Genomic DNA, 71,183 nt, shown 5'->3' on the forward strand with positions numbered 1-71,183 from the left:
GTTCAAATTTGGTACACCGCTAGCGACGGTTAGAAAGGTGCTTTGCGCAAGCCCGTTGGAAATACCTCTCGCCCTTCCGCACGTGCAGGGCTCACCATCTCGCTCGCTCGTTCTTCGCCCAAAAGGCGTTTTACTGGTTTATCCAAGATAGGGACAGGCAGTGCCAGTACTGACCGGTTGGAGTCGCTGAGCTATAGTATCTGCGGGGCAGAAGCATATGTCGATACATGCTGACCTATTATTTGTTTCGATAGAAGCAAACGGTAGCTTCGATGGGGGACAGTCGGTGTGTAGGTAGGAACCAGTAAAACGCCTTTGGGCCAAGAACGAGCGAGCGAGATAGTGAGCCTGCACGTGCAGAAGGGCGAGAGGGTATTCCAACGGGCTTCTGCAAAGCACCACACTTCGCTACCGGTCGTTAGCGGTGTACCAAATTTGAACGCAATCGGCCCAGCCGTTCTGAGATCTGGAAGCGGCATTCTGCACGTGCGCATGTGCAAACGGGGTCCAAAATGACTTTTGCACGGCACCCTACTAACCGGTCCCCAACCGTGTACCAAATTTGAGCGCAATCGGCCCAGCCGTTCTCGAGATCTGGGAACGCCCCCTGCACGTGCGCACGTGCAGTAGCACCCTAACCGCAACACATGGGAATGCATTGCCTGGTGGGTGCCTACTGCCTACCTGTATGCCAAGTTTCAGCGAAATCGCCCCAGTAATTACCGAGTTACTGAAATGGGAACAAATTTGGCACCTCTTATTGTTGTATTTTGCACGTGCAGTGGGGGTCACTCACATAGATGAAGAGTGTCCGACCTTTGGTAGAAGGGATGCAGCTACCCTATAAAAATGACCACAAGACAATCGCTCAAGCCGCTGCTGAGATATGGGCCTCTCAAAATCATTACTTTTGCAAAACTGCTTGAACACCCTTGACTTTTCACGTGGCACGTGCCACTGCGGTCACTGAGATGTATCAAAAGTAGTCAATTACGGGGTAGAAGGGATGGGGCTACCCAGCAAAAAAGACCGCAGGCCATTCGGTCCAGCGGTTGCTGAGATATAAGCCTCTCAAAAGCGTTACAGGCCGGGCCGGGCCGGGCCGGGCCGCTCATACTGAGATTTTTCCGTTATATTGAAAAGACTTCGCTTCGCTCGCTGCGCTCGCTCGCTCGTAATAACTATTGTCTCTGTGTCTGTCTAAATTGAACACCCCGTGCCCGTTCGGTAAGAACACCCACTATCCGTCCGATGAATAGTTCAGGCAATATGAGTTCGATGGAACACTGAGCAGCCAGTGTATGTCTGATAGGGGGAAACAGCAGATATCCGTCCGATAGGGACATCTAGTAGCGTCAGATAAGCACTTAAGCAGTGTTAGAACCCGTTGACAGAGAAGGCCATTACGAGTATTTGTCCGATAGAGACAACCAGTACCTGTCCGAATAGGACAGCAAGTTTCTGTTCTGTAGAACAGTCAGTGTCTGTCCTTTACGAACAGCCACTGTCTGGTGCTAGGACAGCTGTGCAGGGGGACAGGGGGACCGGTGCAGGGGGACAGCCGCTGTCCGGACGGGGACAGTCGTGAGTCGCTGTCCGGGCAGGGACAGATTTAACCGCCGTTCGTCCGTCCGGCCGACCACTCGCCGCCGCTGACAGTAGCCTGTTGTCACCCAGTGGCAGTGCGTGCCAGCAGGGCTAGTGACCGGCCGCAGACGCCTGAGACCAGAGCCTGCAGTGACCTGGCGTGAGCTGATCTTCTGCCACTGTCTGCGGCTAGGCCTGGACGAAGCGTATCTTTCTTCCAGCTCGTCAAGAGGCCCATCGGCCCACAATTTCTCCGCCCGCGATGGCGGACGCTGAAGAGCCAGCGGCTGCTGCAGCCCCTGCCGGTGATCCTACCGTGGACGAGCCGTCAGAGACAGCGGCAGTGGATGAAGTCGAACTAGCTCCAGCTCAGGAGGCGGTGGTTGAAGCGGTGGCTCAAGAAATGGCTGAGGTGGTTGTCGAGGAGAATGCGACACCGATAGAGACCGAGCCGGAGCAACAGGGTGAGACCACTGACATTCTGGAGCCAGTGGAAGAGCTGCCGCTAGATGACGAGATGATGGAAATGCTGCCTACCGTGATCGAAGATCCCGAGAATGAGGCAAAGGAGCAGAAGGAGCTCCTCGAAGAGCTGGTCGAGGAAACGGAAGAGGGTGGGGATCAGCCTCAGACAGACGTTGATGACAAACATGAATCCACGCAGGGTGAAGTTCCTGAAACTGATCCTGCAGATCATGCTGTGCAATCTACGAGTGAAGTGACAGAACGTGAAGGCGCTGAGAAAATAGACCAGCAAGATGCATCGTCTGTCGTGATGACCGACACTACTCCCATTCCCGCCGAAACTCATGATGGCGAAGTGGAAGAAAGCGCAGATGTTGAAAAAGTCACAGTCTCTGAGACTTCCGAAACACCAATGGATGCTGCAGGAGTTGCCAAAACAGACCAAGACAGCCCTGACACTGTTCAGATGACGGAAGATGAAGTCGCAAGCGCAGAACAGATGGCGGAGGATGCTCGACAATCGCAATCGGCGCCTCAAGATGAGATTGAGCCACAGGCAGTAGAGGTCTCTAAGTCAACTGATGTTGCACATGATCCTGCGACAGAAAACGAAGCTCAAGAAGGTGGATCGACGTCAGTGGAAAAGACCGATGCGGCAGCCGACGAAAAGAAGGAAAAGAAGAAGCGAAAGAAGTCGAAGGAAGAGAGGAAAAAGAAGAAGTCTGTCGAGGAAAAAGATGTCGTGCCCGAACAGAAGTCATCTAAACGTGAGTAGAGCCCTATGAACGTAAAATTCCCTGGTGGACCAATTTGGGAGCGGGATAAATGTTTGTATGGATCGACAGAAACGCGATGCATTGATAGGAAACAGGGAAAGAGCTATTTATTTCCGCTCACATTCTCATCTGACTCCGTCTTAAGCCCTCCTATATGTTGGCGAACTGTTGATAAAATCATATTCACTTCCAACATAAGGCATACTTCCTATGCATGATGGACATTGCACGTTTAAAGGCAGTGTATGAGAGATTCTGCAGTTCATTTTGATGTTGAGCATATATTTTCTCACACCAGTGGATTTCGTTATGTATAACTCTCTTTCTCACTTTCTCTTCTCTCTCTCTCTCTCTCTCTCTCTCTCTCTCTCTCTCTCTCTCTCTCTCTCTCTCTCTCTCTCTCTCTCTCTCTCTCTCTCTCTCTCTCTCTCTCTCTAATAATTTCCTTTTATCTTTTTTTCCCTCCGTATAACTCGTCTTGCAGCCGCTCTATTGCACGTCCGAGGAGGCTTCTCGTGCGGCTGGGTGGGACCGATGCTTCAGCTGCTGGGCACCATGAAGAAACTCGACGAATTCAAAGGTATGAATACTTGGCCATTTGAAGTTACTTCGGTTGGATGCCAATTTACTTCAATCTGATAGCGTTCGTGCGGACTTCTGATAGTGCAAACTAAGTGCAATATGTTCTGCAGAGCTTAACAGCATACGCTGATTACAAATAGGAACGTTTTGTGAAAATTTGGCAATCGCGGGTTTCAACGATTCTATGGATTTTTCTTGACCTTTTCAGATTCGTCCAGATTTTCTATTATTCAAAAGATCTTAGCTTATCAAAGATATTCTCCCACCTAGAATTTGCATTCTATTTTGCGGTGCCTAACTACAGTTTCCTCCGCTAATCTGTCTAAAAACGGCAACCGTTTAGCTGTTCGGCACACGGCTTGTCATCTTTTACATGTGACTCGTCCTGCATAAAACACATTCGACTTATTTGTTCCTCTATAGGCAACCATCCCGAATTATTCCTCAAAAAGTTTAAAATGAATAACATATTTTGTAGCCTATGTAGGTTAAGTTAACAAACGACGATTTGATACGATACGTAGAAATATCCCATATAAGTTTTTTTTTACTGATGTTTACGCATCGATGTATGATCTATCTATCACCTAAGTGGATAATGACGAAACATTTAGCCAAGCATTTCCAATGACCCTTATTGATAACAGAAGTCGATTGATAAGCTTTATGGGTGTGTGGGCGTTGAGAGGGGGGGGGGAGACAACGTCTCGTGAACGGATCTTAATAATTTGGTCCATCAATTAAACCTTTCTTTTGTTGCGGAATATAAAGGTTTTGAAATGAGAAAAACTCATCGACATGTGTATGCATTGCTGATAACTCACAAATTGTTTATCTTATGCTTTATTGTTTGATAAACCAAAACGAAACGCCAGTCACCAGAAAATGAGCCATTCATTAGATATCCAAGGATATGAAGGTGTTCATGCTTTGAGGAACCTTCTGCCTTTGTAGCTCATTGCATCGTGCATTACTTATGATGTATCTTGACAAAAGGCTTTCAAGGCGATGGCACAAAAAGGTAATTGTCAATGAATAAATGACATGTGATTCCCATTCTTCTGTTATTCCAGTGAAATGCAACATAATGATTACACTTTTTGTTAGATAAATGGGAAATTGTCCGATGCCACACAGAGTAGCCAGCACTAATGCCGGACAAACGTGCTCAATTACCCAGTCACTGGTCTTAGACACCAATGGTCCGTGAAGAACCATTCTGCCTTGTCACCTGACACGACCGGTAGTGCGGTAGGGAACTCAGCAACGACAGTCATGTGTATCGTGCATCAGAAAGTCTTCGAAAAGCTCAGCTTACCATTTGTGTTGGAATTCGGTGCATACATATTACGTGACATGCCATGGACATTTTAGTGGACGGCCTGATTACTTCGAAACTCACGGCTTTATCTGTTACCATAGTTTGAGAGCTACCATGAAGTATTAAATGCATTGCAGATAAGTACCTATAGGCGTGACTTATGTCCGGAACACCTGTTGACAGTGAACTTCAACCGCCAGTACGAGAATGTGCCTCCAGACGAGCCAGGCGCCACCACAATCAAGAAGATTATCAGCGCCAAAAAGGCGCAGTGAGTTCTGCTCTCATTTCATCAAGCATGTGCTTTCTAGAACTTTCTACTCAAGCAAGTAGCAACACATTCTGATCCATTGCCCTCCCATGCTTGGCTTGCTTCAGTGCAGTGATGAGACGTTCGGGAGCTTTTTCGCGCAGTTTTACACGACTATCGCCGCTTGTCTAATGCTTCCCTCCCGCTCTAATTATGCGTGAACACCCCCGCCCAGCTCTCCGCCACAAGACGAAGGCGCGCTGCCAAGACGCTCTCGCTACGCGACCCAGAACTTGACGTATGCGGCAGGTGCGTGTCGACCGCGGTCTTTGGCCGCCGTCTCTGGTCGCCCAGACACACAGGTGACATCCACACATCCATCTACCGATACTGGAGTTATAAACAAAAACAAAAAATCCCCTAATCACAGCCAGCCGTACAATGTTAGCAACTCAGAACTGGCTTACACTGCATGGTGCGCTGTGAATCGCGGATCATAGGATTTTTTTCTTTAATCTGGTTGCAGAACGCTATCATTGCTTCAGTTCAATCGGATCAAGATTGGCTGAGTACATCTGAAAGCCGCCCACAGGCGTGCACTAACAATTTTACGCCACTGAATGGGACTCGCGACGCCCCTCCTTTGGCTCTGGGCCAGTGGGCACCGATTTCATGGTCACCGGTGACGGACAGCCATTTCTGGCACCCGAGGAGCTGACAGCCGACCGACTGACGTCAGCACTTCTTTATTGTCTCAAATTGTTGGCAAGGCAACCTTCTCAGAGCGCTTTTCTTTGATTTAGTTGTTAACTAAAAGATGCGTATTTTTTCAGGTCCCATTTTAATCTTGAGTTGGCTGTCTTCACATCATAGAAGCAAATGAACTCTAATTTGCACTATTCATTTTTTTTTTGTCGAATGAATGATTTCCTGGATCATTTACCATTTTCCCAGAAGTATTGAAAAACAATAAATATTTGGCAGTAGTAATTGTCACAATTCTAAGCAATGATAGTTAAACTGAAGCGGTAAAATGGAACGTATCTTTCGTTATCACCAACAGCGGAACAAATCCTTGTGCTATTAGATATGAAGATTCGTCGGGGCTGGAATGGTTCTGAGCACATGCGTTTATTCATGCGTAGTCAGGACTCAGAACATTGCTGAACATGAGACATGTAAGTTATTCGCTGCTTTTTAGATATAGTGGCCTAGATATAGTTTGCTCTCAGCACTGCTGCTTTGTTTTGCACTGCACTCACCTCAACGCGATCCTGCTTTCAGAATGTCACGGGAAGCGCTACACTCCAAAGGGCAGCGAGCACGGGCAGCGGCCCGAGGCCCTGGATGTCGCGCCCGAGCCCGAACAGTAAATACGTGCACCTAGAGGCTAGACTCGTTCAGTTATTTCATTTATTAGCTGCTTCTTGAAATCGTGCGAGCAGTCAATTGGTAATGCATTTGGTGATGTTAGGGTCAGTTTCATTTTGTCCATTAGTGCTCCCAGTATAACGCACTTGTCAAATCAAATTTGTGCATTTAGATAGGCACGTTTAACATATAAAATGTGACATTACATGCGTTCTATATGGCCATTATTAATAATAATTTGATAACTTCTGCAGCGATGTCATGCCTTTATCATTTTCACATTCTTTATTTTAAGTTAAAACTTTTTATTTAGATTTAAATAACGTCGCCGAAATACACGCTTAACTTAGTGTTAACTTATTGTTAACGAAATTTATCTGGATATTTTAAAACTTTTTACCATATCAACGCCTAATTATGTTAAAACACTGAGTTCAACCCTCCCTCTCTGTGTCCCGTCCCCCGGCCGGCAGAGAGGCCGAGCCAGCGGAGGTGCCCAATATTCCCGAGGCGGCCATCCGCGCCCCGCCCGGAGAGGGCTGTCCCCGCTGTGGGGGAGCCGTCTTCGAGGCCGAGCGGATGAAGTCGAGATTCAGGGTCAGTCGCAGAAGGGCTAATTATAAAATTGTAAAAGTGTACCTATCAAAGTAAAGTGGAACTAATGTTCACTATAAAGGTCTTGTTATATAAAAAATTGGTTTGGGTGAAATGGGCAAAAGTAAAATACATATTAGCAATGCAAAATATGTAAGAACTAAAATGCCTTATGTCAAATACAGTCTTGACTCTTGCTGACTGCATGACTCCGATGTTTGCAGAGCTATCACAAGCCCTGCTTCAATTGTAAGGCGTGCCACAGGATTTTGGACTCGACCCTTGCCTGTGACGGACCCGACAAGGACGTTTATTGCAAGCTGTGCTACGCGAAGAAATACGGACCAAAGGGCTACGGGTTTGGTGGCGGAAAGGCATTCCTTCAGTCGGACATTATTGCGTGAGTTAGCGTCCTCCGATGCCTGTTATTAGTGGATGGAAAATTCAGGTTTACTCATAATGCACGCAAAAGAAAGGTGGAATATGTGATCAATGAGGCGTTAACCATGAACATGTTTTATCGCTCCAGGCTCATGGTATTACTGACTGTTGACTTAGCAACATAACTCATTTGATGATTACTTTCCAGACATGTCCGCGCGACGTCTGTTTGCTAAGAGCTTCAGGTAGTTGTTCAATAATCGTTCATTGTTACATATGTATTAGAAAATAGGGACGCTTCGGCTTACACCCAACACGGTCACGCTCAGGTGTGTTCGCGAAGCATTAGCACAATTGCATTGATCATGTCTAAATCAATATTAGCTGCGTGCTTGTAAAATACGCCAGTGCGCCAGACCTCCCGTGCTTAGGTCATCCAGTAAGGTGGGCATTGGCATGACCTACTCGGGCCTTGATAACGACCTATCAACCATAAACCGGCATCCATTGGCCTGGATGGCGTGCCGCTATCGGATGTAGCAAACTGACCCGGCATTGACACGCGCTCGATCGGCATCACGTAAGTGTCACCCCCTATGAACTGGCACTGACCTGCCATCGACCTGTCGCTTGCCTCACTCTGACCTGTCACTGACCTGACATAGGTCTGTCGCTGACCTCGCCCTGACCCGTTTTTAGGGCCGAGTCACCGCAGAGTAAGCCCGAGTGGGTGAAGCTGGACCGAACCACCATCCGCCCGACCGAGGGCTCTGGCTGTCCGCGCTGCGGAGGAGCCGTCTTCGCTGCCGAACTCATGATGTCAAAGGGTCAGGTCAGTCACCTGTATTTTTGTTCACCTTGGTGCAATGTGCGCAAACTATGATGAATCTGGCGTCGATGGTCGGAATACATAAGCATGAAAAGTCGCTTGTTTTTCATAAATGTCGAATTAATTTGTGTCGCAAAATACCTAAACTAGTCTATTGATTAGTATATATTTATTTATCGATTTATTTATCTACTAATTATTTATCTATTTATTTGTAAAATTTTGCTCGTTGAATAGAGAAAGTGCGAGACGTTCCACCCACAGTTCATTTGAAGCTGTATCACAAAACAAATTTTCGTTGAAACAGTTGGAAGCTTTGGTTATTCTGAAGCAGCTAAATCCCTTCCTATAGGAGTGGCACACTTCGTGCTTCAGCTGCCGCGACTGCAAACGGCCGCTGGACTCGACGATCGCCTGCGACGGTCCCGACTCCGAGATCTACTGCAAGCTCGACTACGCCAAGCGGTTCGGACCCAAGGGGTTCGGCTTCGGGCACACCCTGGTGTCGTTTATGCACGGAGATGAACAGGAGAACGCCGAGTGAGTTCCATATTTCATCTCCTCACAATAGCAGTATTTATTACGGTTTATCGGCTAACGCACCAAACTTGACCAAATCTGCACCAAGTCTCTTTTTCAACAAATATTTTCAAATCATGAACTTTTTCAGTGTTTTGATAAAAGATATTTTTTATATCTTTATAAATATATAAGATATAAAAAATATCTGAGTGTAAAAGAGTCTGTATATTATCAGACCCTTTTGATAAAAGAGTCTGATAATTTGAAAACCAGGTAGGTATGTAAGCAAATGTGCAACTCAAACTGATAACTTCGTAGAAACACAATAAAACTAATTTGACCAAATTTGCGCCAAATCTGCACCAAATGTAAACCAAATGTGAGCCAAATAGCCGCCGTGAGAACGGCTAATATAAACTTCGGGGGGGGGGGGGGGCTTATGCCAATTATTTGAGGTGCTACTACGCTTTGTTCTAGCCTTGTTTTACATTTATCAGACATGGTTCCGTTTTGTCACTAAATTACAATTTAATAACTTACTTAGTAGGATTCACAGTACAAAGCCTGTTATCAGAGATATTGCACGCACTCAAGTGTATTAATCCGATCCAATATTATCGCGTCATGCAAGACATGCTTTCTGAAGTTGATGAGCTGGCTGTAAGTATGCTAATGTCAACTGCAAATGTGTGATGTTACGGTCCTATCCCAGTTGCCACTATGCCCCATGATAACACGAAGTCTGCTATTACTTTATTCATTTACGTGTAATGAATGTGGTGCGTTATACATGTTCAAAACAATCTTGCATTCTTATTCAAACCGGTCAAATATCAAATTCAAAGTTGGTAAGGGAAACACATATGGTTGCAAGATTGACGTCTCGTTAACCATTCGTTTGGAGTCGTTGTATATACGATGGCGTACTCGTAATTACTACGCTTGATCGGCGTTTGGCTTGTTACATGCGAACATTCCAAGCAGGAATATGGCCTCCCTCCTTGATTGCAATTACCCTTTCTCCAGAGAGAACGTCCAGCCAGCGGGCCACACGAACATGGGGCCCAAGGCTGCCCCAGGCGAGGGCTGTCCGCGGTGCGAGTTCGCTGTCTACGCTGCCGAAAGGATGCTCCATAATGGCAAGGTAATGCAGCGAACCGGCTTAACCCTCAAATACCAAAGTTGTTCTTTGGAGGCAATGATTGGTGAGGTAAATAATATGTAGCTCAGATATCCAGAGTCTCGCCAATTTGTCATGTCTGATGTCTCTTTCTTAGTTTTGCCATTATCCACTCCATTTCGCGCTTCGTTATCCTGTCATTATCCTCTCCAACTCCCTCCCCGCAATCCCTTTATAACACCTTGTTATCCTTGTCACCTTGTTATATGTCAAAATCATCACGGGAGCCGCAAATGACCGCTGTATCCCGTCGCCACTCTCTGTCGACAGGCCTACCATCGACACTGCTTCAGCTGCGTCCAGTGCAGCCGCGGGCTGGACTCGACCAACACGTGCAGCGGGCCGGACCACGAGCTGCTCTGTCGCACGTGCTATGGCAAAATGTACGGCCCGCACGGCGTGGGCTTCGGCCAGGGGGCCGGCGTGCTCAGCATGGGCTAAAGCCCCGGTCCCACTAGGCGATGCGACCACTTACGACCGCCCACGATCGGTGGTCGGCAAAAGGTTGTCGCAATTCTTCAAGAGCTCGTACGATTGGATGTTGATATGAACGACTTGTCTTCAGACGTCGCGAGGTCATTTTGGTCGCCAAGAGGTTTTTGATGATGCACTAAAAACCTCCTGGCGACCGATTTGGTCGCAAAGAGTTCGCGAGAAACCGCAACAAGTATTTCATTGTTCGCTAGTAGGAGGGCGAGTATCGCACGACAGGTTTCGGTGGTCGCGGGCCTAGTCGGGAGCGGTCGGCGGTCGTATGCAAGTCGCCGATAATCGCACGACTTTCTTCCCAACATCAGCAACCAGTTGCGAGACCACCAAGGTTCGATCGCCGAGCAATCGCACGATGGTGGCCGATTGCACGGCACTAGTCGGAAATTAGTCGACGACAGTGGTACGGATATCTCAGATCTCATACCGACCCTTATCACACGGCCGCGAACATATGTAGTGCTCTCACTTTGAGATCAGCCGTAGACGATGAAAGGGGATGCGTAAAAAATCGTCCATTTTCAGTAGATTTTCAAATAAAAACAGCGCAATAAGAAATAAGAAATGATGCACCGCCTACTATATAGTGCCTCTCACGAGTCGGAGGTGGGATCCGACCCAAAAATACCGACCATTCCAGGCGGCCCAGCTCCAGAACACGAGGGACACGACACGGAACGTGACCAAGAAAAAGAAAATTGCTGAACAGTTGACTCTGGAAAAGAACGAGATCTTAACCATCGCCCGTCGCCGGACATATTGGTTTTCTTCTACGCGCCGGCGAAGGGGGGGGGGCGGGTACGACCCCCCTCCCCGTTTCGCCTCTGATGGAGCTAGCGCGTCTCAGGAAAAACAAGCGTGTGCGCCGTTACGAGATACCAAGGCTATAGAACTCCAGGTAAGGACACCAGCCGTTTGACCTTGAACGCCACCAGCCGGCCGATGACGTCATTGGAGGCAAGCCGGATCGGCGGACACACAAGGCGAATGCATAACGGAGGGGCGTTGGAACGTTGCGGGAGCCAGGGAGATATTTTAACCCTATTAGTGGCAGGGGGGGGTGTTTTTATCCACCCCTCAGGTTTTTCGGGAATATCTCCGAAACCGCTGAAGCTACGATGCTGAAATTTTCTGACTTTTCCTAAAACTAAATTGGGCACATTCCCTGAAAATTTAAAGTTCATAACTTTACCAGGGGCGGCTCCAGAGCACTGGGAATTGGGGGTCCTATTCGTGAAGCGAGTCATTTGGGCGAAAATCACGATGCTGCACCAGTTTTACGAACAGTGAATGAAAGGTATCATGTGATAACATATACAAAGTTATTGTGCATCCTCTTTTGACACGTTTTTGCTATAATAGGCGGATCCAGGCGTCCAAAAAGGGGGGTTATTTTTTACCTCCCAACATAGGTGCCCTGACACCGCCTATGCATGACCAATACAATTTTAGTCGTTCTCTCATAAGAAAATTGTAACATAACAAGACCATTGCCACCCTTTTTAGAAACAGTACCAACAAAAACCTTATTTACTATACTTTTGTGTACCCCCAATCTCAATGATCTGTATCCGCCTATGATTTTTGAAAATGCATATTTTTAGGATCCATGTGAATTCCTGGTTCATTCTCTATCGATCGGCAAAAGTTACGTTAAGATTGGTTCAGAAACCTGGCCGTGATAAACAGTCTAAAATGTATCTGCAATTTGCCCGTTTTTACCCCCCTCTACCCCCCTATTGACATTTTTTAATTTTTTTTTTTTTTAGAAATGTAGATCTCGTTGAGCCAAATCGAATGCCGTTTGAATTTTGAAAATCGGCCGGTTAGATCTCGAGATATCAAGGGGGGGGGTCGTAAACAGCCCCCCCCCCCTGCCACTAATATGGGGTAGCCAGGAGCCTGCCACTAAAAGGGTTAAAGTGGTTGCATACCACCATTGTTTGTTGATTGATCTACAGACTGCATCCTTTTAAACCTCAATGCATCCTAGGCCTGGATGGTGCATACATTCGTGGAACGATCACCCCGTCCGACGTCCGTGGTCGAAGCTGTCATAGTATTAAAGACACTTAAGACGGGTGCAATAACGGCGATCCGATCCCGTCTCTGGCGAATCTAGAGGGGTCGAAGGATCCAGGCCGAGAATCTGACCGTCTATTTTAACTTTTAAGGGAAACGGGGTGAGTGAATTGACAACCGATGGCTTAATAGATGATGAGAAGGGATCCCGTCGTCGATTGTTGTTTGACAGACAAGTGAGACAACACATGTTGTACTGGACGTATGACCATCAGAGGTAATGCCTGAACGTAGGCAAGCATAATTGGTCTGTCATACTATTTAGGAATATAAAATGGTAAGGAGATCATTGAGGATATGATCTCTACATTACGGGAATTCACTAATTACTACGGCCCATAGGGGCACCGCCGGAGCTGTTGTTTTGCCATCGGTCCCAGGCAACTCCAGGGAGCTGCAGTACCCGGCGGCCAAAGCGGCCACCTCGTCGACTCGCAGATCCTCTGGGATTCCATGATGCTTTAAAGCTTCACCCACAGAAGCACGGGCATAGCAGTAGGATGTGGGGCATAGGTGTCTGTCCACCTCTTCATTGAAAGAACAACGTATACAGCGCCTGGTCCCGCCGAAGCTCGGTATCGACCGTGACTTATTCACAACTGGCAGATCCAGGAAGCGGTATTGGACACTGCGGGGGCTTACCCCAAAAAGGTTTCTCGGGATTAATTAAAAAAAAACTCGGATTTCGATTCCTTGCGCACTGCTGTGCGGTGTGGTTAACCAACATTTCCTCAGAAAAGTTGTGAAGTTTTCATTTATTCTCGAAAAGCGATTTCGGGCGCTGCCCTGGTTGTTGGGGAAGACATTTGCCCCAAATGCCTTCCCCTGGATCCGCCAGTGGCCGTTGCCCCACTCCGAGCTTGACTAAAAAGTAAAAACGTCTTCAAACCTCACCAGAAACCGATGGTAAAGTGAATTTAATCCAATAACTCATCTCTGTCTGCCCGCCTAAATATATATATTTAGGCGGGCAGACTACACATGGTACAGCACCCGGCCCTGTCGACAGGGCCGGCTCATAGCTCCGATCGGAGCTATGAGCCGATCGTGATATTTTCGGCTTTTCCCATCCCAAGCTCGATTAGAAATGTTCTCCTTCCCCACCCGATTGCTGATGTCAATTCAAATTCAATGCCTCATCTCTGTCTGCCCGACCATAACCCATTCATTGCACACCGTTCAACGCCCGGCCCCGCCAGAAGTATCCTAGCGCGCTGAGCAGTTGCCTCCAGCCGCGTCATCGCGCGGCCCCGCGCGGCCCAGAAATGAATACATTGCGCGAATAGCCGTGTCGCCCCCCTGCGAGATACAGTTATTGACACCCGATTATAAGGTCCTAGGTCAACCGGTGACATCTTACGTCAGGTCAAGTGCCAAAGTTATGGGTTCAGTTTTTGATGAATAACTTGGCTAAAAGAGACCGCCCACCGTTCCATGCTTCTATCCTCAGGATACGGAAATCCTTCTCCACGCCGCAACCCCCCTCCGGGCTGGACAGGCAACTTTATCTCATGCGGGCTGCTCCCTTGGAGCGGCAGCGCTGCTCCCGAGGGAGCGCACCCCGTAGCCGGGTGCAGTGAGTGCCTTGGGGCTGGGTGGCCTGTCCTCTGGACGGGCTCAGCCCCGGCGACTCACTAAGGTGCCTGCCCAGACCAATGTCTCCCCCTACATCCTATCATCCTCCCGGCTCTGAAATGGTCTCATTGGACCGAAAGGGCCTAACCCAACAAAACAAAACAAAACAATCAAGAGGCCGCAAAGCCGCGATTTTGACATCATCGTGTTCGCCTTGTTGAGACTTGTCGAATGATATACTTTTTGTTGGGGTTGAACTCAGGTCACGGTCAGGCCAGGGCTTACAGGTCACGAAGTTTGTCGAATGAGGTCATGTCGCATATCTTTTAATTTGGCAGGTCTTTTAAGTCCATTGGTGGCTCTCCCGACTCGCTAGTTCAATTGGATCGGGAGTTATTGACGAAAAACTAATATGGCCCTAGTGACGTCATAACAATGCAAAAGTGACGCATCAAACTTGCAAAGAGTGCATGAAATCACGATTCGATATGCTTGGGGTTGGGATAGCTTAAGATCTTTCCCAGCGTCAAAATAGCAGTTTTTATTTTCCCCCATTTACTTGAAATGGTGAGGTCACGTAACCGACCTTTCGTCATGTGACCTTTAGGAAAAATCTGAGATGTACAAGTTGTGAGACCTCTACTACGTCCTGTAAGCTTAATCTCCTTGTGAAAGCTCCTCTGGCACTGAGAGCGTTGCGAAGTTGCGACCTCTGAAGATCGTGCAGAGGTTCACTTCTGACGCCATAGGTCAATGACCTGACCTGACCCGAAAATGCGGCTGGTGTCAAAATACCTATAACCTGCCGATTTTCAAAATTCGAATGGCATTCGATTCCCTCAACGTGATCTACATTTTGAAGAATGGAAGTCCAAAAAACGCAAAAAGGTAGGAGGGGGATAGAAACTACACATTTCAGATGCTTTTTCAACTCCTCACCATGGCCATGTTTTTCAACCAATTTTGACGCAACTACTGCCGATCGATGCAGGATGAATCAGAATTTGACATGTATTACAAAAATAAGCATTTCGAAAATTAATAGCCGGATTCCTACAGGTTATGAAATTTGGAGGCACATTAAATACATAATCAATCGGATGTTTTGTTGGTGCTGTCACCAAAACGGGCTGGCAAATTAATAATCTCATTATGATACAAAAACGTGTGATAAAATGCCTAAATTAGATTGAATATTCATAGGCGGCATCAGGGCACCGAAGGTGGGAGGTGACATTGACCTTCTCTCCTTTTCCCTGGAACCACCTACGATCCGTTTCTTGTTCACTTCTAAAGCTGTTATACCTACAAATGATGTTGATATACCTATATAATGAATAATTACAGTTATAATACATCAGCATCGTGATCGTTAATTAAATGACTCGCTTCACGAATAGGACCTCCCAATTCCCCATGCCCTGGAACCTCCCCTGATAAAGATATCAACTTAAAATTTTCAGGAAAAGTGCCCAGCTTAGTTTTAAGAAAAGTCAGAAAATTTCGGCATCCTAGCTCCAGTCGTTTTGAAGATATTTCCGAAAAGCCTCAGGGATGGATGTAAATAGCCCCCCCTTGCCACTAATATGGTTAGCGGAACATCCGCTCTTTACCAATCGTGCGGCAATCGGCGATAGGTCTTGAACAGATCTTCAGTCGTCAGCGGCCAGTCGTTACCTATCGCATGACGTACTCACGGCTGTCACCGAGTTTCGCACGTCATTCGTGCGACTCATGTCCCAATTTTTTCTTGGTTCGGCAAACTTAGTACGATGGTCTGCCACCGCTTGTGCGATTAGTCGTACGATGATTGCCGACCCTTTATATATGTGACCGTAATTGCGATGGATCTGCAGCATTCGGTGATGGTCGGCGGTGGTCGGCAATGATTTGGGTCGTAGGCGGTCGTAAGTGGTCGCAACGCCTAGTGGGACCGGGGCTTAAACTGGCGGAGGAAAGGAGCTGGGATGGACAGCTAGCACATGGATGGGATGAGGCGACAGAGAAAACAACCGGAACGGACATGGATGTGCTGAATTGGCAGAGAGGAAACTGTAGTTGACGGTACACGACGTTGTCGATGTCATGGTGTAACAAGCATTATCGCAATATTGAGTAAGATGGAAATTAGTATTAAGCTGGCGTTGCATGCTTCAGTTTCATTGCAATTGCATGACAATGCGATGCTATCATTTAGAGACAGCAAATTTTGTGGTAAATGACATCAATGTTGAAATGAGATGACATCAAACGAAGCTAATGCTTCACCCTGCTATAGACAATGCATGACAATGCACACCTTGTAGCTAAGAATGCTGAATTTGTCGGAGATCGCGGTGTCCAGGCGATACCTCGGGACACACAGGATCAAGCTGTTGCCTTTTTTTGCGTTGGTGACTGGAAATATGGCCACGAGGTTTTATCTTCCTGTTGATAAGTATGGCAATAAATGATGGTCTGAAAACATCAACGAATCTCGAGTTTTCCCGTACACGCGACGAATGACGCCTTAGAGTATGATAGTGACATTGAATACATATTGCAGCATACCTACCTTTTGACATTAAATTGAAATTCAGTGCACAACTGAGGCTGAAAGAGTATTGTGAACATTTACTTGTTCCAATGGATCTATTTCATGTGTTTTACTATTTTCCGTTCATTATATACCAGTATAACGCCTTTTGGGGCGACTAACGGAGCGAGCGAGAGGGTGAGCCTTGCACGTGCGAAATTTCGACGAGGTACCTCCAGCTGACTTGTGCACGGCACCCTACTAACCGGTCTCTAGCGATGTGCCAAATTTGAGTACAACCGGCCCAGCCGTTCTCGAGATCTGGAAGCGGCACCCTGCACGTGCGCACGTGCAAAATGGGTCCCAACTGAGTTTTGCACGGCACCCTACTAACCGGTCCCTAACCATGTGCCAAATTTGAGCGCCATCGCACGGACGGGCCGCGCGCCAGCTTAGGGCGAATTTAATCAAGAAAGTGACTTTCGAAAATCTGCTTGAAATATGGCTGAATGTATAGGAAATTGCCTGAATTTTATGAAACCACCTGAATTTTGCACATATGGCAACTTTTAGGGGGTGATTTGACTACTCAAAGTGGACAAATTGTTGGCCTTCTCATATCCTACCGATTTGCGGGCAAGAACGCGACTTTTGTAACGCAAGTTTACATAGTGTAATACATATTGAATTGATATAAATCATACACCATTGTTCTTCCCAATGTCTCTAAAAAACGATAGGATAACTTGCAATACTGGCTGACCTATCGTCTGCACGTTACGACTGATAGAATCAAACCAATACATGCATAGCGTTTTCATAACGATGTTTCATGAAAACCGAAGATTTCAACAACTACCGCCGTTTGCCGCCACGTCAGATCTAGCATGATTGCAATTTGCCAGCATTTTTTGACTTGGCCCGACCTTTTTTTCCTGCTCGAACTTGCTCGCCTCACCGGTAGCTCGAGTTTAAACATGACCGACGGCACGCCGCTCGGCCATGACCCAGCCGCGCGCCGTGACCTGACCTGGGGGCGGACGGTGCGTGACCCGACAGGATCCGGAATGACGTGTGGTTTTTAGTCCCGCCCATTGAGTGATGTCACTGTCTACAGCAGCCAATCATCGAGCCTGTTATTATGGGTCAGGATGTGTGTCAGCTAGTCATTGGGTGGCAAATGTATCGTAACCTATTTCGAGAGTATGAAATAAGTCCTCTTTGGCCACGATGATTTCGATTATTGGTACCTGATCATTCCTGTCCCGTACTGCTGCTTTCCGTACACCCGGCTGAGGTGCAGGAGGCCTTCAGGACCAGGATGGGGCTGCGCGTGGACGAGCCGCGGGCAGGAGGCAGTGGCAACTCCAACGACGGCAACACCGCCCGCCGCGCCTTCCGCTCACCGACCGAGTTCGCGGCCTCCACCAGCGTCGACCAGGAGCTGATCGACCGGGTCGGCACGGTGCTGCAGGCTGTCAGCTGTCTGCACCGACTGGACATCGACGCTCTCTCCGCGTACTGCCGCCGCACGGCTGAGCTGTACGTGGAGAGGTACATGTCCACCACGCTGCACAAGCTGCTGAGCCACTCCGCGGCCGTGGTGGAGTCTTGCCACCTCCCCATCGGTATGATGTCTGAGGAAGCAGCAGAGGCTACCCACAAGCGGGTCCGCCAGTACCGCCTTCGACACACCCGCAAGGATTCGAGGATCCACACGATGTCGGACCTCCTGGGCTACCTGCTCGTGGCGAGCGCTGGGTCTGCAGCGCCGGGGGAGGGGGAGGGGGAGGGGGAGGGGAGGGCAGGGGGGAGGGAGAGAGAGAGAGAGAGAGAGAGAGAGAGAGAGAGAGAGAGAGAGAGAGAGAGAGAGAGAGAGAGAGAGAGAGAGAGAGAGAGAGAGAGAGAGAGAGAGAGAGAATCAGCTACGTCGTGACGACGGCACCGACAGCAGTGATGTCGACAGCGACGACTGCCACAGCAGCAGTGACTGTTCAGCAGTGACAGCAGTGACTGGCAGAGTCGAACCAGCGCGGCGTGTCGTGAGAGTGTTCAAAGTGTATGTATGTAACATGTGATGCAATACATATGTATCGTGTGTTTATACTTTTTCGATTATCGAATATATCGAAAGCATCAGGGATGACCCAAAATGCCTAAATATACCCATTTAAACCATTTGAAAAACATATTGAGAAATATTAACAACGCTACGAATAAATTCGCCCTAAACTGGTCAACGGCCCCACTGTGCATCGGTCCAGCCGTTCTCGAGATCTGGAATCGACCCCTGCACGTGCGCACGTGCAGCAGCTCCCCAATTCTGGCACATGGATATGCATTGCCTAGCGGGTGCCTACCTATGTACATGCCAACTTTCAGCGCAATCGGCCAAGTAGTTACCCAGATATTGCAACAATTACAAAAGTGACACCTCTTCGCTTTGCACGTGGCACGTGCATAAAGGGTCACCCTCATGCATCGGCAATAGTCCAATACTTGGTAGAAGGAATGAAGCTACCCTACAAAAATTACCGCGTGTAAATCGGTCAAGTGGTTGCTGAGATATAAGCGTCGCAGAATCGTGACCACGGCCGGCCGGTCGGCCGGCCGCTCATACTCAGAAATTTCCGTTAATCTAAGGAAAGACTACGCTCGCTTCGCTCGCTTCGTAACCACCATTATGTATGTTCGCGCGCTGTACAAGTGGATATGTTAATCGTTATTTCATCTACTTCGGAACAACACAACACTTAACCCTCGCGGGCCCGGGGGGGGGGCGTTTTTCGCCCGCCCCCCTGGCGAATATTTGCGATAACTCCCGAACGCTTAGGGATAGGAAGGCGAAACTTTCAGTACCTTTTCTCCCATCAATTTGACATCTTCTGAAGTAAAAAATTTGGACCTAGCCCCCTTGATGACGTCACAAGGTCCATTTTTCTAGACCCCTGCACGGCAAACTTCGGCGTCACAGACGCAAACTTCAAATAGCTGCTAAAAATAGAGTTTTAGAGATAAAGACAAATTACGAGCACGGCTGTGTAGCGTTTGACCTAGAGAAAAATAGAAAAATAGTTTTGGTGACCTGAGGTCAGAGGTCAGGTCGACGACCCCGAAATGTGGTTTTAGTTTTTCGCAAATAACTTCGACAAAAATGGTCCTAGAGCTACGGCAGTGGTACCATCGCATTCGCCTTGTCAAGCCGCGTCGAATGATATATATTTTGTTCGGAAAAGGTCAAGTTTCATGTTGACCTCATGTGACCTCGAATGACCTCTGGTTGACATTGACACATGAAAGGTCGTTTATGATGGATTTGTACCCGTTGATCACGAATCTGGCATCTATTTTCCTCTAAGCCTTCAGTTAGAGCTTCCGGATGGCAAAATTGTCTTATTTATTATTACTAACTTGAATCAGTGAAATAGCCTCTAGCAGGGATACTCTTCTGTGACCTTGACCTTTGAGCAGCCTTGTATCTTAAGATGAACCACAAATAGGGAACTGATAAGCCTCAAAACATTTCAAAACATCTTGGAAGTTAGCACGCAAGATGTGCGAAAAAGTGCCAAGTTTGAGGTCAATTTTGAGCGTTACCTTGACCTTGACCTTTGATTAGGAGCACATTTTCAGAATCCTCAGATTCTCTTCTTTCGTTTGACACCCAATTTTGCCGGTTTGATGCAGCCTGCCGTCCTCTAGAAGGCTTATTTTGAGATCACTACACATGTGCCGGTTTTGGCCTTTGACCTTGACCTCTGACCTTGAAAATTGACCTGAGGTCAAAAATTTTAGGTGCATTGGAATCGTCTCGTAAGGACATTTCGTTTGGTATCGCTTTTGCTTCCGTAGCTCCCCTTATTTACGGAGTTAGACAGGGGGCGAAAAACGCCCCCCCCCGGGCTGCGGTGGTTGGGATTACCCCCCGGGCCCGGCCGGGTTAATTTGCAAATACAGAGATGCTTGCCTTTACGTTTTAACCACTCCTTTGGCGCACTCGATGACAATAAAGAAGTAATGAAGGGTTTTCCAAGATTGTCAATGTCTGAATTATACCCTTCATATAATTACCATAGTTATTTATTACACTATGTAATTACGGTGCATTTTGCAGGCCTTTTCATCTCTTAGAAAATAAAGCAGAATGATGTCACATGGTTGAAATGGACGGACGCTCTAATCAGTAAATGGCACATACCTATTAGCCACATACTGGTATGTTCATTGACTACCTACACTATAAACAATGTCTTCCGGCACGACTCATATACCTACATTTTGATGCTCTGTACAGTGTTCTCAACGACATTGAGCTCTACTTTGAACTGCTGCGTTTCTCCACTTAGTTCTGTCACGGTGACTATAGTTCTGTAACATCAGTAAAGCGTAAAATATGCCAACCGACCGGACACCACGGTAGTAACGGCGCATAAAATTGAATCGTAGTGAATTGGCAGCGCCTAAAAACCGCTGAACAGGGCAACAAATGTGTCACGCTGAACCCTGATAGCCCACGCTGTAATGGGGTACGGAAAATTCGCTCATGTCCACGCGCCCTAAAAACACTCCTGTCGCAATGTTAGTAAAAAAAACATCAATGATAAGAAATTATGTTGATATATGGTACATCACCAAAAACACGCACTGGCTCCATTCGCCATCGGTAGTACATTATGGGGCACAGAGTACACCGAGCGCAGGCCACCAATGACCATACGTTAAAGGTGGTGTGTTGACATACACCGCGCAGGGTCTGAGACAGCGTGTGTCGCTGTGCCGGCCACCGACAGTGGGCGCCAACACGCACCCCATTACAGTGAGTGAGCTGGCCGAGCAGGGGGCTGTCTCAATGTTGTGTGAAACGATCCCACAATACGCTTTGACGGGTGTGTGCTTACTTACATAGACACACGCAACTGGTGGAGGGAGCGAAAGATGAAAAATAAAGGCGGCCAGGTCTGGTCAATAACCCTTTGACATAGCGAATGAATGCAATTGGGTGACATTCGTCGTTTTTTTTGGGGGGTGGGGGGGGGTGCGGGGGGGGGCTGTTGCGGCCACTCATCACGATATTCGCCTTACTGAAACAGACCATACCTACCTACATTACGAAAATGTTATAAGGTCTGCCTAACAAATGCATGAATTACCCATTAGGTTAGATATAAGGTTGAAATAAGGCAATTGGGTATCAGCATATGTAAACAATCATTCATATGCTGAAGCTTGTCAAAATGAAACAACAACCTTGCTATTTATTAGCCTTACTTCAGGACTTCATTTTTTTCCAGACCGAAAAATGAGCGAACAATGTATTATAGAGCAAATACGACACATATGTAGTAGCACACACGAAGCGCGAACCTTGAGGGACATGCATGATTCAAGTAGACTGCTAGGTACAGACACTTAAAAAACTTCATAACTTTCTTGAGTCTAAGTCATTTGTTCATTGGTCGGTGAGGCATCCGACGCGCGGCGTGCCGAAACACCGCTCCGTCAGCCCACCAGTGCACACCGCCACGATTCGCACTATGAAAAACACCATCTCCAGCATGGTGATGACGCTGGCGCCGATGAAGAGACTGAGCTGGCCGCCAAACGCGCTCAGCCAGTCCATCAGCGTGGCTTTACTCAGCTGGATTACCCGCGAGACAAGGGACGGGTAGAAGACCATCACCACGGAGAAGGTGGAATTGTGCTCGGTGTCGACCGGCACGGGAGAGCCGCCGAAGAACGCCTCGTTATCCAGCATCGGCCTCTTGATCGGAGAGCCGTCCGATACGACGTCGTAGATGATTTTCTGACATTGATGAGGGCAGTCGACCTTTGTTATCTGATGGCCAGGGGCCTGCCAGTCGCGCTGGCAAGCAAACATATCCAGAGGCTCACAGACATTCACCTTGCGCGGGTCGTCGCCGTTCCGTAGGGTGATGGCGTGCTGACAGCCGCAAACCCTGCGCATTTCAGAGTTGTACAGTGCTCCCCGACAGGATAGTGGCGGTGTTTTGGAGCCATGCGGGGGTATGTCGGTGCAGGTTTTCTCGGAGAACGGGAGCAGTCCTGTGAATTCTCCGGTCCGGTCCACCTGTGAAGGAAGTGAAAGACTCACTACCTACCTCATTTAATCAAACAGACATCAGGATATGATAGGAAAGAACTCGGCTTACCAAAAACGTATAAGAAGTTCTAACACAGCGGACGCTGGAACCAACCTCATCGAGCTTCATATTGAGCTCATCCAAAAGCAATTCCAAAATGCTAATGTCTGCGTTTAACTATAGCCATTGTTTGTGTTTTTAGCAGCCTATGCCCAACCATTCAACGGCTGGTTAGGAGAAAATGAGCACGTGTTTATCAAACTTCATCGGTCGTTGCCACTCACCATGCCCAAGCCTCTAACCCGTTTCGTCTCTGTTTCTAACCCTGACCGTTCTCTCACCCTGTCCGTTCTCTCACCACTCCCGCTCTCTTACCGTATCCGTCCTCTCACCCTGCCAGTATTTCTCACCACAGTGTGTGTGACCGAGAGCCGGGTGACGGCGCCGACTGTGGCGATGAACGTCTGCTCGATGACCGACTCCATTGGCAGGATGTAGTGCGGCGTCAGGATGATCCGGTTCCCCTCCTGGGCCGGCACCAACGAAAACCGCATGTCCCTCTCCGCGACTGTGGGACAGGAGTGGGCGCAGCTGTTAGACAGGGAAAGTCCCGTGCAGCGATCATCTGCTTCCTTGAAACCTACGCACACAAATTTAGCGCGTGAATCTGTAAATCATCGGACGTCCGGCACCGGGTGTTTGAATCCGAGTCCTCAAGCATCTCGAGCTAATGTATACCATTCGCGGCTCGCGCCAGCAGGGCCACTAAATTCGATAAACTTTTCACATCGTTTTGTGCGAAGTAATGCGTTATCCGCCACAATAATTAATATGCAGGATGCAACTAACGATTTCTCCAGCGCAACATCAGCGACACCGCGATGCCGCTGCTTCCTAAACAGGTGCAATGTGAAGAAAATATTCGAGTTCAGCCTTTTCACCCAAGCATGTCTAATCTCTCTCATCCCTCTCATTCCCCCTGTCCTCCCCATAGCCTTCCTCCTCTCGCCCGTCTCCCACACCACACTCACAGAAAGTTTCTCTGTCGTCCTTCAATATGACTCCGATGCCGTTGTAGTCACCGGGCCTGGTCTGGTTTAAAGCCGTCAGTCGCCTGGACCGGAGGGTCGTAATGCACCTGCTCTGATAATAGACAAAGTAGTCGTCCGAGAAAACATCCTGGCAACACTCGCTGCTGTTTATCCGTGAGCCGTAGATGAAACAGGATGCTATCATATCTTCACACCTGCCAAAAGTCGGGCGATCGTTACGGACGAAGGAACAATAAATGCACATAAGATATTCCCTTGCCTACCAAACATTGAAATACAGTCATGCATGCAGCTCGAATGCTTAGAATTTAATTAAGGTGAATCTGAAGCCTCCAGCTGTCTGTCCTCCTATAAATCTGTCCTCCTTTCTGTTTTTCCATGCCTTGAAACTAAAAATGATGCTTATTGCCTAAGTTATTGGCGCAAAAGTTACCATTTCAATCCATTAGGGTGGGGTCACCTCACCAGCCTAATCTGACCTAGTCCAGCCAAAATGCCTAGCCCATCCTTACCTAAACTATCCTATAATTTAGCACTATACTGACTACACCAGCTAACACCTAATAATACTCGGCCAGGAGGCTTGGCTGGGTTAGGTCAGATAAGGTCACGGGCCTGGGTGACCTCATATCAATGAATAACTATAATATTTGCTGCATTAATAAACACCATGTCTAGATTCAGGACATGAAAACATGGCCAAGAGCATTGGCAAACATTGGGACCTCCGCTTCAGTAATGCCCAACATTCACCAACGGATTTTCCGATGTGTCACCTACCTGGGCGATAGACTGTTGAAGAGGTCGAAGGGCGTCTCTGCGGGTCGGAGGCTGGCGAACAACTGGTCGTTCAGCGGCCTCCACTCGTCGTCAGAGGGAATGGCAATGTGGCCGGGTGTGTCCACCATCAGCAGAAGGAACGCCGCCACGTCGTTACTGATGTTCCGCTCTGTGATCGAAAACACGGGAGCGACGCGCATGGCGTGAGGACATGCACGTCACCGGCATGTGAAGTTATACACACATTTGTCATGATGCACATTGCACAAAACGGGCGCACTACTATCGATTAGGTATGCTAGTTAACCCAAATACTCATTACTCGCGTCGATTTAACACTGTTTCACGACCACTGCTCCATCCACGGCAAGAAACGCGACTGCACTGGCCGGCTCTCGCTCCAGGCAGCGGGAGAGCCGCCACACGGACCAGCCCTAGCCCCAGGGCAGGTCGGGTCGGGCAGGGGCGGCGCCAGGCGCCAGGCGCGGTGGTGCCGCAGAGGCGTTCCAAGGGGAACACACAAAGCAAACATGACATCCAACACTTACATCTAATTGCACTAACATACCCTGCAGCCGTTGAAGAATGAACGGATTTCTGGTGGGGCAGATGGTTAGAACGGGCAACGCCAGCCCTCCGTAGTCGACGTAGGACAGCCGTGTGATCGACTCTTGTTTCACCAGATATTTGTAACAAATTCCCCAGCCTGGAAATGAAGATATGTGCATTGATTGAGTTATGTTGTCGACGGTCATGAAACAATTATTCAATCCACGACTTTTCAAATAGTCAGCAGTTTATGCAGGGAATAAGTACGAATAAACTCAAATCCTATCCATTCTTCTCTGTAGTTTGTTTTTTATTTCTCTCTCTCTCTCTCTCTCTCTCTCTCTCTCTCTCTCTCTCTCTCTCTCTCTCTCTCTCTCTCTCTCTCTCTCTCTCTCTCTCTCTTTCTCTCTCTCTCTCTCTCTCTCTCTCTCTCTCTCTCTCTCTCTCTCTCTCTCTCTCTCTCTCTCTCTCTCTCTTCTCTCCTCTCCCACATATGCTCCATATCACTCTCCTATTTCCACACCACTCTAACTAGCCAAACCGCGGCACCTACCATAGTTGAAGGCCATCACCGTCATGCAGAGTGTGATGCCGCCCCAGAGACAGCGGCACGGCCTGTTGGACGCCTCATAGGCGCTCTTCACACCGTGCATTGACGTCCTCTGCGCGAAGAAGCCCACTGTGCTGTCGTAGATGGTCATGCTGAACGACTTGATGTCACGGCTGATGTGAACGAAACGTTCTGCGAGATGGCGGGATCGGCCAGATGACAGGCTGAGATTTACTGATGAGCTGTGGAAGAGCTGCAGTCAGATGGACCTCATATAGTTATTCTCCATTTCTGTCGGATGTTTTGGCCAATAATTGACATCAAATGCATATGCATTGTACAGTTCTGCACGTTCCTGATCTTTCCGAAGCTGAGCTAATTAGCGTGTCATAGCAGTCATTGGCGAGAAAACCGCGTTGCCCGGAATTCCCCCATAAAAAGAACAACCAGGATACGCTTTTATCTTTGTTTGACTCTGAAAGAGTGGAACTTTCGTTACATTTTGCCAGTTTATTGAATAGTATGTGCCGTATTTTGTCAACACGCAATTTCGGTCAAAATAATATATTAGTGCGAAGTAATTTGAATGGCACGCGGGCCGTCCAGTTACTTCGTAGTTCGTACTAACGTTTACGCAAACCCATTATTAAATAGGACCGATCTTTACCAGTTTCCTACAAATGCATGATAGTTCACGTTAGCACGTAAGGTAAAACACCATGATTCATTATTAGCAATGAAACAGTCGCTAAAACGTCTTCTGAATAACACGTGAAAGTGGCTGAGACTTGGATATTCATAACTCACAGAGTGGGTGTTGACAGCTAAGGCTCCACTCAATTCCTCGGCTGTGTGTCCGTTGCGACCTGCTTCGGCGGCGCGGCCATCCGCTCCTGGCCTGAGGTCACCGGCGACTGGTCGCTTTGCCCAGTTCAGTCGATACCCAGGCGACGACACCGCAGAGTCAACGACGGAAGGCGTCATACTGCACCGACGCTGTCCTGTTAGTGTCTATGTGGACGGGGCAAATGTACGTGCACTAGTTCCAGAAAAAAATGGCAGGAGTCTTGGAATAGGCATGAGAGCCAGTTCGTTCTAGCAGCATGGACTAATGATCGCAATTTTTTCGGATATCATAAAAAGAGCGGTGTGCACGGGCTTGAAAAGAACATAAATGTGCTCAACCGACTTCGGCGGAACGACCAATTGCAATATGACACGTTTGGTTGAGGCCCGGTGAAGAGAAATGTGATCCTCTTCTGTAAAATCTCGCAGGTAAAATCATTTCTCAGCTGTAGGGAAAAATTGCAATGCGAGAAATTTAAATTGTCCAATAAAATGCGTCATTTTGAAAGAATATCAAGTATTCATTTTGACCCTTCAAAACCACTGAATACCAAGCAGTTGACCTGAGGTTAAATCTGACACCGGGAAAGAAGCTGATATGGCATACAGGTTTTTTTCCTTGCCCTCCTAGCTTCGTAAATTGTGGACAGGGATTCGTTTTGTCACCTATTGTCGGGGCTTTATCAGAAATCTCATGACCTTCGACGTCCTCTGTTGATGTCATTTTTGTCCTAAGCGAACAAAAAAGAACTGATGTTCTTTCACTTAACCTTCTCACAAGCCTTCGAATCTCGTTTGTCGTTTCTGGTTAGGTTAACTATTTTCAAGCCTTCGAAATAGCCCCGTTATTTCTTTTACATACCTCATAATCAAATGAGAACGAGGAGCGCGCCTTGCGTACCGATTTATTTTATTACGGCTTCACGTACCACAGCTGACGTGTCTTAGAAAACGTACAGACATGACGTGGAATCACATGTCATTTCAGAATGCGCAGCTAACGACTTAATAATTATATATTCCGAACTAATACAACTCACCAAACTAAGCAATCCCTATTTGTAAACGAAGAACATGAGATCGATCATGCAAATCTTGGAAATTGAAGAGACAAAATGCTAGATTGAGAAGGGTTTTTTCTTTCGGCCCCTTTCTGAGCAAAACTGGTCACAACCCATTGGCATGTCTTGGTTACATGCCCAGCATGAACCGAGGGATGATTGAAGTTTTGCGCAAATGAGCACGTTATATGATAACGCTATCAAGTAAGACAAAAATACAATAAAACAACAATAATAAAGCTGTTCATCAGGCTCAGTACACTATTGTTCCTGGTTCGCAGAGCTAGTTTGAGCAGAGTTCACCAAATCTCCACCAGAGGCGTAGTATGATGGTGCCAGATGGCGCTACTGACTGCAGCAGCTCGACGCCTTAGAAAAGATTGCCGCATCAACAAGATAAGACGTTCCTTGAAAGCAGACTCTTTGGCAATGGCACCATGGCATAACGCAGATTACGGTCACGTTAAAATCTCAAGCTCTACGGAGTAACACATCGTCGTAATAAAGCTATCGCTTTCCGGGCTCGGAAAACCTGAGGTTCACATCAACCAGTCACTCGTCATAAACGCTCCGATAACAGTCAGACACCAACACACAGGTAACAGTTATACAACGCTCTGATGTGACATATCATCTCACACACAACAAAACAACAATATGGCACACGCCGGGGACCATTACGTCCAACGGCATCGACCAGACGGATCCCGTATGCCGGTGACGCTTACACCTTACACCCATTCGAGGATGGCGTCCCCACAAGTTCCTCTCACTCAGTCCGCGCCGGCCGTTATACGGAGCTCTCTGGTGGCGCCTCGTGCCGAGATCCCACCGACCCGTGCCGACCGCCGCCGCCCCCGCCCCCGCCCGGCGGCCGCGTCCACGGCGGGCTGCCGAGCGGCCTGGCGGCGGGCGGCGGCGGCGGCGGCGGCAGCTGGGTGTAGTGGCAGACCGCTGCGGCGGGGGCGGGGGCGGCTGCCGCCCGACACGGCCGTTCCGAGCCGTCCAGGGCGGCGGAGGTGGCCGCCCGTGGGAGCGTGAGGACGCCGAACCCGACCGGTACCTCGGCCGCCTGAAACGGAGCCACAAATCAGTCAAAGAGACAGGGCATCAGTTACTCCTGAAGTATTGTAAAGAAGGGTTTGAAAAGATTTGTTCTAACCAGAAGTCAACAACAGAATCACAGCCTGATCCGCGCTTTTGTGTAAGCAGCCGCGCATTTCACCCTTCAGCTGTGTCTTGCGGCACAGTATGCCACTCAGGCGCTGTGTGTTGCGGCACAGCCTATCTTTCAGGTTAGCCGCTGCTGCCATCTAGGGACAGGAATATGACTAGACGATAGTGACGGCGCATATCATTCGCCGCCAGGGATAAAACGTCACAAAACGCTGAGTCTGAGTACGCTATGAATTGTGCACAAATTGCTTGTTTATCCAACTTTGAGATAAATTCATCGCAGACCGCTTGACCGTCGGTCAAGCGAGCGTCGAGATATAAGGCTATGAAAAAGCGCCTCAATGCCGGGCTGGGCCATTCATTCAAAGATTTTCCATCTAAACCAGGGATAGACTCGCCTGCTCGTCACAATGTCCGCATCATACAAATATAAAAGCAACAAAAGACCAATAACGTCACTGTCGCAGCAAAACTCTTTCGGTGGCTCCGCGTTGCTCAAGTCTTCCAACTTCTTTCAGCCAAGTTTGTCAACTCCCGACCTCAGCCCCCAAACCAGGCTGTCAAATGCTGCCCGCCCAAAGATGACCCACTGGTCGCCGGAGATGTCATGTCACAGCCCACTGCACCAGCCATTTCTCTCAAAAAAGTTCCCGCAGTAAAACATCGGAAAGATAAAACTACGCTTGAGATGGACTCTGCGATGCTATTCAGCCAGGAAATGCAAAACATTAGAACGAAATGTGTCACCAGCCCGATGGGCTTAGAAAACAGATTATCGTCTATTCAAACGAAAAGACCTTTCCGTATGATTCAGAATTTCAAGAGATTAGCTGCAAATGCGATTTGTAAATTTTAGCGCATATCATGGCATAGTGCCCGCCAGACCGTAGGAGCATTGGACGGCGAATTATGTCCTCATTTGTGGCCAAGGTGGTAAGTAGGCGTTGGAGGTTATTAGTGATTTGCATGGAATTGTGCAGCGGAAACGGCCGATGTTAATTGTCTATGACCTATGTATAGATTGTGATGCCACGATCTCCGGATATTAATTCCTATTTGCCGAACGGATCAACTGAAGTCAGCTTTATTAATGAATTCCAGTTATAATTATTGGGATAATGCTGACCTCATTTGCCCAAACAATCCAGCAAGCATTAACACATGACTTCCAGATACATATGGATCCTTTCCATAGAAATAACAAAAACATTCGTTAACAAATGAAACCATGTTTCCAGCTCTGCAAAATTGGCTATCTGGATAGCAGAATGATTAAGACTGTGACTATTTACAAGGTCACCCTAATTTCAATTCTCGCTGGCTTACGAAAGGCACGACGCTAGCACACTAAACTTCAAGTTCATTTAGCAGGCAAAAAAAAAAACATGACGGCTGCCGCGGAGAAGCAGCTGGTCGAAACGTTAAAAATCATTCCAACACGGCTGCCTGGGCCAAGGCTGGCGGTCGCCGGCCCAGCCCTCACCCACTCCTTGCCTCATACGAGAACCTGTGGCGGGACTATGGACTCCATTCTACCCCTTATCCCTTCTTACCTAACACTACGGTGTCTGAACTCTGAGCTGTATCATACAGTACCGTCTTCAACCCATACTCTTATTTCATCCTATTCTCACCTGACAAGACTGACGGGACCCGGCCAACATCTTACCCTCGTTCTCACCTGACACTGTTGCCTGTGGTGAGTATGACGGACCTCACTCGACTCCTCTTACCTGACACTGGTGCCTGTGGTGGGTATGACGGACCCCACTCAACTCCTCTCACCTGACACTGGTGCCTGTGGTGGGTATGTGACGGACCCTGCACTCAACTCCTCTTACCTGGCACTGGTGCCTGTGCCGGGGTCGGACTCGGGGCAGGGTGGCGCTGCCCCCTCCGTCCACGCTCGTCGCCGGCCCCACCGCCGACCACGGTGACCGGATATAACTGACCTCCCGTGACCGGTCAGGGCGTATCACGTGACACGGCACCGGAGGCAGCTCCAGGGCGGCCAGCTCTGGGGGCGACGGGAATAAGGGTCGGTGGGTTAGTGGGCACTGAATCTGCCGATGGCATCTCGAATTTTCGTGACTTGGATTGTTATGACCATTTTATCGTGTTTGTAGCAATGCATGAAGATATATGGAAAAGATGTTTCTTAGTAGAAGCCTAGCAGCACTTGCCGTAAACTGGAATTAAATTACCACATGCTGCTGTTTTAATTCAACTTTTGCTTTGTAAACAACATGGATCAACCAAACGGTATTCTGAGAAACGGCTTCAATAACATCGCACTTGAGCCGCACATCGCCAAGTGTCAGAACAATTGTTCTGTCTAAAAGTAAGACGTCAGAGACATACCGTTCTTGTGTTAGACATTACACGGTAGAGGTCAGAATTAGGGAAGTACCGGCCAGCTGCTGTTCCGCCTTACACAGAAGTCATGCGGCACAGTCTACCACTGAACGTCCAATCAGCGGCACTGAGACCTCACAGCTGATATGAACTTTTCCAACGTTCCACAGAAATAAAACAAACGAATCACCGCGTCTGTTTCCGCTGACAGCCAGACGAATGCATACAGCAATGTGACGAGACGTTGCTATTTACAGAATACTGATGAGACTTTCTCAGTAGCAATATCCTGACACAACGAGCGTCATTTGCGCCGTACTTCTCTGTGAATCATTTATCACGCCCGGTGGCCTCTGCCACACCTCTCTCTGCTCACCGTAATACGGCTGGTGGGCGGCCGGTGGCGGGCGGCCCGGCCGGCCAGCGCTGGTTGCCGGCGCTGGGCCCGGGCTGGTGGGGGCCGGGGGTGCTGGTCGGCCCGCTGGGCGGCGGCGGCGGCGGCGGCGCAGCAGCACCACGGCCAGCACGGGCAGGGTGACCAGCAGGGCGCCGGCGCCAGCCGCCACCAGTAGCAGGGTCAGCGACGGCACCACGGTCGGCGGCTCCGAGTCGGCGGCGGCTGCGGCGACAGCGGCAGACGGTCAGGGGAGAAACGGCGGGCTAGGATAAAAACAGTGGGCCTGAGGAAAAAGGTCGGGGCGGGGAGGGAACAGGGGTGGTCTGGGAGAATAACGGCTAAAATAGAGATGGACTGTAAATATAAAGAGCATAAAACATGAGTGAATAGAAAGAGATGGCAAAAGAGAAGATGAAGAAGAGACAAAAGTAAGTCACCTGTGGCCAAACTTTGAATCAGTTAGAGCATGACAGGACAGGGCATCCAATGAGGGGTAAAGTCCGGCGGCCAGCGCGTCGCCACAGACAGCGACATAGTTCAATCAGCTGAAGTGCCATCCACAGAGCAAACGCAGCACGGTAACCAACATACCAATGACTCTCTGAGCATAGGAACACGTTTCGCTGATAACGAGTAGAGCGGCAAACAAATATCAAATGTAATCACAACTTCGGCGAGGATCAAACAGATTATCTGGAGTTTGATTAACCTAGTTGATGCAAATCAACGAACAAGTTAGCTTAGCAATACGTCATTCAACCCCCGGAAATTCGATACCGGCTGCAATGCCCCTCCCCGTCAACAGCACCATCTACTGAGCCTCGTTTAACCACTATCTGATATCGAAACTGCCCCAAGTGCCTCGGCTGCTGATTGGTTTGCTGCTAACAGTAAATACAGCGGCACTCCCGGCGGTATTCGGTGCGGCGTTTGCGGCGGCTCACCTCCAGGCGCGTTGGCCTTGAGCGAGCCGTCGATGATACGCTCTGTGCGGCGCTCCACGGCGTCTCGGGCCGGGTGCGTCTCGATCACCAGAGGCTTACTGCGGCCCTTAGCGTTCTCGGCGAAAAGAATAATCTAAAAAACAAACACACATAATTAGGGAATATTCCGATGATGAATAAGAGCAAATGATCATACTGTTTTGATGTTACATTGACCTTTTAACCACGCTGCCAGCCAAATAATCACATTTTACTTTCAACACATTGAAAAGATTTTAATTCAATTTACGCACCAAACCCATCGCAGGTAACCTGCACCCACCCTTCCCCGGGTCAGTTCACCGACCTGATGGTAGCTGCTGCTGAGGTGTGCCGGCACCAGGAAGCGCGGCGTGCCGGCGCTGAGGTTGAGCAGCAGCTCACCGGCCGGGCCGCGCACCTCCAGCACGTACCGACGGGGTAGCACGTCCGCGGCCGGAGCACGGCACAGCACGGCCACGGAGCCGTCCGTGCCGTTGTGGGACGTGCAGGAGGACGGCGACTCCGGCACCGCTGCAGAGGGGACCGGGAGGGGAGCAGGTCAGATCAGATCAGCGTCGGTGGGTAGCGGCTAAAATCGGCTCAATTTAGCTCAAATATAGTTAGTTCAGCACAGTTCAAGACATCTTTTACGACGGTACCCACAGTATGAGTGAGACATCACACACCGCCTCTCTAAGTGACGTCACTAACTGTCCCTCGGTGTGACGTCACTCACTGTATCTATGCGTGACGTCACTCACCGGCCGGTGTGATGTGGAACAGACAGGGCTCCCTCTGCAGACCGACGTCGTTCTGCGCCCAACACAGCAGAGTGCCGTAGTCCAGCGCCGAATGGGCCGTGTAGATGGCCGTACTCCCTGAGCCGTTCACCCTGAGGTCAGGTCAGGTCAGGTCAGGTCAGATCGAGTCAGCTCACTTCAAAACACGGGTCAGGACTCGCATGAGCAAGGTTGGTACAAGGCAGGGTGGGGAACAGAGTGCTGGGGCAAGTCAAGAATGGACGAAATGATCATATGTAACAAAACATTTTCGTGGTCGAAGTGATGCTTGCTTTATCACGTTATCGTTCGAGAGAAAAAGTGCCGCCTTTAGCATAGTGTGACGCCCACAAAAGCGTAAGATATCAACGTCAATTTATGATGGCGCCAATGCCCGGTAAAACATCGACTTTGAAACCATGACAATGCACGGCCGAGTCATTTATCACCTATCATAGCACATTACGGTCGTATCGCTAAACAGGAACAATATGACATCACCATCAAAGCAGAAAAGACGGCCAATTCTATCATGAACAAGACAAGGGACTGTCATTCAACGTTGAACCTAGTTATGTAACGCTTCTGCGAATCATTTTCATTAGAGCCCTGTCCCAGTTGGTCAGCTGGCATCAGTTCACAGTTTCAGGCAGGAACTACTCAGAAGCTTGCTTCACCCGGTCCGGAGGTCGTTACACGTAGTTCCCAAGTCTCAGACACGGTTCAGGTCCCCGCCTTATTCAGACAGGATACGTCAGTATCAAGTCGCCAGCGTTTCCGAACAAAAGCCGATTTTGAGCTAATAGACAGCGGGCCAACGGCGAAAAGATAGAATTACATGAAAATGCATGCTAACAGAGCATGAATGTCGTCCTGAGCGGCATATTTCGCTTACAAGGTATTGTGCAAATATCGAAGCAACTGTGTCTTTCTGCTTCTTTTCACACAAGATAAAAATGCCCGATATCTTATGCACTGTGGTCAGCAGTATGTGCAAGAGATGTTCGAGATCGTTTTCCGAACGAACTTCAAGGTAATGCTGCGACTGCCTGTAAAAACTCCGATTTTCAAATATCTGTGCCACTGCCACCCGTCTCATTTTGAATGGGCTCACCGGCGGTGTTACTCAGCCTGTCATAATGGACAGGCCATCGGACGGTTTTGACAGCCGAGTTACAGGGTTATGACAGACACCGGTAGCCTCCTCCAGCTGCTCCACAGGAAGAGAAGGTAACTGATGTATGACGGTACAATAGTACTGACGTGAGCCGATGTTCCAGCGTAATGATGCTTACAAGTGACACTAACCTAGACGATACTGACGGCAAAATTTCGTTAGAGTTTTGTTTTCCATTGAAAACAGCCTATCTAGTATCTACAACAAGCACTGAAGATACTTGACGATATTGACGACGATATACTGACGCTGCTGACGGTGACTGATTGATGGTACTGACTGACTATCAGCATACCTACTGACGCTACTGACGGTATACTGACGTGAACTGGTGCGTGGGCAGGTGGACGATGTCGCCGGTGTTGTTGAAGGACCAGTGGAAGGTCAGCTGATCCGGCAGAGCGTCCACCCTGCACGGCACCTTCACCGTCTGATGGAGGGCGGCGCTGTATACCGTCTGCTGGCGGACGCTGCAGCGAGGAACGTCTGTAATGGTGGGTACGAGCGAGTGTCAGACACACAGACAGAGGGACAGACAGATTTTAACACAGAGACACACACACGGTGCCTTCACCGCCTGCTGACCGATGCTGCAGCGAGGAGCGTCTGTAACAGCACGTCAGAGAGACAGATAGATGGTCGGGCGGACGGACGTAAGTACAGAGGGGCAGACACACGGACAGACATACCTACAGACAGGCAGACAGACACAGACAGACACAGACGGACAGACGGACAGACAGATAGGCAGACAGCGACAGCGGATCGCTGAGTCGTGTTCAAAAGCGAGTTCGACGGTGTATGATACTTACGAACGCAGTTGTATCACCACACTGTTGAAATACTGTTACGTTTGTTATCACGCCAGCATGCATACGACATTGAGAATTAAATAGATGAAGATATGATGGTTTATATCTATAGCAGTGGAAGCATCTGTAGACATGACATCAAATACAAGTGCTGGTAGGTAATGTGCTAAAATTCCGTCTCGGGAGGTCGAGGGGATTTTCAGTTCCACTGGTGTTGGAGTGGATCTGGCAATTAAGTACTCAGGTAAAGTTTCCCACATACTCTAGGCTCCGGCCAAACTCCTAACCATGATATGTGATGCTAGTTCACAGAGTTCAGGCTCAGGCTACTCAGGAAGTTCAGGAATTGTTCATGATTTAATCTAATAATAATTAAAGTAAACGTGTAAATCCATGGGTCGGGCACTGTTTCCTCTTTCACCTCAACGATAATAAGCTGGTAAATGACCATTGCAGTTGACGCGTTCAAAGCCCCGGAATAACAAACAGCACGTTTCTGTCCTCGCATTCCTCACTCTGGTCCAGCTCCTCTGCTGGAGAACGCTCCACGGGCTCCCATTCCCGGGCCGGTCGCCAGACTGGGCGGGGCTGCTAGCGACCGGTCAACACTCGCGGGATGACCGATGACCGGCGCACAGTGGGACCAGAGTATAGGGGGAGACCGGCGCCTGATTACCAACGGTCAGAGACAGGCCGCTGGGGCGGGCTAGGAGGCTGAGGATTGCTGGGAGCATGTGAGTGTGTGCGAGCTGCTCCGGGTCTCTGTGGACAACTGCGGTGGGCTGTGATCCTATCGGTGACTGGATTAGCTGTGATCCTATGGACGTCTGGGGTTTGGTGCAATGCTGTGATGACTCACGGGATTGACCGTGTCCGTGGGCGGCTGGGGATTGCTGCTGGTTCCGTGGGTGTCCGTGATGGGCTCGTCTCCAGATCCGTGAGCATCGGGCAGCTGGCGTTTGCCATGGTCCGTGGGCGGTGCTGGCTGCAGACTATGATCCGTGAGCGTTCTGCTGTGACACGGTCCCATGCTCCGACGTCCCACCCCCTCCCTCCCCCCGGGTCCCGGAGTCTGGCCGCCCCCGGATGTCCGGAGCACCAGACACCATGCGGGCTCCTCGCAACAGCACCGACAGACCCGAGCTGGATATCGCACCGTGCCCGCCTGCTTGGTGATTGAACGGTGATCCGCCCACGCTGCCGCCTCCGTCAGCTTTCAACTAAATAGGCTCGGGTCCTATGCGGGCTTACAGAGTATTTGGACAAGGAGCAGCGGATTTACAGATGCACGTCAAACAGTGATTTATATCGTGGGATGTGAATCATCTTGTCATCGAAACTTGTTTCACCAACAGCGATCGATGTACCCAAGCACCTCCTTGGCCCATTGACATTGAATGACGTAATATGGGGATTGGGGAGGAAGAAAATAACCCTAATGCAAAACATCCACCCACCGTATCTTCATTTAAATGATGGCACCGCTCATATACCTTGTCAGTTTTGACATAAGGCTGCACAGTGCACAGATATCGGTTGGTAACAGAGCCTGGACATAACGAATGGCACATACACGACACAATCAACAGTATTTTCTTGAACTGTCATCTGCCATCTGTCTTCATCCAGCTTTTCGAAGTCATTGACAAGACATAAGGCAAGGCAAGCATAAAAATGATTCGAGCTACTTCAGAGAAGACACACAATTCAGCATAAATTTAATGCGGTTAGCCAGAATTTCGAGAGGATCTGAATACTGGTGCTAAATTTGTCTCCGCAATGCCGCCATCAAAGCTAGGTATCAGTCCATTTACTATGCGCGCCAGCCCTTACTTGTCCTTTCATTGTCATCTTCCATGCCGCCCCCTCATAAATCCACTTTTATACCGCTCTAAAGCGGGCTTCCATTTCCGCCGCTCCTGCCCTTTGTGCCAGCTCACTTGGTGATGGCTGGGACTACCTCATGAGCCTGCAGAATAAAGCGAAAAGCGCCACTCTTCTGCCCACAGTCTCGACTGATCTCTTGTGCGGCTCGGATAAAGCTGCTCAGAATTCGCGGATGTAAATTACGCTCGAGCTTCCGCTCAGCCAAAGTTTTTCATCCTTATCCACTGAGGGTTTTGCAGCTTCAGCCAATATTGACTTTCCGGAGGCAGGAGTGCGATTTGCTCTCGTCTATTGGAAGGCCTACAGGGTGTTTCACTAAAAGTGTCAAAAAGTAAATGCTTATTAAAGATATATAAAATGTGCAAATCACGTGGTTGTGCACGTGGCTTTGTTGCAAAATTTTGGACATTTATGCTTTGTCCATTTAATATTTTTTTTACACCCATACGGAGCGAGCGCAGGAGACCAAAGTTACTAGTCGTTTTTTCCTTATACAGATCAAGAACAGGTTATTTACACCTCAACAGGAGGGGTGAATTACACTTACATTTGGTGCCATCAGAAACATTGAAACCGTATGCCGACTTTTCAGGAAACGTTTTACTCTCTCACCTCGCTACTTTCCAGATTATAAAAGTTTAAAAGGGCTTCTTAAGAGGTTTAAAAGGGCTCCTTCGATGCCAGTTCCAGTCCAAAAAAGGCGGGGTCGCCCCCACCTCTCGGCGGAAACCTTTGAAAAGGTCAGGGTCTTTTTGAGGGCCTTTGAAGATAACAAGAAGCTAATTTCAACATCAGAAATAGCCAAGGCCTTACAAGTTATCAAAAACAACCACTGTGACGGCTGTAGCCACCAGGAACTGGCTGGACCAGAAGTTCCTGGGCCAAATAATCAGCTGCCTCACCGCCCGCCCCCATGGCCAGCGCGAAGCCCCGATCTGCCACCGCTAGACTTCTGGTTTTGGTCAGTGACTCAGTAGCTCTCGCAGAGCTGAGGAAGACTCAAGTCGCATCACTTCGGGAGCTGAAGAGCACAATTCAAGGCTTTGCCGACAGTCTGGACGCTGAATATGAAAACGGACTGTGAGGCACCTCCGGAAACGTGCCGAAACGGTGCATCAAAAGAAGGGGCGGATATGTGGAATAGGTTTGAGTGACGGTGATATGGTTGTTATATATTCAAATGTCCAACAATTGCGGATGAAATGATATGCAAATTTCCTTAGAAAACATTGTTGTTATGTGCATTATGACCTTTAACTTTTTGACACTTTTAGTGAAACACCCTGTAGATTGGAGTTGTGTTAAGTTTATGTCACGCTAGGTTTTGATCAGCACTGGTCTGCCATTTCACTGCCATCTCTAATGTCGCATCATTCGATATTCACGTATGATGATTACTTCTTATCTGAAAACCCTTCCCACACAATTATAATAAATGATGTTTACACAGCACCTTATGGATGATCCAAACTACGCGACGCCTGCGCACAATACAGTGACAAACAGTGCCGCAATGCTATTCGAGCTCGCCAAGATCAGCAGTCCTGTTTTGATGAAATCAGAGTTCAGACAGCGGCTTGTGATATGTCTCTCGACCGTGCTGCCTACGACGGCATTTGCGGCGCAGTTCACATCTGGCGCAGCGTCGGCAAAATATGGCGCAGGCTCGCACTGAGACAGCTACAAATGAATTTCATCTGGTGGTGGCGCTAACTCTATCCGGGAATGAGAAGAAAAACGCTGTAACTGGCCTACATCGAGCGCAGTTCAGGTAACGAGAGCCAGAGCTCTTAGGCATCAAGCAGCCGGTTCAAAGCAATTGAGCAATGAGCACAGGCCAGGTGTGAGGACCATAATTTTTTAGAAACTAATGGCTTGATTTTAAGTATCCAATTATATTCGCTTATAACTTATTGCATTAGAAGCATAAAACGAGAACCATAACAACATTGGAAAGTTGATTTCATCAGCGCATCAGACACGAACATCCATTCTGCTAATGTAACTTTTAGTGGTTTGATCAAACGCATAATCTGAAATGATGTCTACCGACAACTGAGGAGACCGAACATGACGCATGTCTTCAGAGCAGAGGTCAATAGGTCTAGGTACCTCGATATCTTCTCCAGACTGGCGAAGCAGCTCAATCAAATTCCAGATGTTAAAGATGAACAAGGTCGGATCAAATATGCCGACTCCTCGCCTCTCACGCGCGGAACTTTCTTCATAAGAGCTGCTGCGCGCCTCCGAGAACTGTCACTCATGACAGTATTGCAGGCTGGCCTCAAAGTGAATGTGACAGGAATATTGGGTAGCCTCTGCCCCGCCGCGCGATATGTGCGAGCACGACTGGTGAAAGCTATTCATTTGCCCGCCGGGTGGCTGAACAATTTTCGCAGAGGCATTTTTATTCGGTTGAGTGGGTAGTCACGGACAAGTGCGTTGTATAGGACTGCGGCCTAAATGCGCAGCGCGCACATGTCTGCTTTCTGTTGAATATTACATTGTACTCTTGGGGTAAATATCACATTGCCCATGAAGCATTCAGCTGCACTAGAGGATATGATACCGTTCGGCGGCAAACTCCCGAGGGCGGGCATGGATGAGGAAGAGAGTCCTTCAATCTTGTCATTCCACTAGGTTCTGTTGCACTGAGCTCGCCATGGCAGAAATATCGAAATAATTTGTATTCAGTCTGGTGACTCGATAATGAGGCAGCGAATGTCATCCGCAAAAATACAAATTATGGTGATTTTTGTAGCACAACTGCTAATGACTAAGCAAAAATTAAATTTCAAGAACGTGTACCAGAATGACAGAACAGCATTAGCTGAATCTACGCATGCCAAAGTGACGGATTCTCGGTGGGTCGGAGAGTAAGCGGAGACACCGTTCAGGGGCCGCCTCACACCTGCTCCCTGTTTCAGGCGAGCCGCTCGCGCGCCACACCTCCGCTATGGAGAAATGGTCCAATTTGTACCGGCTGGACAGACACGAACGATCGATCCGCCGCGCTGGGCCGTCGGATCAAGACACCTAAAGGCACACACTGGCACGGTACGGCACGGTACGGCACGGTACGGCACGGTACGGATAGAAACGATAGGATATTGTAGGGAATTATGGCACGTCACGGTACAACGCAGCATGACATTACACAGTTGACAGTAACAGTGGCCCTATTATACGGTTGAATTGAATCAACGATAAGGTGTTACACGGTAGCGGGTATGGCAATGAAGGCTTAGAACCCTGTATGATATGACACTGAGGTCGACATGTCACCGTTTTCTATGGCACGACGGTTAGCATGGCGTACTGTCTGTAACAGCAAAGCTAGACATAAGCGCCGTGATCGAAGTGGACAGAAATGGCTGCTCTGTGCCCACTTTGAGACAATATTTCCCGCCGCCTCGCTTCCACCGAAGCCGACTTTCCGTTATAGTCCAGTTTATTGCGTGATAGCGGGCAGTTTATTCGATTTATAATGAACAATAGACATAATCAAAGATGCCACACAAAGAACAGCGACCATTTTTACGGCCGTAATTTCAACGGTCAAAGGCCCGTGGTAATTTCGTAAATTGGCGATATTGCCTCTAGCAGCTGGCTGTCAGAAGTCTGCTACAAACACTGGTTCCCTTACATTCCGGCAGTCTGATACAGCTGCAATTGGTCAGCTCCGGTAGGGCTCTGAATTAAAAATTCGATATGTGGTGACAGTGTCCATTTGCCAATATGATGGAATATTAACATATCTGCTCCACAAAACGACAAGTAATAAAATTAAATGACTTATTTAACGCATTTCCATCATGCAACCCATTGTCCACGCCATTCATCACAGCATTCCTGATCAATCGCCTTTCACATTTCATTGACATCTTTTCCAACTTTTATATTGTTTATACTTACCGGCGCCGCCGATATGAAAGGATTTCTGCGTAAGCCTTTAATCCGAGACAACTGCGTTGTGCCCCCGTCAAGTCACTGGCCGCCCGTTCCGGTTAAGGCTGACTTGCAGGCTGAGTTACCAGTACACGTGCAGACTTACGGCGCACGTGCATGCTGACTTTCAGCGGAGTGCAAACTAACTTACAACGCAAGTGCAGGCTGATTTACAACGAACGTGCAGGCTGACTTACAACGAACGTGCTGGCTGGCTTATTCGGGAAGGGATTTTTTGCAATCATTGGTGTCGCAGAGTCGGACAACATATATATAACGGAAGTGCAGACTGACTTACAGCAATCATTCAGACTGACTTGCAGCGGACGTGCAAACTGACTTACAGTGGACGCGCTGACTGACTTACAGCGGACGAACAGGCTGACTTAAAATGCACGTGCAGTTCACAGAGTGACTTACAGCGGACGTGCAAACTGACTTTCAGTGGACGTACAGACTGACTTACAGTGCACGTGCAGGCTGACTTACAATGCACGTGCAGTTTACAGAGTGACTTACAGCGGACGAGCAGGCTGACGGAGTCGCTGACGCCGTCTCCCTCTGCGTTGGAGGCGGCGCAGGAGTAGCTGCCACTGCCGTCACTGGTCACTTTCTGTAGCACCAGACTTCGATTCACCACCATCACACCAGCGGGCAGCGAGTCGGGCACCAGAGGACGGCCCTGTGACCAGCGCACGGGAGCCAGTGTCACCAGCGAGCAGTGAGGCGGGAACCAGAGGACGGCACTGTGACCACGCACAACGGGGAACCAGTGTCACCGGCGCCACCGCATTGACCATTGATCGAGAGGGAACACATCTGCAGGGTCTATCTCCCAGCAGGCGTTTCAGTGGCTCACTGGTATAGCAAACACGATGTAATTTCAACTGAGAAATGATATACTCAAAGCCACGAGGCCTGAACTTCGACCAGACAGGATACTCAATCCCGAAAAACAGAGCCCTTCAGCCAAATTAAATTGAAACCGGGGAATCGGATATGTAGAAACAAATAACAAGCTCCGGCACAGAGCGGCACAGATACGTTCGATTCGATCATTATTAAAACCAGTGCTGCTGTCTATCGAAGATGAAAAGCATATAACTTCCTGGAATTCCATTGTTGGCTGTATGTCGAGACAAGCAATCCAATTCACAAAGAATTTGTTTTACATTTAACTGATTGAGAAACAAACCATATCCATAGAAAGTGACCAGATCTGCAGTTGTTGGATGCTACCAAAGCAGGCAGAATCTTATCCCCTATTATGATAATGCGTACACCGATCAATGCAGGTTAAGTGAATAAATTATTCTTCAACACTACGGTGCATCGAAAACAAGTCTCCCGTTCGATCCCCGATGTTGCAGAGCCAGTGATTCAATCTTGGTGTTTGCAGCACAGTGTTCCACCCCCCCCCCCTCCCCCCGGCGGTGCGGGGCGCCGGCGGCGGCGGAAACTCACATTCAGCCTCCACTGGACCGAGTGGGCCGGAGGCGAAGCGGTGACGTCACACTCGAAATAGACGTCATCGCCCTCTTGGATGTCGGCCAGCCGCAGACTGCTGGCCACCGAAACACGAACCAGCGGCGCGTCTGTAACGGGACCGATACCCCGCGGCTATAGACAGAGCAGATCAAACACACAGTGGGGATAGTGTTTGATAGCACAGAGCTGAATATGGCACAGAGAGCTTTGAACAGGGCTTACAGGAGTGTTTTAAAGTGTTTTAAAATGAAAAATAGCTAACATCTTTGATAAGCACTCCTGTCGCAAAAGATCCTTTAAATCGGATATAATTCAATCTAATTTCGTCATTTGTTGCGATCCTATTCTTCACTCTGTTTACCGCTGGACCAATAAGGCAAATATCTCAGCGACACGCCTGGTTAGAGATACCGTTGCTGCGTATGCAGCATGAGCGGCCAGGCACGAAGCAAGGAACGACAGATTCTTGGCTGTTGTTTTCAATCTTGGTCGCCATAATGCTAGTTTCACGCCTAACGGCCACGACACTTTCGGAGGGCCAGGCGGCGCAAAAAACATCGCCCGAGAGTAAATGTACTTTTTAGCCGCTGAAATGAGCTTGAGAGCGTGGGACGCGTAAAGACGCAAGGCTGCTAACATATATCTAAGTGGAAAGTGATTGCTGGGTGTGGGGTTTTAACTCAGATTGCTTTGAAATACAAAATTATAAAAATGGTGGAAAGAAGTCTTGCTCATAGTCTTTTTTTGGCATGAGCATTCCTATCGACAGCGGACTTTCCAGAAGATGTTGATCAAATAACGAAATTTGCAGCATGGGAAAGCAGACACCAGGAAAATCCGCCTTTAGGGGGATAAACGAACTCACTTAATACTGTGAGGTGAGCGCATGCAAGTGCGAAGTTTTGATCTTCGTCGGCCCAGTCATTCTCGAGACGAATAAGCAACGCCAGCGCGTGCAGCCCTATCGAGACACATGTACATATGTAAATAAATTACCTAGTGAATTATCAACGGCCACCAGTAGACCAAGTTTCAACGCAGTAACTTCGCGTAGCCGTTTGGGGTTATCGTAATATCTTTGAAAGTAAACAGCAAAAGGACCACAATCCAGCCTCCCAATCATTTTCTCGTTGATAAAATGTGAGAAAGCGGACCAGGCATAAAACCTTGCATCCCTTGCAGTGTGAAACCGAATCCAAATTACCATAGCACCAATCTGCATACTCTCATGTGACCCCAAGACCCGGGACTAGTTAGCGCGTCTGTAATGGGTTCGCGCGGGGGAGTGGGGGCAGAGTTGTTCCGGCTGAGCCGGCTGCGGGCGAGAGGCTCGCAGAAGTTGAGTAATCAGCCTTGTTACGCCGGCTGACTGAAAGTGAGAGTGTGTCAGTGGCAACGGACGCTGATCGCTCACTCTCTTTGTGTCCGGATCCGATGGAAACGAGGGCGGCAGATTTCCGCAGTCATTTCGCCTAGCTCAGTGGCAGTTGACAAAGCTCTCCATTCAGAGGATTGATGTTAGCCTAGTATCAAATGTGAGCACGTAGAGATAACGGCGCTAAATTGTGCTATTAAGAAGCACGGAGGAGTCTTAGGTCAGCGTAAACTAGGAGAGGATTATGAAAACAATAATACGAGTATATATGGGTCATTCCACGTCAACTCAGCCACTGGGGTACACGGTACCACCTCAGATAATTATGAAAATAACTAATTAGGGGTTCTTTACGTTCCTAATCCCAAATATTGGGTCTCAATTGGCCTCAAGCTAACAGTGTAGCTGTTAAAGTGACGTCGATTTGTGATATCATGCGGTGTTCCGCAATATTCGAAGCGACTTTCCTTTGAAAGTGGCTCAGGGCTATTTGAAATCGGTCAACAGCGTTTGGAAGACATTTGATTGGTTCAAGTTTTGTGTAATTATAGCAAACGGGCTTCGAAAGATAAACCGCACACATGCGAATCCATATAACATAGATCGTGTGTTGCTATTCTGCGGGCTTTTTATCATTATACAACTTCTCGCTGTATGATGAAATACAGAGTACGAAAGAAACACCGAAAGAGAGATCGAGGAAAGACATATCAATTTAGCATGACATAAAACCAGCGACGATGGGAGGGAGAAGGCACAGTAGAATGTGATAACGGGAGCCAAGTGTTCGATGAATAGGATACATTGGAGGACATGAAGACTAAAAGGATGGAGCATTGCATACTCACGGTTTACCCTGAGCGCCAGTTGGTCCTCGAGTGCTGAGGACGGGTCAGCCGGGCTGTACGCTCGGCACCTGACCACGTGACCGGCGTCACCTGCTGACGTCACCAGCTCCACAGTTGATGACGTCACGTTATTAGAACTGGTCCACTGAAAACGGAACAGCCCAAGAAGTGAAGCCTCATTAGAACCAAAGCGTGTTCATAGTCAGACATTTTGTTATTTTGCCGCAATTGCAAATGGAAACTTGCATTCAGTTTGAAAAATGACATATCCCTGAAAAGGTGACGCTGATCTTTGAATGAAGAGTAATTGTAAGAATTCTCGAGACGATATATTTTATTTCTAAAGTTGAAACTTGAAACACGCCAGGATTAAGTCGCTGTAGGTAACCTGAGTGGCCTGTATTTGAGTACGTGGTCTTCCAGTAGCCTGACACTGATCAAACACCAGCGGCCCCCAGTTGACCCCGCCAGGCCGCTATCAGGTGAGTGTTCCTCGGCTGGGTTAAAATGAACCTTTCATCTGCATCATCCCATGTCCTTTAAAAGCTCATCAAACGCCTTTCCACCCTCAATCAAGAGTTGTTCAAGGCTGGCTCAATACCGAACAGACCATTCGAACGTCTGATGAAACACGGACTTTTTCGCCCGGCCCTCTCCGCCGAGTAAGGAGGGATTTTATATTGTATGACACCGGGAGGCTTCCCGTCATTTCTAAGGAACGTGACTGGTACGTCTGAGGGCGCCTTCGAGATATTAAACGAACCTGCTTCTGAATTACAAATGGAATAACGTCGATTTTCCGACTGGGCTTGCCACTAGCTTTAAATGCAGACCCTGAGATTGGAGGGTGCAGCTGCTTCATCAAAGAACAAGTTCAGGAAAGACCTCATTAGTGATACAATTTAGTGTCAGAAATCGATACTCATAAGCCCGAACCCATATGTATGAAGTTAATATGTAGAAGAACTTAAAATGGGTAATGGCAAAAGCTAACCGCGAAATGAGGTGCGGTGCACGTAACAACTTTTGCTGTGCAGTCCTTCACAAAAGAAAATCATATCGTCTCATTGCTTCATTAAATGAAAAGTAGCTGGGTTCAAGATCTCTGAAGATAGCCAGGCACTACACCAGTTAAATTTCTTTGCCTTGCTTTCTTTCATACGCACTGCACTGAGAGAAAAAGTCACTAGGGTTTTACCAGCCCCCCCCCCCCTAGTAAATACATGTGACTAGCCCATTTACTAGCCTTTGAGGCTGGTTTTTGGGGTAGTTATCACCACTACGTCCGTGTCGTAGTTTCCCCCATAGTTTTCGACGTGGTAAGGGTAGGTAGTAATGGTTACCAGATTGGCCACCAGGGGTGACCATGGGGCTCGCATTTTTACCAAGCCTTGAACTAGTATCCGAATCTGGCGCAGCAGTTAGCAACAGCCATTTTGTTTTGCTGGACAACCGCCATTAGCGCTTTCGCCGTCGCTTGCGCCGTCGGCCGGGGAGTCTCGTCACGGGAAAGAAAAAGGTAAGGAAAGGTGTTTAAGATGTATATTACGATAAAATGTACCAGGTTTCATTGTTGCGTTTCCTCTCTGGATGATACTTTAGTGTATTGCCTTTGCATGTGGCATGGATAGAATAAGGCTGTTGTGGTTGTGGCAAAGTTTTGCGTTCAGGCGGTGTGAGGTGGTAACGATTTGATTAAATTCTGTGAATAATTGTGCAAGAGGAATGTAACGAGTTAATTGTAAATTTAGAACTAAATATTTCAAGTCATTCACACATTTTTGAGATATGGTGGATTTGTGTAAAATTAATTGGGTTTGTGGTACTGCAATAGCAAGTAGGGGAGAGTGGGGAGAAGTGGGACAAAAATTCAATACCAACTTTGAGCACCTGTACATACCCACACAGGCAAATTATATAGCTGCGAATGGTGTCATTGGAAAGAGCAAGTAATTCTCTACAAGACTTGTTATTCTGAGACTTTTATAATCCATAGAGTAACTAATATTTCATCATAAATAAAAAGTTGCAATGGTGGCGAAATGGGACAGGCACAGGAGAACTGGGACATGTGGGGTGGAGAAATAGGACATGCTGGGTAGAAATGGGACAAGGACCTGGGTTGCTCGCAAATGAATACAACAAATCTTAACTTTTCGTTTTACCTCGTCGTAAAAGCATATCCTGTCTAGTAACGGGGCCCTCCAGTTAAATGTGAGACCCTTCCTACCGATAACGGAGCCCCTCTTACCAGTAACGGCGCCCTTCCAGGTGATAACAGAGACTCTCTGGCCAGGTGTCGATCCTAGCAGTGCTGGCTCCCTTCTGGTCGATGCAATGCCTTGATCTTTTGAGGATTTCCCCATAGTATTAATCCTCCGAAATCCTAGTCTAGAGCAACAGTTGCTCTAATCGACTCAATTCCGGCCCATTCCCATATATGCTGGTGGTGATGTAAATAAAACACTATGGATACATATGGCATAAATAAAAATAATAAAATGTCTCCCATCAACAAGGATGTATGTAATTCCGGTTTATGAAGCGGTGCATATATTTAGTTGGATCCACACACAATATCACCGACGTGCCTTACCGATCCTCAAATGAGACAAACATGACACGTCCAAACAGAACGTTTGTATCTGTACTAGCCTAATGACACTGAATGACTAATCAAACGTAAGAACTAATAGACACTTAGTGTTAGAGGTCTGCACCGGCCGGCTGCAGCCGCGGCTGGCTGCAGCCCCACGGCTGTGGGCCGGGGCGGCTGCAAATATCTCCAAGAACACGGCTACGGCTGTGGCCACGGCTGTGATATTTCCAGCTCAATCTTAAGTGCTAAAATATAAAATTTTAAATCCTTAATCTTACATTCTAATAAGCAGTCTAGCCTGTAAAAATCATGCAAAGGATGCCCAGCAACATTGAAAGTGGTGAAGCCTTTGAAAACCTGTAATGGTTTTACCATTTGCTGTGGGGGAGTTTGCACTCTGGTACAGAATACTAATTATAGGTACCAATTGTTCCTTCATCATCAAGAGCTTGACAGTTTCAGAAAATGCAACATGCTGCATTGTCACATCCCTCTCAAATCAATCTCACCTGGTCATTAGGAAAGCACCTTACAGCTATTGAAGACGAGCGTTCAATAATTCTTTCAGGTAATAGAAAAAGAAATCACGCCTCGGTAAAGGCAGGTAAAGGCTTCATAAAATATTATCTAAAATAACTCTTATAAGCATTTCTGGATTTTCGGCAAGTCCAATTACATAATATAAAACTGGCGCTTTATGTTCTAACTGGTGTGTTAGTGACCGCTAACAGAAAATGCTGATCAACGGAGCCAATGGAATTAGATTATAAGTGAGCATGAACCTTACTTACGGCTAATTCACATGATGGTGAAAACCTTGAACACGTAATTCACATGACGGTGAAAACCCTGAACACAATATTTCTTACGCGAGCTGTTGACTTTACTAATAAAATGACGTCTTCTTCTGAAAATGTTAAAATTTGATACCTAACCGTTGTTTGAGAGCAATTTTTAACTATATAGCATTAGTATTTAATAATTGTAATTTTTATGGCTGTTTATAGTGACAAAAAACAATTTATTGCCACTTCTTTGCTATTGACGTCATTAAAAACTCAAGTAAAATTTTTGATTGAAAGGCAATTGTGGCTCGCACGTCCTTGGGGATTTGAGCGAAGATCATTATTTGGAAAAATCAAAATAGATGAATGTTTTTCTTTCTTGGATGCTCACTAGTGTTTTGATGCCTTGCATATCAAATTAGTTTTAGACTTGCTCAGAAGGCTGCGCTAAGCCTGGCATATCACACCCCAGAAAATATGCAAGGTAAGAAAGAAGCAAGAGTTTTGACTAGACAATCACTGTTTGACAGTCCATCAACTTCAGTTTCATTTTCCATACCTAACATTGATAATGAAAAGCACCAGGGTCTGTTCTGTCCCACAACCATGCTTCAGGATTTGGCATTTGATTTCTACACTGCTAGTGCTTCTATTCTGGTTCGTTGTTTATGTTTTCTGTTGATGTAGGTATCTACCTACCCATCTTTCTTAACCCCTTGCAAGGGCTTGTGTAGGCATGCGTTGCGCATCAGGCTTCAGGCCTTCGGCCTAAAGCCAGATACACAACCACTTAACCTATGATGCTTCATGAGCTTGAGAATCTATAGCCCATTGCAATGTGCTTTTTGCTATATGTTTCAACTAAAAACAACTTAATATTATATACTATTTGGTTGCATTTTATTGAAAGTATCAACGGCCGGCTGACGGCTGGCTGCCCACAGTTTGCCACGGCTGTGGGCGGCTGTGGCTGTGGAGCCACGGCTGCGGGACGGCTAGGCTGTGGAAAATTGCAGCCGTGCAGAACTCTACTTAGTGTATGCACAGCCAAATTCGGCGAACAATGATGCTGTACTGTGTCAGACTGCCAGTCTGAGGGGCAGGGCTGCGGAGTCGATAGTCATTTCAATGGAGTCGACTTCGACTCCGGAGTCGGTATTTTTTCGTCGACTCCGACTCCGACTCCGACTCCGGCAGACTTCGGCTGTTTTTAAATGATTCATGATGCATTTTAAATACTACACATGCCTGAGACATGTGCGTACTTGACAGATGCTATGTAGTAGTAATGCCCATTGTAAAATACGAGTAAAGACCCCCTTTCCCACCACACACGGGAATTCACCGTCACCACTGTTCTGAAACGAAACAAATTGTAGCACGATTAAGTATATTCTGAGCTCAATCGACATAGCACGTGGGTTCTCTGAGATTAGCCTCGAGCCTCGGATCTCGAGTACTACTATAAGTACATACCTACGGGCTACGACTACCAATGTCCAGTACCACAGCCTAGTACCACAGTATGGTAGGTATCTTGTATCCCGCTGCCACTTTACTGCCAGTTCGTGCGAAGGATCAGTATAGCCTCGACCAAGTCGGGTTTCATTGTCGACCGCGCGTCACTCAGGATGAACTTGAGAGCCGAAAACAGCCTTTCGACGCTCACTTGCGTGACTGGTAGTGCCGTCAAGGCACAAGCTGCATTTCGCACCTGAGACGGGAATGAAGAGCAGATAGCCTCGAACGCGTCCTTGCTTTTGACTCGGGGAAGATGTCGCACCTTCTCCAGGTCTTCACGTAGAGTCGACGTCAGCTCTGCGTCCGTCAACCGACGACGCTGTTGAAGGCGGTCCAGCGCCTGTTCCAGCTCATCTTCGCTACTGGTGCTGCTGGCGTTGTTGCCAGTGCCGTCATTCGCTGCCCGCGCCGTCTGCTGGCTTCCTGGCTCGCCGCTGCCTTCCCCGTGGGACGTCTCGGGGCAGCGGATTTGGCTCTCACGCTCGACAATCCTGTTGAAAACCCGCTCAGCGTAGTTGAGATCAGCCTCATCAAGCAGAAGTCGGTAACGGAGGTCGACGTACACTGCCCCCAAGAACAGGTCACACTCAAAGAGCCTGCCCTGGCGTCGATCCATGGCAGCAGCGATGGCGGCAGCGAGCCTCGTGCCATTGGCCTCCACCTTACGCTTCAAGAGTTTCCACTCTTTGAGGAAGAGGCCGGGCGTCAGCTCCGCAGCCTGCAGACGTGCCATAGTAGCGGTCGGCTCGACCAGAGCATCTGCGAGGCTCTGCAGCTGCTGCCACTTATCATTGGACAGATGCAGTTGCGGGTTCGCAGCTCCCAGGTCTTCCACGACCGGACGGAGCTCCAGGAGCCTGGTCAGCATCCGACCTGTGCTGGACCAACGCGTTTCGTTGTCCAAGATAGGACTCAGCGCTCCCCTGCGCTTGATGACGGCAACCAGATGAGGCGTCCGGAGCTTCTTTACTACGGACCGTGCTCCTGCCAGGAGAGTACTGACGGACCTGCGAAATTAGAAGTGGATTCAGTTGCGTGTATTTCTTTAAACCCCAGCACGGCCAGTGGGCAGATCAGCCCCCGGATTTTTCCCCATCAACGTAAAAATTGCGCCCATAGGCCATACGTACAACTACAACCAAACCTGGCACATTTCTTCGACATTCATTGTCCACATTGTCTGAAACTTTTCACTTCAAATATGAAAAGTCAGGTCACCAGGTCACTGGCTACGTAACATCACCCTTGGACATATTTTTCGAAGCTTGACATCCCGCTAGTGCTTAATGGACATTGTTTTATTTTAAATGTGATCTAGTGATAGGTAGCTACAAATTGTATACCTAATATTTTTACATGATTAACCTAAGGTCATCTCATTTTTTCCTTGACCGCCCCGTTATAAGACATTGGTAATATATTAACACGCGCACTGGAGGGAGGGGGCAAAATCCGCCCCCTCCAGTTTTTCGCGAATATCTCAAAAAACGGCGGCGCGCAGTGCCGCTTTTTTTCGGCATGCCTGCATGATGTCACGAAATTGGAAAATCCGAGATATAAATTTTGTAGGTACCTATCCACCTCCGTATAGGACCCTGAAAGTTTGAAGTGATTCAGACTAAAACTGTGTCACAGCGACAGCACGACCTTCAACTTCGAATCCCGTACAAAACAAAGTTTTGACTTTGACCTGACCTGGTGACCTGACCTTTGACCTTAGGAGATCAACAGGTGGGGGGGCGGATTTTGCCTCCCTCCAGTGCGCGTAACAAACACAGAAACAAACAGAAACAAACACATGAAAAAACACAGGGGAGGGGGGACAAAATGCTCCCACCAACGAACGGAATGCCGCTGCTAAAAAAAAAAACAGTTTAAGATGTCAGCTGCCATGGCGTCCGGCAGGATATGCCGATTAATAGGTAATCGTAAAATAAAAGCACACAAATCAATGAACATTTCTTCAAGACTTCTTTAAAAAAATAAAGTCTAGAAAGTGGCACTTACTTGATGCCGTCTCGGACTGCCAGTTGCAGAGTATGGGCAGCACACCTCATGTGGCTGGCTGTTGGCGGCGCAGCACTGACGGCAGCCCTGAGGTCCGGCATGTCTCCGTCTGCTGCGTCTCCGTCTTCGTCGTGCGCGTGTGCGGCGTCGCCGTCTTCGTCTTCTGATTCTCCATCGGGCGCGTCTTCATCGGGCTCGTCAGGACTGTCTTCGTTTGGCGCCAGGCTGGTGCCCGTCCCTGCTTCCCTTTCGCCACTTTCTTGGTTAAAAAGAGACACCGTTTTTATCATGTTTGCGGCGTTGTCAGACACAATCGCGAATATCTGGTCATGAGATATTTCAAAATCGGACATTATCTGAACCAGCATGTCCTTTGTGTGCTGACCGGAATGGATCCCATCGCAGTCGCGCACTGCCAGCGTACGAACTTGAATTCCTCCACCCGAATCGGATGGTTTGGAAAACTGCACGTTTACTCCGAGGTAAGAACGGTTGTGTCGAGTGCAGCCATCTATTTTCATGAATAAGGCGCGGCCGCGTAATTCTTCCTTGATCTCATTTCGCCTTTTTTCGGCAGCACTCATGATCGCATCACGAATTGAATCCCTGTCCAAACTGAACTTCACTTTGGACGCCATGTCCCCAATCAAATTACGCATGGCCTCGCTGCCTAGAGTGGTCAGCGACACTCCTCCTCGCACGACTAGATCCACTATATTTTTTTTCAGTTCCTCGGCGGAAATCGCGCCGGCACTATAAAAGTCAGTGATCTTCGACATCTTCGACTTTAGCGTCGGCTCAGTACGTGACTTCTTAGTTTGTTCGTCTTCTTCAGTAACTTTTTTAAAGGCGTCCGGGTGGGATCGCTTCAGATGTCGTTTTAAGTTCGAACATACGTTCTTTTTCTGTCCGAAATCTCGTATTTTCACTCCACAGTCGTTCACTTTGCATGCAAATCCTGAATCTGTGCATTCGAAAAGATTGTACACCCCACTTATTTTTGACATCTTTCTCGAGTAAAACCCCAAAACAATGCAAAAAACAGACGCCTGTCAGTAACGTCCTTCCCCGGCCGCCGCTACACCATTGCTGCAGACGCCCGCCCTGGCTTGCAGGCCGTCAGCCGACGAATTCGTGTCGCTGCGTGCAGTTGCTAGGCAACGTGGCTGCCGCGCGTGGCGCATAGTTAAAATTCTCCCGTCAGCCGAACGCCTGCTCGGAGTCGGAGTCGGTTGATTTTTATCGACTCCGACTCCGACTCCGACTCCGGCAAAAATAACCGACTCCGTCGACTCCGACTCCCGACTCCGACTCCGACTCCGCAGCCCTGCTGAGGGGTCACTTACAGGTCACGGCACAGGTCACACACATAGGTGACCTGCCCAGGATCGACATCCGTGCAAGGAACGCACGCCCACGCCTTACAGGATACACACTGAATCCACTCCTCGGCAGACCTGTCAAACCGCATGCCGCACACCAGGCATGTGACGTCACTGTCGGAGCCAGGACGCTCCTTGCTTTCTACGACTAGCTTCCTTGCAGCTTTGGCGGAACATTTGCCTTTCGGCTTCTTGGCATTTTTGCTCTCCATAACACACTTTAGGCGTTTCATTTCTGGTGTCGAGTTGGCGTGTCGAGCCACAATGGACGTTCCACTCTTCCGCTTTCCTTGACGTGCGGCGGCTTTCGGATATCCTCGGATCTGCTCTGGTGATGCTATTTTCCAGCTCAGCGACCCTGGCTCTGAGCCGACGAGCTTCGTGTCGCCGCCTCGCTGGCTGGACGGCCCTGGCTCCGAGCCGACGAGCTCCGTGTCGCCGCCTCGCTGGCTGGACGGCCCTGGCTCCGAGCCGACGAGCTCCGTGTCGCCGCCTCGCTGGCTGGACGGCCCTGGCTCCGAGCCGACGAGCTCCGTGTCGCCGCCTCGCTGGCTGGACGGCCCTGGCTCCGAGCCGACGAGCTCCGTGTCGCCGCCTCGCTGGCTGGACGGCCCTGGCTCCGAGCCGACGAGCTCCGTGTCGTCGCCTCGCTCGACGGATGGGTCTGGTCCGGCTTCTTCCGGAAAAGGATTGTCCGTCACCGCAGATGGAAGGAACGCTTCATCCGAGAAGATGCTCCTGTCTAGTGGCCAGATGCCGCACGCTTTAAATCCTGCAGTGATGTTGGTCGGCGTTGCCGCCTTCATCCAGGCCATTCCGATAAGATCCGCCATGTGATGGATGGTGATGTTCCTTCCCGGATTTTTAAGCATCCAGCCGTTCGCTGCGGAGTTGAAGTATGTCTTCAGCGGACCGTACACTGCCCTGTCCAGTGGCTGCAGTTTCTGGGATGTGTGCGGTGGCAGCGTGACTATATACACGCCGTTCTTCTTAGCGTGTTCCAGAGCCACGTAGCTGATATGGCTGACATGATTGTCCATTATAAGCACACTGGGACTTTGCTTGGATCAAGGCCCTATATACCAGGTAGGGTCGTCCGGCGATTCTACCTGATCGTGACGTCAGCTCGTGACGTCATCTGGGGGCAAGTCCTAAAGTCCCGTTTAAGTCCTATGCAAATGGGCGATTTTTGAAGCGCTGTAGAACAAACTCTGCTAAAGCTAGCACAAAACTAAGTGCATCATCGGAAAGCCAAGACATTTTTCTTCGAATTATCTAAAAAGCGTTTTTCACTAAACCCATTAGTTTTTCCAAAAATGCGTAAAAAAGCCCCCATGCCTCCGCCGCCTCCCATCCGCCGGTCGCCACGCCGCCGCGGTAGTGTAGTGGTTAGGATGCTTGCGCCGTAATCCAAAGATCGTGCGTTCGAATCTAGGCGCGGGTCGTACTTAAATCGAAATTGCAAGCAGAATATGTGTTTTTTCTTGATAAATCACTTATATTACAGCTAACCGTTCATAAAACTATCGATAACAATTGACTGAAACCCAAAATATAGAATACATTCTAATAAAACAAATTCAAATATGGCGGCCGTTGCGCCAGGCTCCGCCCCCGACTCCGCCCCTTCGTGTGACGTCATCTGTGCACTTGGACACACAGGGAGATAGGGGACGACATGGGCCTGCGCTTGGATGAGTGGCTGTACTTCACGAAGTGATCAAGAACGTGCGGAAAGTTCTCACTTGTCATCCAGCCTGACTGGTGGACAAGACCACAAGATCCTTCTGGTGCCCCAATCATCAGCGAGTCCCTCAAAGTCTTCCTGGGAAAGACGAAGACCGGAGGAAGTGCCTGGCCGCTGGCTGACACTATCCCCACCATCGTCACGAGCTCTCCACGCTCTTGGGACGTGACTTGGCCGACTTGCTTCGCGCCTCGCTGTGCCAAAACCCTCGGTGGTTTTTGGACGGTTGTACAGCCCGTTTCATCGAGATTGTAGATTTGATGTCCGTTTACCTTTGTCTCTTTAAGCACACCTTCCAGCGAGTTGAAGAAGCCATTGACGTTCTGCGGGTTGAAAGCTGCAGATCGAGCGAGACTCGTCGCTTCCGGAGTTCTCAAGGTGAGGTCAGGGTGACGTGACATGAAACCCTTCAGCCATTCTGCGCCCGCGGTCTTCGCACTTTTCCATTTTTCGGGGGCCAGGCTATTCTTCACTGCCAGCTCATAGGCCAGATCCCTCGTCTGTCGTGTTGTCAGACCTTAGAACATGCCTGAACATTTTAACAGAAAGTTTTTCAGATCGCTCTCCTGTGCCGTATTGAATACCTGCGCGTGCGTATAGGCCGGTTCCATTCTTGCTTCAGTATCGTTCTGATACTTCACCACATACCTGGCCAGGGTTGACTTTGAAATGTCAAAATCTTCTGCTACCTTTCGAATGGACTTCTCACCATCGACGACCCGCTTTACAGCATGCTCCATGACTCTCCCTGGAGTCAACCCTATAAGGGATTTCCTGGCATACTGTCTGGGCATCCTCAGAGGCAGGTAGGTAGATAAGGAGCGCGATGGGCAACTGAAAAGGACAGAAGGGATTTGGAAGAGTCATGAACAAGGAAATGATAAAGAAACGGCCACCCTTTCAAAACATAATTCAGTAAGGTAGGTACGGTAACCTATATGCTTGATCAAGTATCAGTTTTGCAATTCCTTTTGGCCCCTCCTTGGAGATTTTCTGGATCCGTTCCTAACTGCACTATACCTATCCTACAAACACTGAAAGGGGATTTATAAATCGGCAGGGGAGAACTGGGACAGAGGGGGGAGACCTGGGACACCTTGTCCCAGTTCTCCCCTGGCGACCATTGTTGATGAACAAACATGTCAATGCAATTTCAAGCAACACGTCGGCTTCAAGCATTGGCATGCATCAGAACATTTCCTAATGATCGCAAATATTGGTTAAAAGAAATGATTGGGTCGTTACATTGCTTGCGTTTGTACTCAAGAAACCAGTAAAAAACGCAACTTTTCAGGAGCACTCACGTATCGTCGGGATGGCGCGGCAGAAGAGGAAGTTGTTGACATAGTGGTGAAGATAACCCATCGTAATGCGTAAAAATGGAAAAATAAATTAAATCGGCTGCCTCTTCTCTAAATGACAGACCCTGTCCCACTTCTCCTGTGTCCCAGTTCTCCCCACTCTCCCCTACCTACCTGCGTAAGCCTCAATATTGTATGTTACCTACTATATTTACAATAGTTAGTATACTGTATTTTTTATATTAATTTTTTATATTTTTTTTATTTTTTGTTAAGTGTTCAAAGGGAAGTTCGTCTTTCTCCGCCTCACAAATTTTGTGATACAGATGTTCGTAAATATCATCTTTGTAGTGTTGAATTTATGACGTATCCGCAAGCTGAAATGGTATTACCTGACACGAGCCGCGTGTCTATCAAATGTGAAGCAATTCAATAGTGCTAATGACTTTTTAAAAAATTTCAATATCTTACATCATTAGTCTAAAGGGCCTATAATGAGGAACCTTCTGGAATCAATATGTCATTAGTCAAAATAAGATTTTTCATTGGTCAACTGATAATGACGTAATAAAGCATGTGAGCTGTGAGTTTCGTTTGTCTTTTTTGGGAGGCTCTATCATAACAGCAGCATGGCACTGTTATGGCATAGTGCCAAAAGTAATCTGAAGTACCGTAAAACGGGGTGTTAAGGGACAGTTTTGAGGTGTTTTGCTATATAACTCAAGAAGGGTTGGGGATAGAAGCATCAAATTATCAGTATTTTATGTGGAATTTGGTGCTTTACGTGCCTACTACATAAAAGTTTAAAAATATATACATGCATATTATTTTTTATTATTTTTCATCATTGTCCCTTAGCACCCCAATGTGGGGTGTTAAGGGACACCTATATTATTCCAAGAAATGGTCATCAAATGCCCACAATTGGGGTGTGAAAGGGCACACAATTTATTTATTGAAATGTTTTGCATATTCTGTCACAAAACAAGTCAGGTTCATTCACCACTAATGGCCTTTTGAGCCAATTACATATAATGCAATTTACGCTTCTGGAAAATGTGCTAATTATAAGGTAAACAGAACCAAAAAGTACCCTTCTGCCATCAATAAAAACCCATTTTGAAGCTAGTCACTTGTCATTATGTTGCCCTTTTTGTTTTGGCCTTTTTATGATGACATCACATTTACCTACATCAGTCTTCATTGACCCATCATTGTAAAAGAGAGTGTTAAGGGAGTTTTGAGTTGTTTTGTTATATAACTTAAGATGTGTTAGAGATGAAAGCATGAACTTGCCAGCATTTTATGTGGAATTTGGTGTTTTCAATACCTACTGAAAGAAAACTTTATGAAATTATATTTAGATATTATTTTTTATTTTTTCTTCCCTGTCCCTTAGCACCCCACATCCACCTCAAAATATGCATGTGTCCAGAAAAGAGGAAGAGGATGATGAATGAATGGGTGGATTTGTATAAGTTTTTCAGGAAACGTGTGCAATACATGTGACAATACACCTATGCATTCATTTTACCTGTACACCTACTAGTTTATGTGGTACACACAAAGTTTTGGAGATGTCTCAATTTTGTGAAAAAAATTGTCACTCTAAATCATCATCATCATCGGTCTCTGAATATACGAGTTCGAAATAAATTAACTCTACAAAGCCCATTTCTTTCATCTGTATGCATACATTTAACAATAACTTCCGGGCTAGGCTGGTTTCGCTGGCTTCGTGTGACGAACAACTTTGCGTTTCTACTAGGGCGAGCGGCGAAAACAACATCGAACGACAACGAACGAACGACAACAACGAACGAACGAACGACAACATTGAACGACAGCATCGAAACTACGTCGGACAAATCTCAGGCTAGATGAATCAAAACGTAAGAGGCGGGTAACGGTTGTTTTGAAGGCATGTGCGCGTGTGACATTAATCAACTATTTGCATTGCATTTTGCCTATACTGTAGTAATCATGCGTTCAGGTTTCGTTTACCTGTAACTCGCAGTGACTCCAAAGTCATGAATAACTAAGATGTGGTAAAACCTTGCTTTAACCCGCGCGGGCCCGGGGAGGCGTTTTTGCCCCCCCCCCCCCGGCGAACATTTGCGATAGCTCACGAACGCTTGGGGATAGACAGACGAAACTTGATGTACCTTATCCCCCATCAATTTGACATCTTCTGGAGGAAAATTTGGACCTAGCCCCTTTGATAAAGTCACAGGTCCGATTTTTTCTAGACTCCTGCACGACAAATTTCGGCGTCACAGACGTGAACTTCAACCAGCTGCCAAAAATTATAGAGTATTAGAGATAAAGACAAATTACGAGCACGGTTGTATAACGTCTGAACTAGAGTAAAATTTGTTCTGTGGATTTCCCAGTGCGCTAATTAGTTTTCTCTGTCCTGTTATTTTTGAAATTAGGCAATAAGTATTGAAAACCACTTCTACCATGTTTTTATTTTAATCAATATCCTATCTCTTTTAAGGCGTACGTCGCTGCTAAGCTCCGGAATATCTTCCGAAACCGGCGTAAGAAGTCGTCCAGCCCGTCGGTCGCTGCAAGGCGCCTGGATCTGCAGGAGAAGAAGAAGGCAAAGCGCACCTTCAGGCTGTCGGGACTTCCTCAATACTGCCCCGAGGTGGCGGGGATCTCAGCCATCGAGGCAGAGATCATCACCGTGCGGCTGAAGGCCGGCAAAGGCCTGCCTGGCGACATGGCTGCGACGCTCGCGTCGCAGTCCGGCGTCAAGATGTGGTGGTGCGCGGCATGAGCATTCGTCGGATGAAGAAGGAGTATCCGTACCTCTTCAGCGCAGATGGGGTGAGTTTGTGCAGGGAACGTGTTTATGAAGAACTGGTCAGGAGGCTAGTTGTGTTTTCGCTGCACATTAGTCCGATGGTTTCGAAAACTAGGTACTTAAGGTCTATATGGAAGCATTCAGTCAATTTCACTCATATGCAAATTATAGACATTGAAGGCCTTTCACGACGTTGAATTAAAGACTGCACTTGGGACAGGTGCGAGTGGTATTTCTTTTTGCATTTGTATTTCACATCATCGGTACTCCTCCACTCATCAAAGGTGTTTCCATGCCACAACATTTAACCCGCGAGTTGCTTTTTTCGCCGGGCTATTGCATAAAAACGGCGCGCCGCAGGCGCGCCAAATTTTGCGTACCTGTACGGAATCAATTGAAGTTTATTTTGACAAAGTTTCAAAAAATTCGGTCGGAAAATTTTTGAGATATCGAGGTTTTAGTGACGTCATGATTTCTGAGTTTTCGACCAAAAACGGCATATGTTCAAAAAATCATATAAAATCACAGAATAGACATACAGACATGCCGTAAACGCCATCAGACTGCCAATACTATGAACAATCAAATGGCTATCTTTTTTTAAATTTAGTCCGAACCTTTTGATGGGAAGGATTCACAAGGACAGAGCCACCGCTAAGCAAAGCTTGTTGCGATGACCCTGCCCTCTACCCTCCGATCACGCAATTCCGATTCTATGGCAGAATTTAGAGACCAAAGTTTAACGTGCACACAAAGCCGCGCACGGCCGGTCCCCTCGCTGACTTGCCTGGCTACGGCCTGCCACCAACCGAAACCATACCTGTCAGGAGGCCCATAAATGTCGAGCGCCCGTCGCGCTTCGAACCCGGACTGTCATAACCGGGAACGCGTGCTCTCACCACGCGGAGTCCAACGCTCTAACCAACTGAGCTACGGGACCGGCAAATCTTCGATTATTGATTATCGTTCCGCATTTTCCAAAATCTTGAACTGAATCTTGGCAATTTCTCGTGACTACTTCACGACCATAATACATGCATTTCTTAAATTTAACTTTTTGAGCCAAACACGTACACATATGATAAAATGAATGTCACCATCGTGTTCTACGCCCCAAATTACCCATAAAACATGTGTCACAGGCTGCGAATATCAGTTTTGATTTTCGGGGATATGTGCCTACCCGGTTGACCTGACCTTGACCCTGACCTATGCTTGACTGACCCCTACATGGAGCTGACACTCTTGTAGGCCTTATATGATGGATTGTGCACCGTTTTGACAGAGTTTATGACGAGAGGCGCCCATTGCGAGGTCCTGAAGTCCATGCTACTGAAAGCCCGATTTCAGGTGTTTGACCTGACCTTGACCCGACCTGTGACCGCAAAGTTCAAATTTAAAGTACTCATCTGAAGCGTCTCGTCGCGTTATTTCGTTTGCCGCCTCGTGCGTTTCGCTGCGCCTATTGGTTCTCGAGTTATCGGCTGGGGGCGTTTAACGCCCCCCCCCCCCCCCAGCAAACGGTGGGTGGCGAAATACCCCAGCAACTGCCGGGTTAAACGATAATTTGCATAGTGTTTGTTGCTCTTGCAGATGTGGAAAGAAATGACGCTAATGACGGAGCGTCCGGATCTGCGGGCGTCTTGTGAGGAGAAGATGGATATCTGGATGGACAAAATTCACCAGAAGATCGGTTGCATCGGCGGTAAGCAGCTCAAACAGCTTGTCAAACTTTTTTTTTTCTTTCCACATGGAAATCCTGTTCACGCAGCTACAGTGTTTCTTAACACGCGCAGTGGAGGGGGGGGGGCGGATTTCGCCCACCCCTCCTGTTTGTCGCCAATAACTCGCGCCGCAAGCATAATATCAATGTGAAATTTCGGCTACCTGTCCAGAATTGAATTGCGGATCTTCTCGTGCAAGAAGTAAGAAAATCGGTTCACAAGTTGAAATTTGAAGTTGAATTTTGAAAATCGGCCGGTAACAACTTGAGTTATGAGTGTGTAAACACAAAATTGTGATTGCCGCGTTTCCCGCGCCGGCCGATGCCGCCTCAGCCGGCGACATCTTACCCTTCGCAGGCTTCTAACTGCCATATTTATTGTTGGATTATCTAGAAATTCACCATACATACTCACAAATGTTTGCTCTTTCGTATAGTGAAAGATTAAAAAAATCGGCCGGTAACTTTTTGAGTTATCGGCGTGTAAACGCAAAAAAGTCGCTAATATGGCAGATTTGACCACATTTGACCTCATTTGACCTTGAAGATATTGACTGAGGGTCATGAAATTTACACATAACAGAGTTCCCCATGGCCCCCACCTACCCTCCAAATTTCGTCTTTCTAGCTCCAGTGGGAGCTGAGATCTTAGGGGGGGCGACATCCGCCCCCCCCCTTCCACTGGGCGTAGTACTCGCAACCCTTCCACTGCGCGTGTTAATCCCACTCTCCACCGGACATTCTGACATGCTACTTTACAACTGTAAGGTCATGTCACGTCATAAAAATTCAAACTTTTTTTGCGAATAACTCATTACAGAAAAGAGCCGCGCAAAGGGTGTCATTGTGTTGAACTCGTGAAGACGCATTTAATGAAATTCAGGTTGACCTCACGCCATGTGACATCACTTCAGATAAAGTTAGAATGCTCGGCATAGCTACACCGACTGAACGATCACCTTGAAATTTTCGACGATTATTTCTGAATTTTGATATCGATGAACCAAGATCGGGTCAATTTTGCGTTCTCTTCATTATGAGTCAATGGTTAAAAATTGAAAGGCGCCGCTTTTGGACGAACGTCATTCTGAACACTCAAACATCGGGTTACATGTAACCAGGGCTGCGGAGTCGATGGATTTTCGGCGACTCCGACTCCGACTCCGACTCCGGCTTTCAAAAACCAGCTCCGACTCCGACTCCGACTCCGGGCAGAATTGTCGACTCCGACCGACTCCAACTCCCGACTCCGACTCCGCAGACCTAGCAGGGCTGCGGAGTCGACAGATTTTCGGTGACTCCGACTCCGACTCCGGCTCGGGTTTCTAAAATCGACTCCGACTCCGACTCCGACTCCGGTCACAACTGTCGACTCCGACCGACTCCGACTCCGACTCCGACTCCGCAGCCCTGCATGTAACCATGACACACTGAGTCGGAAAAAATTTACCCGTGACTCTCCTGATGGTCCTGAGGTCATCTTAGGTCATGAATTTCTCCAATTTCTCCAAATTACCAATTTCTCCATGTCCTGGCCTGACCCATCGTGAGCTCCAGTGACGCAACTGTCATGACCGTACCTTATGTGACCAGTTTGACCTGGACTGACCTATCGTGACTTTGGCTGACCTCTGTGACGTGGCGTGACCCATCGTGACCTCATGGTGACCTCTCTGACCTAACCTGACACCGTGTGACCTAATTTGACCTCTGTGACCTAACCTGAGCCCGTGTGACCTAGTTTGACCTCTTTGACCTGAAATGACCCGTTAAATACATTTTCGGTCATAACTTCCCATCTAGACGTCCAATCGACTCGGGAAAAAACACCAAACAATCCCAAATTTCGCGCTGCGAAGCAAGCTGAGATCCAAACATTGACAAGGGCTGGTACGACGAGTTCGCGAATACTTTTCGCATAGTTTGCGCATAGTTTACGCACTTCCCGCACCGTCCCGACGAGTTCACGAACAGTTTGCGCATAGTTCACGATCCGGTCACGAAATTTTGTCGTGACCAAAACTTTGAACACTTCAAAGTTCTTGCCCCGACATGGCACGAAGTCACGACGAGCTACCGCACACTTCACGTCAGTTTGCGACTAGTATGCGCACGGGCACGATTCGATTCGTGCCAATGCGTGCCACAAAATCGTGCAAGTGTCAGGGCCCCTTAACCCTCGCCGGCACAGGCCATTTTGCGTCCTTCGACGGCACAAGGGGGGGGGGGGTGGTACGACCCCCCCTCGCGTTTGGCCCCTGATCGAGCTAGAGCTTCGCGGAAAAAACGAGCGTGTTGCCCGTCACGAGACGAAGCCGATGATACCCAATTTTAAGGTCATAGGTCATCGGGTGACCTTCCAGGTTAGGTCAATGACCCGAAAACCGGGAAAATCGGGACCTGTCAGAAAGTCGTGAAGCGTGGCTGCTATGTGGTTTTCCGGGGTGCTGATCACGAATATCGTGTTAGTTTTGATCATAGATGATGTCTTTAAGCATTTAGACCAGGTCGGGTCAGGTCAGGTCAGGTCAACCGGTAGGGGTTGTGACGGGTATTCGTAATACGTGTCAACCGCCTCTGACAGCTTCGTAACATGTTACGAAGGCACCGAAACTACTTCGTAAATGTTCAAATGGATGCTAAATTCGAATTCAGCTCCAAAAACTAGCCTAGAAACATGTAAAACTCGAAAAAGTGAACCGAGGTCACCCGAGGTCACCAAAGGTCATTGACCTGACCTGACCTTCAGGTGACCTTGACACCCACCCTAATGCATGGGAGCAACATCAAATCACATGTTTGAACGTTTGAAACCACGAAAAGCTTGCAAACGCGCGGCTAATGCGAGCCGACATACGCCGAATCGCGATTCTGGCCAAACATGGTCTCAGAAAAGAGGTCACAGGTCAAAGGTCATTGGGCTCAGGGTCATGAAATTTTCAGGGTAGGTGTAAAATTGATCAATGCGAGGGTACTGAAAGTTTCGTCGCGATCGGCCGCTTTTTACGCGAGTTATTCGCGAAAAAACTTAGGGGGGGTTGCATCAACCCCCCCCCCCTGTGCCGGCGAGGGTTAACGTATATTTTTCTTTTCAGATGAGGAGACCGCGCGCTGTCTCGCACGAATCCTCCGAGCGAAGGGGCTGCTGCGCGATGCGGAGGAAGGCATCACCACGGCGCCGGCGATTCTCGAGGGCGAAGATGTGTACGCTGTTACCATCGACGGTGTAACCGTAGTGACAGTGCGCAGCCTTCGCGAGGCCCTCGTTCAGTTTGCGCTGGCTCAATATGTACGGAACATGAAGGTCCGCGCGGTGACAACAACCCTGATGTGGTTTATAAACCATTATAATTTATAATTTTTATTATATATGTAATTATATGTAAATTATATATATATATATATATATATATATATATATATATATATATATATATATATATATATATATATATATATATATATATATATATATATATATATATATATATATATATATATATATATATATATATATATATATATATATATATATATATATATATATATATATATATATATATATATATAATATATATATATATATATATATATATATATATATATATATATATATATATATATATATATATATAATATGGACATAAATGTCCACCAAAGTTATGTCACTTCCCCAAGAGGGAGCCGCACCGGCGGACGTCGTCGCTGCCGTGCAGCAGAGTAGAGACGTGGACAGTGCGACATTGCCTTGGCGGCCACCGGCACTATAGCTGTAGCGGCGGAGCCTACTGCTATGCTGATTCACTGAATGACTAGTCGTTCCGTCATTTCTAATAAATGTTTGGCCACCAGCAATATCGCGTGTGATTAGTAATATGGCTAGTAAAAGGCGTGGTACTGGGGGGTGGTTGAAATATGTAGCACTCTGGTACAGGGGCTGGTAAGAAGGAGAGCCCCCTCGTAAAAGGGGTGGTACTAGCTACTAACTCCTAGTTATTGGGTTGGTAACCGCCGCTAGACCGTGGTAGTTGGGTTAGTAAATCTGACTACCCCCTGGTAAGAAGGCTGGTTATGGGTCTGGTAATGGTAACTAGGTCACTAGTAAAACCCCTGGTAGAACACCTAGCAAATTTAACGAGGGGTGGTTAGTTTTGGCCTAGTAATTTTTGACACTAGGGTAAAACTAGCCACCCCTGGTAACTTTTTCTCTCAGTGTGCATGAATTATGCAATGCTGGACATGTGATGCTTCATACCATTCAATAAATTTTACATCAGGTTGTTATGATTCTAAAAGGGCAGGTGGGATAGCGTTGCGCTCCTATGACACTAAGACTTGAGACCAAGCAGCGTTACCAGTTTGTCTCAGGGACAAACAACCATAGCTGTTGTGTTGGCACCAGCTGAACGGCACCGATACAACCAACTGAGCGTAAATAACAGCAGCCTATTTTCCATCCTATTGACTGTGAATGGACTCGGGTATTTTTCGGCTCGTTGCCTTGATCAAAATTCAAATGCAAAGAGGCGATGCCGTTCTTCAGACAGTAACATGTGTGAAACAAAGTCACTGACAGTGATCATAGATCGTGAATATCTATGCATACTGGCCTATCAGCGCGGGCCTGTCATTGGCGACTGCCGAACCTGGCTGGCTAGGCTGCGCCGCAGTGCAGCTGTGTTTTGCGGCACAGCCTACCCATCACCGTTCGCTGACCGAGCCAAGCGGAGCGCCGCGCCACGGTTCCACACACAGAAAAATATTGACACCGTTAGCGGTGTAATTGCACAGTACATGTCTGAGCACTTGAGGAAAGTTAATTTAGTCCCTTCCCCGCTTAAATTACTCGCGCTTCTAAATGAACACCATGAAGAAGGTAATAGAACACTGTTAGGAGGGTTGGGTGTTTTACTACATGTAGCAAAACACCCAACCCTCCTAACAGTGTTCTATTACCTTCTTCATGGTGTTCATTTAGAAGCGCGAGTAATTTAAGCGGGGAAGGGACTAAATTAACTTTCCTCAAGTGCTCAGATATGTACTGTGCAATTACACCGCTAACGGTGTTAATATTTTTCTGTGTGCAGTCGTGCGGCAGTCGGAGAAACAACAAGGAGATAGCAAACGCTACAAAAATGGCGTCGACTATATTGCGAATGTATCTGCAATAAGTTTTTATTGTAGCATTTATAGAATATAACGAGAATCAAAGTTATCAAAACGTCAAAAAAAAAAATGCCACCATTCCCTAAAAGACAAAAATAGGCCACCATTCCCTAAAAGACAAGAAGTATTTGGTGTTAAAGCTCAATCTGTTATTTAGTTTGAATTTCAAATGACCTTTTCCTCGATAATTAATTGAAAATGCAATAAAAAGCAAATATTATATTGTTTGGCAAGTTTCATGTGGCTTGAGAATGAACTGTTGTTCGAAAATTTGCCAAACAATATAATATTTGCTTTTTATTGCATTTTCAATTAATTATCGAGGAAAAGGTCATTTGAAATTCAAACTACATATATCAAGATGTTCCTCGCTAGAGCGCTTCATACTATTTCTTCAATCTGTTATTGTTCTTCCCAGTTTGTAATTATCAGGACTGTTACTGATCCGCGCATTCAGCAAAGCACATCGACATGTCAACATATTGCAAGCTGCCAGCGTCTCGCACAGTGCACTTACCGGCGTGCCGCCAGGAAGGGATTCTCCGTTCTTGAACCAGGTGATGACTGGAGGAGGTCGCGACCCGGTGACCCGACAGGTCAGGTTCACTGCACGGCCAGCCTCCAGTACCAGACTCTTCGAGTTCAGTATTTCCACGCGCTGCGGCGGATCTGAAACAAACACGACCGGTTTCTGAGTACCGGACTGGGCGGGGCGCGGCCGCAGCCGCCGCGCTCTCAGTTACCGCTGAAATGCTGGATGGTCGTAATCGTCCCGCTGACAAGAGCCCGTGATGAGTGTTCCGAGTGGAGACCGAGTGTTTGGAGGTCGGCCGGTAAGATATGGCGAGCCGGCCAGTCGGAGCCAAGACCAACGAGCACCCCGGGTGGGAGATGTGTCACGAGGTGTGCCGAATGCTAAACAGCAATCCCAGAAACGAACCTTTGTCTCCGAGGTGGGTGAAATCTCTATGCGAAGGATACCAAAAGGAACTTGCAATCTTCTTTAATTTCGGAGGTCTTCTCAACAAAATGATTCAATACAATCAACCAGCTGATGTTATTACAGAGCTAAAAAAGGAAAACTACTTAAAAAGCCCGTATTAAAGGCTGGAATTCATTTGAACATTTAATACAAATTTTGAATTGCAAATTTAGCCAACCACTCATCAAAATATGTTATACAAGGCAATGACAAAACCCACAGAATATCAGTGCACGTAGCTCATCAACTTGAACGTATCCAAGAACACACTATATATTGATCCATGCTGACCAAAACCCCGTGTCATTATCCGCTTAAGCTAACAATACTAGCAGATGGCGAAGAAATATACCAATGACGTCACTGAAAAGAGGCTAGGTGAGTCCGTGGTCGGCGCCCGAAGCGCTGAAGTTGGAACACGTAAAACGCTGGCGCCAAAGTTTGGGTCATCAGCTCACACTCTCCACTCTGGAGGCGTGGAGAAGGCGTGGGAGTCGGATAGAGGCTATGAAGGCAGCGGCTATGCTGGAATCAGATAGAGGCTATGATGGCAGCCATAGTGGGAGTCGGATAAGGCTAGGTGGTGGTAACCATCTTAGTCCCTGTCCCATTTTTTCTGATTGCATCTGTTTTTTTTATATCGGTTTTGATCGTATACAGCAAGAATAAGGTCCTACGCACTGCGCAATGCGATACTACAGCTGTGCAGTGTGCAATCATTATCTAATATCTAGCCATCTTTCGCCTACTTGCAAAATCCCGTAGCTCTTAGTGCCAATATTTGTCACGTGCAAATGAATGGGCCCCGGCAGATAAATATATTATTTATTATTTGTAAGTAGCGCGCGATATATATAAATCCTTGTTAACACGCCATCAGATGGGTCAACGTAGAGCGACGTGAAGTGCACACCGCTGTTTGCCGGATTCCCCGTGGACTGTCGTCTCCCGGTCCAGCTGGGACCGCGCCGCTTCCCTGAAGACAGCTGAAGCCGTATCGGAGATCCCAGCACAATTACCGGCTGGCGCCGCGGTAAATGCAACATAATGACATGATTTCCACATTGAGTCTGAGGAGCTGTAAGCCAAGCCTGGTGGCAAAGATATACCATCCGCTAATCTAACGCGCTGGAAGTCGTAGACATTTTGCAAAGGCGTAAGACTTCAACCTTTCCGTTACACACCCTTAGGAGACCGAGAGGGCTGGGCGCTGTGATCGAATGAGTGAGGTCGAACGAGGGCACTGTTCTGTGTCCGAGTGGGATGACCACTTCATCTCCATTTTATGCATTATGCATCAGTCTGACATTTTCATTGGCATAAAAGCCAGCCACCGTACGCGCCGCTGCACCGTGCGTAACCACCGTAAAAGCCGCACTCAGAGCACCGATCGAAGAGCAGGAAACGCCGCAACGAGTTGCGCAACATTTACTTACATTAATTAGTGGACAGAAATACATATGACATTAATTACCGGCGTTGGTCGTAATTTATCCCGTCTTAATTGGCTGTCGCCAGCAAGTCGTCTCAATGGGCTTCTGAAATTGAGTTCCACAAGGTACTGGTGACTCTGATTGATAGACATCCGATTTTGCTACACTTACAGAACCTTATCGTCTCTGTAAAATGCTTAATGACATTCCCAAGAACGACAGAGACTGAGAACTTTGAAACAAGTAGCCTTTGGTAATAAGGAAGTTGTTGTATGAAAATGCAAAGAGGCCAGACATTCGCCTCCATGCACTGTCTATTGCCGTCGGGTGCGTTATCCAGTGTGGTTCTTTGAGCAGACCAGTGCAGTCCTATGTAGACCAGTGCGGTCCTATGCAGACCAGCGCGGACCAGAGCAGACCAGTGCGGACTAGTGGTGTCAATCGGAAATTAAACCTTTGCAATTCCCATTTTGTCCAATGTCCAATTCGGAATTCGGTTGGACAATAACAGCAGGCTTTGTACAAATATGATAAACACTTTTGAGATGGTAAAAGTACATTAACCCGGCAGTTGCTGGGGTATTTCGCCACCCACCGTTTGCTGGGGGAGGGCGTTAAACGCCCTCAGCCGAAAACTCGAGAACCAATAGGCGCAGCGAAACGCACGAGGCGGCAAACGAAAGAACGCGACGAGACGCTTCAGATGAGTACTTTAAAGTTGAATTTTGAGGTCACAGGTCGGGTCAAGGTCAGGTCAAACACCTGAAATCGGGCGTTCAGTAGCATGGACTTCAGGACTTCGCAATGGGCGCCTCTCGTCATAAACTCTGTCAAAACGGTGCACAATCCATCATATAAGGCCTACAAGAGTGTCAGCTCCATGTAGGGGTCAGTCAAGCATAGGTCAGGGTCAAGGTCAGGTCAACCGGGTAGGCGCATATCCCCGAAAATCAAAACTGATATTCGCAGCCTGTGACACATGTTTTATGGGTAATTTGGGGCGTAGAACATCATGGTGACATTCATTTTATCATATGTGTACGTGTTTGGCTCAAAAAGTTCAATTTAAGAAATGCATGTATCAATTATCATGGTCGTGAAGTAGTCACGAGAAATTGCCAAGATTCAGTTCAAGATTTTGGAAAATGCGGAACGATAATCAACAATCGAAGATAGCCATTTGATTGTTCATGGCATTGGCAGTCTAATGGTGTTTACGGCATGTCTGCATGTCTATTCTGTGATTTTGTATAACTTTTGAACATATGCCGTTTTTGGTCGAAAACTCAGAAATCATGCCGTCACTAAAACCTTGATATCTCAAAAATTTTCCAACCGATTTTTTTTTTATTTTGTCACAATAAACTTCAATCAATTCCCTACAGGTACCCAAAATTTTGCAGCCGCGCCGTTTTTATGCTATGGCCCGGCGAAAAAAGTGGGGACGTTTAACCCCCCCCCCCCCCCAGCAACTCGCGGGTTAAAATGAAATTAGATAACAGTGTTGAGTGTTAAAGGGACACTCCCACCTTAACATTAGTTTTGAGTTGAGATAGCCAAATTGGTGGCCATGGCCTGCAAATACCGGTTTGGGCACTCACAACATCGACAAATGCTTTAATTCGGAGATATGGAATTTCAAACTTGCAGTTTTCGGATTCTAAGGGGCTAGTGCATTGGTATGCCCCCTTAGAATTTGTGACGTCAGCGGAGATCTAACGATTTTCAAATCTTTTACTAAAACGTTTGGTAGCACGCGGTGGTATATGCTGCTTTGCGCGCAACAAATGCCGCACTTTCAAATAAAGTCGCTAGGAACAGCGGAGATCCCAAAAAGTAAACAAAAGTAAAAGTCTAATATCTTGAAAACCGGTGAATATTTTTCGATGAAATTTGGTAGATATTCGTTTTCGCTCTTTCTGAACCGAGCGACATCACTTTCGTGCCAATTCATTAACTTTTTTAAAGGTGGGAGGGGAGGGTCCCTTTAACTATTGCGTAGGTTTCGGACATTTTTGGACAAATGGCTGGTTTAGACATTTTGGACGCGCATTCGACGTAAGTATTGGACTCTGGACGGACATTGGACACACATTTTCTGAAACTGACACCACTAGTACGGACCAGAGCGGACAATAGAGGACCAGTGCGGACCAGAGCGGACCAGTGCGGACCAGTGCGGACTAGAGCGGACGAAATGATTCGGTGCTGACGGTGAGGACGGTGTGGCTGCTGATCATGTGGTAACGAATTACTCCTGACCCGGGGTGGAGCGAGCGGAGACCGGCACCAAATGAGACCGCTGTGCTGCGCTCGGTGCGGAGCGCCGCTCTGCGGTGAATTATATGAATTACGAGCAGGGTGTCAGACACGGACAGCGTGATTTAGCCGGCTCTGTGAATAACTAGAAATATTCCAGGAAGCGCGTCATGAATTTGAAACAAAGTATAAATCCTTGCTAGATTCCATAAAAGCAACGCACTTTACGGAGGTAAGAATCGGTCACCAGCCAGCATGAATAAAATTATGAATAAAAATGCCTGGCATCCATATGCATAGGTATGTTCTCGAACGGGCGTCGACACCTGCTCATAGTAAGCCGGTACTCACATGTGACGTCGAGCTGGAGTGCGACTGTGAGCGGCTTCTGCAGCTGACTGTTGCTCACAGAACAGGTGTACGTGCGCAGCAGGTCGTGCCGCTGCAGCCGCTCTAGACGCAGGGTGTTCGAGCTGAGACCGTCACCGTCTCTCTGCCATGAGTCGTCCAATAGTTCACCGTCCAGCCACCAGGTGACGTTAGGTGCGGGATGACCTGGAATGACAGTCCGATCGAATGGTAAGGGGACAGAAGGTATGCAGAATCAGTGTGCTTTGTAAATAGTTGTAATTGCCGTCGGTGTTTTCTTTGTCACTTACCTAGTGTAATACGAAAGTATTTTGATTCCTAGAACATCTGGACCTAGTCTGAGAGCTCACTGATCTCAGGCAGCTTTTGCCAAATTGTCAGGGAACTCAGATTTGTTTTTCAATAGAAACTATTGACAACAAACCTTCGGTT

At 47.8% G+C, this 71,183-nt stretch overlaps 3 protein-coding genes and 2 long non-coding RNA genes across 7 annotated transcripts; 2 read left to right on the plus strand and 3 right to left on the minus strand.

The window, feature by feature from the left end:
- Nucleotides 1-1,663: 1,663 nt before the first annotated feature.
- On the plus strand, nucleotides 1,664-10,449 carry LOC122390457 (titin homolog). Of its 2 annotated transcripts, none has more exons than XM_043383405.1 (9): nucleotides 1,664-2,819; nucleotides 3,313-3,408; nucleotides 4,915-5,002; nucleotides 6,826-6,949; nucleotides 7,171-7,346; nucleotides 8,027-8,159; nucleotides 8,509-8,696; nucleotides 9,705-9,822; nucleotides 10,129-10,449. In XM_043383405.1, exons 1-9 carry the CDS (start codon nucleotides 1,850-1,852, stop codon nucleotides 10,297-10,299), a joined length of 2,064 nt encoding a protein of 687 aa, XP_043239340.1. In that variant the 5' UTR covers nucleotides 1,664-1,849; the 3' UTR covers nucleotides 10,300-10,449. The 2 variants fall into 2 exon arrangements, with proteins under 2 accessions (XP_043239340.1, XP_043239341.1); XM_043383406.1 differs by lacking the exon at nucleotides 4,915-5,002 and adding an exon at nucleotides 6,266-6,350.
- Nucleotides 10,450-21,816: 11,367 nt separating this feature from the next.
- LOC122390458 lies at nucleotides 21,817-24,872 on the minus strand. 2 transcript variants are annotated; one of them, XM_043383409.1, is made up of 5 exons: nucleotides 24,775-24,872; nucleotides 24,453-24,621; nucleotides 23,652-23,866; nucleotides 23,031-23,188; nucleotides 21,817-22,607 (listed from the first exon to the last, which is right to left on the minus strand). In XM_043383409.1, the coding sequence occupies exons 2-5, from the start codon at nucleotides 24,578-24,580 to the stop codon at nucleotides 21,969-21,971; spliced, it is 1,140 nt and encodes a 379-aa protein (XP_043239344.1). In that variant the 5' UTR covers nucleotides 24,581-24,621; nucleotides 24,775-24,872; the 3' UTR covers nucleotides 21,817-21,968. The 2 variants fall into 2 exon arrangements, with proteins under 2 accessions (XP_043239344.1, XP_043239343.1); XM_043383408.1 differs by having other exon boundaries at nucleotides 24,453-24,840.
- A 2,399-nt stretch (nucleotides 24,873-27,271) lies between these two features.
- LOC122390459 lies at nucleotides 27,272-30,684 on the minus strand. Its single transcript, XR_006258157.1, has 2 exons — nucleotides 30,476-30,684; nucleotides 27,272-28,530 (listed from the first exon to the last, which is right to left on the minus strand). It is a non-coding gene; the product is annotated as an uncharacterized LOC122390459 (long non-coding RNA).
- A 119-nt stretch (nucleotides 30,685-30,803) lies between these two features.
- On the minus strand, nucleotides 30,804-42,158 carry LOC122390490 (MAM domain-containing glycosylphosphatidylinositol anchor protein 2-like). The gene is made up of 8 exons (XM_043383499.1): nucleotides 42,150-42,158; nucleotides 41,474-41,636; nucleotides 34,631-34,793; nucleotides 33,113-33,243; nucleotides 32,677-32,882; nucleotides 32,331-32,463; nucleotides 31,366-31,608; nucleotides 30,804-30,823 (listed from the first exon to the last, which is right to left on the minus strand). Exons 1-8 carry the CDS (start codon nucleotides 42,156-42,158, stop codon nucleotides 30,804-30,806), a joined length of 1,068 nt encoding a protein of 355 aa, XP_043239434.1.
- Nucleotides 42,159-58,508: 16,350 nt separating this feature from the next.
- Nucleotides 58,509-63,908, plus strand: LOC122390460. The gene is made up of 3 exons (XR_006258158.1): nucleotides 58,509-58,842; nucleotides 60,413-60,524; nucleotides 63,638-63,908. It is a non-coding gene; the product is annotated as an uncharacterized LOC122390460 (long non-coding RNA).
- The last annotated feature ends 7,275 nt before the right edge of the window (nucleotides 63,909-71,183 follow it).

The sequence above is a fragment of the Amphibalanus amphitrite genome, unplaced genomic scaffold (genome assembly GCF_019059575.1).
Source record: "Amphibalanus amphitrite isolate SeventyFive unplaced genomic scaffold, NRLGWU_Aamphi_draft 000397F_arrow, whole genome shotgun sequence".
Lineage (NCBI taxonomy): Eukaryota > Metazoa > Arthropoda > Thecostraca > Balanomorpha > Balanidae > Amphibalanus > Amphibalanus amphitrite.

What these genes read in the sequence shown, in the direction of transcription:
- LOC122390457 (XM_043383405.1), top strand. Translation starts at nt 1,850, where the DNA reads ATGGCGGACGCTGAAGAGCCAGCGGCTGCTGCAGCCCCTGCCGGTGAT. An exon ending in ATCAGCGCCAAAAAGGCGCA is followed by an intron (nt 5,003 to 6,825) that starts GTGAGTTCTGCT and finishes CCCGGCCGGCAG; the next exon opens with AGAGGCCGAGCCAGCGGAGG. An exon ending in TCATGATGTCAAAGGGTCAG is followed by an intron (nt 8,160 to 8,508) that starts GTCAGTCACCTG and finishes CCCTTCCTATAG; the next exon opens with GAGTGGCACACTTCGTGCTT.
- LOC122390458 (XM_043383408.1), bottom strand. Translation starts at nt 24,652, where the DNA reads ATGCGCGTCGCTCCCGTGTTTTCGATCACAGAGCGGAACATCAGTAAC. An exon ending in GGACGACAGAGAAACTTTCT is followed by an intron (nt 23,189 to 23,651) that starts GTGAGTGTGGTG and finishes CCTGTCCCACAG; the next exon opens with TCGCGGAGAGGGACATGCGG. An exon ending in TCTCGGTCACACACACTGTG is followed by an intron (nt 22,608 to 23,030) that starts GTGAGAAATACT and finishes CTTCCTTCACAG; the next exon opens with GTGGACCGGACCGGAGAATT.
- LOC122390490 (XM_043383499.1), bottom strand. An exon ending in CGTCAGCCTGCTCGTCCGCT is followed by an intron (nt 34,794 to 41,473) that starts GTAAGTCACTCT and finishes CCACCATTACAG; the next exon opens with ACGTTCCTCGCTGCAGCGTC. An exon ending in TCAGCAGCAGCTACCATCAG is followed by an intron (nt 32,464 to 32,676) that starts GTCGGTGAACTG and finishes TTTGTTTTTTAG; the next exon opens with ATTATTCTTTTCGCCGAGAA.